Genomic DNA, 72089 nt, shown 5'->3' with positions numbered 1-72089 from the left:
GGGCAGTCCACATCTGTCCCTCTGTAGACTGGCCCTACAATTGCCTTCGTGCTTCCAGATGCGTTTCTTCCTTACTGGCTCATCAGGGGATGGCCTTGCACGCATTTGTCAGTACCAGTGCTAGGGTATCAACAATCCAGTAGAGGATCTGGCTTAAAGCAAGCTGATACTTTTTATCTATGTATCTATCCACATTTTATCTATATAGCTTCCCATGGCCAGGTGTCTGAATAGTCGACTCTTGTTCTGCTCTAACCTTATTCACATTCAGCGTCGGACTGGCCCACCGGAGAACCGGTGGATTCTCCGGTGGGCCCTGGCATCTGGTGGGCCCTGGCACCTGCAGGCATACAGGGCCAACAGTTGCCTAGGGCCCCCGCTGCTCCAGGTGCCCCCAGCCAGTGGTGTGTCGCACACCATGCAGCTGCTATGGGGGCCCCTGCCAGCGGAGCAGCAGCGGGTGTCAGGAGGCAGGAGCCCCTGTCCCCGCTGCTAAAGAGAAATGAATATTCACTGCGAAGCAGTGAATATCATTTCAGGACTCCACACCCCCAGAGGCCCCGCCCCCAGCCCAGTAAGCTGCTCTGCAGACTACAGCTGTAAATCAGGGCCGGCGCCGCCCTCAGTCCTCTCTGCTCCTGGCTCACAGCCAGTGCGCGATGACGTCACTACATCGCGCACCCGCTGTGTGTCTGGCAGAGGGGGCAGCTCCTGACACTGAAGCCGGCTGCCGGAATCAGCGTGGGAGCGAGGAGTAGAGGTGAGTATTGTGTTTTGTTTTGTTTTTTATATCTCTCTCGCTCTCTCTATCTGTCTCTATCTATCTATCTATCTATCTATCTCTATATATCTCTCTCTCTCTATCTCTCTTATATCTATCTATCTTTCTATCTCTATCTATTATCTATAGCTATCTATCTCTATATCTATCTCTATCTATTATCTATATCTATCTATTTCTATATCTATCTCTATCTATCGCTCTATCTCTATATCTATCTATCTATCTATCTATCTATCTCTATATCTTTCTATATATATCTCTATATCTATTATGTCTATCTATCTATCTCTATATCTATCTATCTTACTCTATCTATCTCTATATCTATTATCTCTATATTTATTATCTATCTAGCTACCATCTATATCTATCTATCTTTATCTATATATATCTCTATCTAATATCTATATCTATCTATCTCTATACCTATCTATCTATTTATCTATCCGTTATCTATCTCTATATCTTTATCTATACATTACTCTGCTTTATCTGTGCATCATGAATTGTGGTATGTGTTAAAGGGGCCCACTGAGACTCTTTCGCCCAGGGCACATGAAAACCTGGAGCCGGCCCTGCACTAAGTACTATCTGAGATTCACAAGTACAAACAGTTTACCTAATGGACAGGCAGCAGGGGCATCAAACTGAACCTCAACAACCTCTTTCTCAAGACTGGAGCATATAGATGCAATAACCACCCCTTTTGTAGTATAGGAACCAGTTCACAATTATCTCCACCCCAGGAAAACAATGAGAAAAGACATCCACCTTAATGTTCTTGTTCCCCGGCCTATATGTAACAAAAAAGTTAAACCTGGTGAAGAACAATGTTCATCTTGCCTGTCGAGGCGTTAGACATTTTGCAGATTCTAGATATATGAGATTCTTATGATCCGTGATTACCATAGCCAGATGAACTGCCCCTTCAAGAAAATGACACCACTCTTCAAAGGTGTCAGGGTCCTGACAGTGCCGGCATGCAGCCTTCGCTGAGCAGGGACTCACCCGCACTGTAGGGGGGCCCAGGGTCAGGTACGGCCGGGAAGCACAGAGAAACAGGACCTGGGGACGCTGAAGTTTAGCAAGCAGTGAAGGACCTACGGTCATGTGACTGCAAGAGGCAGGGCTTAGTATCCTGCTTCCAGAGATCGGCAGGACACAACTACAGGAATGCTCAAAGTCAGGCAAACGGGGGTCATACACAGAGATAGCAGTAAAGTACCAAGGATGAGACAGAACGGATAGTCGGGGCCAAGCAGAGGTCAAAACCAAATAGAAATAGAAGGTACCAAGCAGAATCCAACAAGCAATATCCAGAGAACAGACCGAGTCAAAACCAAATTATCAGGCAACCAGAACACAGCACAAACACACTCAGGGGTCAACCCACTCTGCCAAGGGCGAAAGTAAACTGACGGGGATGGGAACTTCCTGAGGCTATAAGAAGCTTTCCCAGAACCAATGAGAGGCCACAATAATAAGCCCCAGGTTTGCAGGTAAGAGTCTGCCCTGAGATCATAACATTAACCCCAGAAGTGCAGGTCCACCAGCACTGGTGTCATGACAAAAGGCCCACTTGATTGCCAAGAGTTCCCTGTTACCTATTTCACAACTTCTTTCTGCAGATGACGTTTTTTTTAGAAAAGTATGCCCATGGATGCCATTTATCAGGAGACGCACCCTGCAACAATACAGCCCCCACTTCAGACGCGTCAACTTCTACAATAAATGGCTGAGTGATGTCATCCTGTATGAGAATGGGCGCAGATGCAAAACACGTCATCAAGGTATCAAATGCCTTCCTGGTCGGTCTGGACCATTTGGAAAAGTCTGTCTCTTTCTTGGTCATATCTGTCAGAGGTTTGACTACTAACGAAACATTTTTGATGAACTTACGGTAGTAGTTGGCAAAACCCAAAAACCTTTGAGACATCTTCAAATCTTCAGGACATATCCCAATCCAGTACCACTCGGACTTTTGCTGGATCCATGTGAAAACCTGTGGATGATAAAACATATCCAAGAAATGGGATCTCCTCAATCGAAAACATACAATTCTCTGGTTTGACAAATAATTCATTGCCTCTGAATATCTGTAAGACCTGCCTGACATGCAGCTGATGTGACTCAAGGTCACGTGAATAAAATAATATGTAATCAAGATAGATTAAAACAAATCTGACTAAAGATGTCATTTACAAAGTGCTGAAAGACGGCAGGAGCAGTGGTCTGCCCAAATGGCATCAAAAGGTTCTCATAGTGTCTCTCAAGCGTATTAAAAGCTGTTTTCCACTTTTCTTCCTCTTTAAAACAAATGAGACTATATGATCTTCCAAGATCCAGTTTAGAAAACTATTTTGCTCATACAATCTGATTAAAGAGGTTCGGGATGAGAGGGAGCAGATATGGATCCCGTAATCTGACTGAGATCACCGAAATCTAGACAGGGGCGTAATTCCCCGTCTTTCTACTTTATAAAGAAAAACCCTGCAGCAATAGGGGATGAGGATGGTCTGACATGACCCTTTGCCAAACTTTCTGTGATATAGTCGTTCATGGCCTGTCTCTCTGGATCAGAGATATTATATAGTCTGCCATTTGACAGCTTGGCCCAAGGGACAAGATTAATGGCGCAGTCCTAAGGACAATGGGGAGGAAGTTTTTGGCACACTTGCTCCGAAAACACATCCCCAAAATCAGACAGGTATTTAGGCACAGACTGGGTATCCACCCTTGCAAGATGTGTGCCAAAGCAGTGTCCTTGAGAATACTCACTACACTTTACCACCTCCTGAGTCTGCCAATCTACCACACGGTTGTGCAAGAGTTAGTCAACGTAGTCCAAGAGCCACAGTAGAGGGCAGACCCTCTAGCACATAACAGTCAATACCTTCTGTGTGCAAGGCCCCTACCTGTAGATTTATCCCTCGAATGACTTGAGTGAAATAATCCTATCTTAAGGGTGCTGAGCTAATGGCCATTATGGTTATAGGTCTGAACGGTGCATGTGGCTTGAGGCCCTGAACCTGGATGAACCTAGTGTCAATCAAGTTAAAGGCCCCACTGTCAAGAAAGGCAGAAATAATCACTTTATTTTTGCCATTAAGGATTTCAGCAGTCAAAAAAATATTATGTCCTACCCATGGAGGAGATATGTACACCCGGGTTGCTAACCTCCCTTCAACCCGGGCATCTTAACTTTCTGGCTGCTGTTGGCCCTTTTTCTTGCAGTAAAAACATACTCCACCTTTATGTCGAACTACAGACTGATTTCCAGAATGAATTGCCCCACCAAAATATATAGTATCTTCAGATTACTCAGGCCAGGTTTCCCTTGGCCCCGGACCTTCTGCACATTGGGGTGTTTCTTTATGTTTCTGGCAAAGACAGCGATTCACCCAGAAAGCCAAAGACTTGGCCTCCTCAAAGGAAACTGGAATCTCATACAAGGCTAAGGCATCCTTCACCCTTACTGATAGCCCTGGACGGAACTGGCTATGGAGTGCGGGGTTATTCCATTTAGTGTCAGTGGACCACCTCTGAAACTGGGAACAATACTCCTCTGCCGGGCTGTCTCCCTGCCAAAGCTGACGTAGTGTGGACTCAGCCAGGCAGATGAGGTCGGGATCATTGTATATATGAACCAGAACCAGAAAAAAATCCTCCACGTCTGAAGCGACTGGGAGTCAGATGCGAAAGAGAATGCCTATGCTTGGGGATCACCCTGAAGGAGAGAGATTATTATACCCACCTATTGCTCCTCGGTTTCTGAGGAACAAGGACGTAATCTGAAGTATAGTTTACAGGCTGCCCTGATAAGAACAAACTTGTCATGCCCCCCTCCCCAGGAAACCTGTCAGGCAAAGAAAACGTAAGCCCCACTAATGTTTGCCTAGGAATCACAGTTTCCAAACTTGGTGTGTTAGGGTTTCTGTGGGTGGGGGCATTGTCCGAAGAGAAAAACGCTCACAGAAATGTTCTGTGGTACATGCTAAGTGGTTGCCGATGGAATTTGCACCTTTATTACTGCAGGGCATAAATCTGGAACACATTCACACCAAAGAAAAACTATTCCATTTATTGCATTTATTTAATTTGTGTAGATTTCGCTTTCTATAGTTCAAATTTAACATTTTCTACTGTAGGACACTACAAGGAACAACTGATCCCATTAGGATGACATTGGTCCACAGTGCAGCAACATTTTGTTGGTGACTGCACTGTGATTCCTGTGCCTGATGTCTCCTGTGGTGCTGCTCACAAATGTTTATAAAAAACAATGTTATAGAGCCCCAGCAGTGAACATTTCCTGCAATCTGAAAGTGCAGCCAAGAGCTGCAGCGGTGAGTGCATCCTGTAATCTGAAAGTACAGCCAAGGGCTGCAGCAGTGAGCATGTCTTATGATCTGAAAGTACAGCCAAGGGCTGCAGCAGTGAGCATGTCTTATGATCTGAAAGTACAGTCAAGGCCTGCAGAAGTTTTTAACATTCTGTGATCTGAAAGTACAGCCATGGGCAGCAGGGTGATTGCATCCTGTGATCTGAAAGTACAGCTAAGGGCTGCAGCGGTGAGCGCATCCTGTGATCTGAAAGTACAGCCAAGGGCTGCAGCGGTGAGCGCATCCTTTGATCCTGTGATCTGAAAGTACAAGGGCTGCAGGGGTGAGCACTTCAAAGTTCACTGCCGCGGCACCTAGTTGCACTTACTAAGCGCAAATGTGGCGCCCCCAGGAGTATGGTCGCCACACTGGCTTTGCCTTCCTCCAGGGGAGGGTAATGCCAGGCTTGGAGGCAATGATGGGTCTCTCTCACAGTCAATCCATACATGCAACACAGTTCCACTCCTGGCCAGCAGGGGGAGCTCTGACCCAGGATTCAGGGGAGGAGTGCTCTCTGTGGGCCAGGAGGAGGGGAGTTAGTTAGTCTGCGGAGGGTGAAGTGTGCAGACGTGGAATGAAAAGCTGGAGGTTGAGCTGCAGAAGGCGAGCTCCCTCAGCTTGAGAGCGCAAAGAACTGGAGCCTGGTCTCCACGGTGGTACGGATACTAACGGTCCTGCCACAGATACCAGAGGAGTTGGAGGCTGTAAATGCCCTACTCCCATCTAAGACTTGAGGCACAACAGCAAAACGGATAGAGAGCCGGGGATTCAGAGAGAGAGAGGAGTCCCAGAGAGAGAGGCAACAGCTGTCTGCTGTGCAAGTGGAGTTCTAGGAACATCTGACAGGAGGAACTTCAGAGTAATTAAGTACTGGAGTGCTTCACACCACACAAGCGCTAGGAAGGAGACTGTACAGCCCATCTGTGAGAGAGAATCCCTGAGTTGCTTCCAGGCTAGCCTGCTCCAATACCATCTGTAATCAGGACCCTGGACTGCAGTTATCAAGTAAAGGTACAGAAATTGCACCCTGCTGTGTCCTGTCTGCTTCCTGTCGGCACTGCTACATCCCCGTGCCAACAACATCTACACTGCCCTGGGGTTACAGCTTCACCTGTGGGGAGCTACACCATCTAAGCTGCAACACACAGTCAGCCCCAGAGGATCTGCACGCAGCGTTGGCTAACATCTTACTTGCCAAACACCACAGGTGGCATCACAAACTTTCCTTATAAACTACATTACAAAGATCACCGCCATTGATATTGGGCGCCCAGGGCCACAGACCGGGTCACCGCTGCTGTGACACATCTCCCTGACACCGACCCGGTATCGAGTATCCCACAGCCCTGGGTGAAGCCAGCGAGGGCGACCCACAATGAAAAAATCTTTAAGGACCAGGTGATTTAGAGGCAAAGTTCCTACAGAGGGGGTACCTTACTAAGAAAAGCCTACAATGCAAGTAGATCCAAGGATAGGACTGAGCTCTTGACTCTGGGCTATGGGCAGGAGGACTCCCAGACAGTGACTGGGCCGGAACCCAGGGGACTGCCATCAGGGTTCCTGAAAGAACAATACTGGGGGGACAACAAAGGGAGACACACGACTAAAGGTAGGTATGGCAGATGGCTAGCACTCGACTAGTGTAATGAATAAACGGTGCTAGTGAAAGGGAGCCTCTGGTCACGTAAATGTGAAGTCAATATAGAATCACTGCACACGTAAATTATGCTAAAGTGAGCTTTTTATTATTTAATTGATGGTGATGAAGCGACAGCTGACGTTTCGGCCTAACAACAGCCTTTATCACATAGTCACCCTTTTGAAGTAGAGTTTTGGTAGTCACCGGTTGATAGTTTATCACTGCTAGGCAATATTTAAAAAAAATGCGGATTATTCAATATAGCCAATAGTGATTCACTGCTGAGGCACGGCGGTGCCTGCATCCCCCACTGCGCCACCAATGTTTTTTTGCCATACCAACAGGATCTCTGCTCCTCTAGCACCTGGACTATTGGCTATATTGGATAAAGACGTACTGAAATCCCCACCAGCACAGATTCTTCAGGGCCTGTTGTGCCCCACCAGCACAGATTCTTCAGGGCCTGTTGTGCCCCACCAGCACAGAGTCTTCAGGGCCTGTTGTGCTCCACCAGCACAGAGTCTTCAGGGCCTGTTGTGTCCCACCAGCACAGAGTCTTCAGGGCCTGTTGTGCCCCACCAGCACAGAGTCTTCAGGGCCTGTTGTGCCCCACCAGCACAGATCCTTCAGGGCCTGTTGTGCCCCACCAGCACAGTTTCTTCAGGGCCTGTCGAGCCCAAATTATCCCGGGATATCGAGGCGTCAAGGCAGCCGCATCAGCGACCTCTAAGCGGCCGCACCTGCGATCCCGAGCGACGTCTGGAAGGATAACTATAGGAAATAAGGACCCATAGTTTGGCCATACGTGGCCTTCGACACCCGGACTAGCCGGGTTAGTCACATTGAATATAAGAAAAGTATTGTTTATTTTGTTGAGTCCCTGCGAGGACAGATTGTTGTTACCCCTTTTACTTGTTCAGCATAGCCCCAGCGGCTCCAAGTTATAAAAGTTGATTTCACAAGTCATACCCTGTCTCGTGTCTCGTCACTGCATCCTGAGAATCTGCTTGACCCTACAGGGCAATAAGGCAAAAAATGAGGATGTAGTGATATATATATATATATATATATATCACACCCTTCAATAATGGAGCAAAAGAGGTGAAAATTATCATTGAGAAGTACTGGCTTATACTTGAGATGGACAGGTACATCAGCCCAATTCTGGGAAACAAAGGGACAAATTTTGATAGGGAAATTACTATCATTGACTTCATCAACTGTATGCAGAGTGTAGTTTATAAGGGAACCTGTCAATGTGGACTTGCATATATAGGGAAATCAAAAGGTGAGCTCAGGCGAAGGGTTGGAAAACATCTTGGAGACATAAAACATAGAAGGGATACCTCAATCTCCATACATGTTAAAGAAGTCAATGGAGGTGACAAAAGAGTGATCCATGTACATTTAAAAGATTGGAAAACCATTGAGCAGTGGTGACTGGCATTGATTGTTCCTCCAAAAGGAGGCAAGGTGGATATTTCACCTCAATACAGTGTCACCACATGGTTTTAATGCGCAATTAACATTTGGATGCTTTATATAATAATTTTTTGCTATTAGCTCATGCCATTCTCGTTATCTAACTAACTGTTGTCCCTTACTTTTTAATACCTAAAATCAGTTGATTTGGATAGACCAACCATATATCTATCACTTATGATCTCTTACTATTAAAATAGCCTTTGACATCTATTGTCTACTTCTTTTTGCCTCTAAATAACAAACTGTTATAAGTATCTTGATTATATTTATGGTTTCATGTTTATGGCCACATCTTCATTTCTTTATATGAGAAACAGATTTTGGAAAGAAATGCATATTTCTGATGATGTGAAAATGTTTCCATTTTCAGTCAACCCACTGTAATTAATATTAACAATCATATGACCTCCTATTGTAGTTACCTACGTGCCTCACATTGCAAAACTTTTTGTTAGTTGAAATATTTGTTGTCATTGCGGGTTATATGTAGTATGATCTTGACATTGTGGTTATCACAACCACTGGTTGTTTGTGTCAATTATGATAAAAGATGCTTTTTCCTGCATAAGCACCACAGCATAACATGTGAATGGTGGGCGTTCTAATTCATGGACTGTGCCTGCGGTTCATAATACTGCTATTCTTAATTCAATTCATAATGTATAATGTGAGCCAGTTGGGCATCTCCCGCAGTTGACCGAGGGGGGGGGTTCTCTTGGTGGAACGTGTTCTGCCTTCATACATGTTGACACGGTGTGCAATCTAGCATACAGCATAAACCACCTTATATCTTCCAAAATAAGCAGACTGTTCTCTGTAGTCTAACTTGTTTATTGGTGAAGAGTATAGAACATATAAAACTATAAAGAATGCAAACGATATGGGTAAGTATTGGGCAGATTATCACACAGCTAACACAGTTACAGGAAGTATACAGTGTGATGCAAACTTTACATGGAATACACAGGTGTCTAATTACATCTACTGTGCACTGCTGCTATACAGTTAATAACATCTCTGTACATCACTGCATTGCAAGAAAAGATATAAATCTTACCAGATATGCTTTACCAGGATAGCAACTCAAGTAAGGGAGTTACAGGAGGACAAATAAACAACGTGTGTCCTATGAAATACACAGAAGAAAAGGGCATTGTTCTCATCCCAGATACATTGCTTCAATCCCACAATGCAACACTCTGTCTGCTATTAAAGGCACAGGCTATAAAAGCTATTAAAGACACAGCTATAAATTCAGCCACCACTAGATGGTGCTATAACTAAACCAGCACATAATACAAACATATTTGCCCTATTCAGATGGCAGAACACAACGCATCTGCGGTTCAAAGAATCACTATTCTAAATCGAAATCACGTCATACATGTGACCGGTGAGAGTTCCCTTCTGTGGAGCGCATCTGCAGTTTAACACATCACTGTGGTGTCACATGATTGGAACTGACACCTTGTATATGGCTGCCACACACAGTGGAACGTAATTTGTGCTCCAGAATATTGAAATGTAATATTTCAGTTTTTCTTTTTTAATAAAATTTGCAAAAAATTCTACATTTCTGGGGTTTTTTTCAGTCAAGATGGGGCACAAACTGTACATTAATGAGAAAAAAATGAACTTTTTTTACCAAATGGCTGCAATGAAACAAAGAGTGAAAAATTTAAAGGGGTCTGAATATTTTCCGTAGCCACTGTATGAGCATTATACTGTATTGTGCTCGTAGTCACAGAACAGAGCGATATTGTCTGTGCTAGGATACAATTGTACTATTGTTATCAATAGCTTTGCCCATTTTTTACCACTGTCAAAAGGACAGTGACAAAGGACAGTGACAAAGGACATAGTGACAGGGACAAGGACAGTGACAAGTGACAGTGACAAGGACAAAGGACATCCTTAAAGAGGGATGTGGACACTACTTGTTTTTATGTTTAGTATGTGTGTCTAGACATTATTTTACTATTGGGATATTTGCCTTTTATATATTCGCATTTACTACTGTAAGGTAGCGCTGTCAGTCAGATAGGGGATTCTCGCTTGGCAGCCAAATAATCACATCCGGCACAGGTTTTCCATAAAGCCATAACAGTCCATGCGGTTTATTATGCTGCAAAAACCCACCGCAGCAACATAAAGTTCATATCATCAGCATAGTGTTCATGACAGAGCTTTCCTCTGTTAAGCCTGTGGTCACACAGGTTTCTCAATGTCCAGTACTCAGGCTCTTCAGCCTCACTGATATCTCACCCCGTCAGGGTTTCCCTCATGGCGGCTTCAGCTCATACTGCAGACATTCATTCCCTCTCCCTGGGAACTGTCAGTCACTTGCAGCCATCAGACACAGCATTCACGTGCTGTCAGGAAAGGAAGCCCCATCTCCCAGCGGGACCTTCCACAAGGGACCAACCGGGTCCAAGCATTCACCCATGTGACCTATCCTGGCCACCTTATATGGTCCGTAGCCACGCCCACCGGGTCACATGGCTATGACCTCATCGCAGGTCCTTCACACACTCATAGTCTTTTACTACAGGCATTAAACACACCCCCTGGGTGAGTCTGTAGGTAACTGGGTCAGCCCGTCTCCCCAGTTACCTGGAGACTTCTCCCTGACCTGAAACAGCACCTCAGCAATATCACTGCTGTTCAACACACACGTAAGTCTCCATCTCAAGGCCACCCACCTTGAGATACATAACGGTCCTTCAGGATTCTGCCATTCATCCTCTCTCCTAGGACACCCACACAGTGCCCACTAGCGGACACAGTGGTCACTACACCACACTACTATATAGTCTATCAAGTTGACTTACCATATTTTTACTTTACCTTTATAAATATTCTACCACAGTTATGTGACCAGGAGATGAACTAATCTGCGCTCCCTCAGTCTTGTGGTTTGAGATAGACAGAAAAATACTATAACTAAAATTGGTTCCAGTCACGTGGTCCGGCGTAAACCAGTTAGCATTCACTTATTAATTATACTGGATTTTCAATTGTCACATGGTCCCACACAGGTCAATGGAGCACAATCACATCCATGTATCGGCATGGACGTGGTAGAATTTTTACTGCTATAGCATTTTTACTGCTATGTGCACACCCCACGTCACAGGTGTTATGCGCTCCTACAAGGTTTTGCACTGCATAATATTATTTTACAAAGCTGTCAATGATTACAGTATGTCTGCTGTTTATTACCCTTATGTACACACCAGACTAGGATTTAATAGGGAAAGTAGTATGTACAGCAAAAACAAATGTTAAAAAAATCTAAGAAAAATACACTTGAGCAGTTTCCTCCCTCATCTTGGTAGGTGTTGAACTGTGTGTTACTTTTTAATGCCATCTTGTTTGCACATGTCTCCTTGGAATTGTAAAATGCTGTGTAATATTTGTACTATAGAAATAAAAATGATTGTTATTATAAATGTATCTGCTATTTTACATACTTTATGGATCTGTATATTGAAAGAAGTAATATACAGAGTGTGTCACGCTCTCAGGTGGCGCACGTGGTTCGTGGACCCACAAACCTGGATAAGGAAATAACTTCTAAAGACTGAGGGCAGAAGACCTGACAACAAACAGTTGCATGCACACTACCACTAAGGAAACTATAGGGGTTGCTCAGGCACCTCCATATTGAGGAGGGTTCTTTTTATACAAGATGCCTCACAGCTATTGGCTAGGGGCATATTTGCAGGTGCAAACCGTCCCTTTAAGAGCAAGGTTGCATGTGCGTGCACTAGATTGGAAGCATATGCAGTATGCACAGCAGAAGAAGGCAGAGAAGCACAACTGCCATGGCCAGGGGGTGAGCTGCACAGCTGAGAGCCTTAAAGCTTCCAGGAGCTCTCAACTGAGCAGATTAACCCCTGCACTGCTAAATAAATTTACACCAATTAATATGAAACTGAAGTGCTTCTAATCAGAGCAGGAGAAGGAGAAATCAGACCCTGAGGTCTTCTGGCTCCTCTCTGTCACAGTAAACCCATGACAAAGGCATTAGTGGAATATGAGCTGCAGCACGCACTGCTGAGTCTCTCTGCAGGTCAACACCACTTAACCACCCATGATTAGCCTCCATGCGGAACACGTGTGCTGTGTTATGCTGCTTTGAATATTCTGTCAATATGACCAACGCTATGACCAGCATTGCCATACCACTTATATGCCTGCTGGAAAAATCAATTCAGGCCATGATTGATGAGGTCGTGGCACTGGAGGAAGAGGAGCAGGAGGAGCAGAGCTAATTCACACCATTATCAGGCCTGTCGTCTACACATGGCTAGGAGGGTGAATTACTGTCCCAACATTGGTCAAGTACCTAACTACACAGCCAGGGGACAGCTTGAGAGTTGGTGTTCAGAACAGGTTGGAACTCATATCACCTCACAGACTTCACTGGTTCGTGGCTGGGGGATACAGAGTAACCAGACCATATACTGTACCTCCCACTACAGACAGCTTCTTGTTGTCTCTGGGAAGCCTGGCACACATGAGACAATACATGCTGCAGTACCTGCGTAATGACAGCTGAGTTGCCTGTATTGTTACCACTGCAGTTTACTCGGTGACCACCCTGCTGGATCCCTGCTACAAGGACAACGTACTATCATTACTTCGGTCACTGGAGAGGGATCACAAAATATGTCAGTACAAGCACACACTGGTAGATAAACTACTAATGGCTTTCCCTTTTGACTGGGGGAGTTCAGTGGAACAACAAGGCAGAGGTGGAGTAGGACGTCACCAACACATAAAATCAAAAGTCAATATAAAGATAAAAGCCTATGACTAGTGTTGAGCATTCCGATACCGCAAGTATCGGGTATCGGCCGATATTAGCGGTATCGGAATTCCGATACTTAATTCCGATACTTTTTTCATATCGGATTCCGGGATCGGAATCGGAATAGGAAGTTCCCATCATGCTATGAGCCTGCTTGCTTTGATTAAGCCAATGGGAATCCTCCGAAGTGTGGGCACATCCTGTTAGGCATGTAGGCATGTTAACTATTGGCATGGCTGTGATTGGCTGCCGAAATGATGTCATGATGCACTATAAAAGCCACCGCTGCCGCCATTTCTGGTCACTCTGCTGTGAATTCAGTTAGGGAAAGGCTGCTGTAGAAGACTGTGAGGGACAGTTAGAAATAGCGATTCCACCAAACATCTAGTGCTTTACCCAGGCTACATAAACCACCACTGTAGCCTTCTTTGCCCTAGCAGCAGTGTTCACAGCTGTCTGCAAGGGCTGTGTGAGTGCAGCTCACGCTGTGGAGTGGGTCCTGCAGCCACGTCAGGCTGTAGGCCACCCAGTGTGATCACTGCTGCCTCATACATCTTTTATTTTTTGAGCTGCATTTTTTAAATAATTTCAATCTAGTGTGCTTCCATCCGTATCCATATACGTTGGTTGCAAACACTAGTAGTAGACAGCGGAGCCTTTCTGCAGCCTTTCAGTGCTAGTGTCCACTTTGCTGCACTGTTCACGGCTGTCTGAGAGGTCTCTGACTGTGTGTGAGTGCAGCTCACGCTGAGTAGTGTGTCCTGCAGCTACGTCTGGCTGTAGGACGCTCAGCGTGCGTCACTGCCTCACACATATTTTTATTTGAGTGCAGCTCATTTTTTCTTCTATTAGTGTGCATCCATCCGTCTCCATCTACGGTGGTTGCAAACACTATATAGGAGTACACAGCGGAGCCTTTCTGCAGCCTGTCAGTGCCAGTGCCCACTTAGCTGCACTGTTGACGGCTGTCTGAGAGGTCTCTGACTGTGTGTGAGTGCAGCTCACGCTGAGTAGAGTGTCCTGCAGCTACGTCTGGTTGTAGGACGCTCAACGTGCGTCACTGCCTCACACATATTTGTCTCTGAGTGCAGCTCATTTTTTCTTCTCCTATTAGTGTGCATCCATCCGTATCCATCAACATTGGTTGGTTGCAAACACTATATAGGAGTAGATAGAGGAGCCTTTTTTTCTGGCTTGTGCCCTGCCGGCGCAGCCAGATTAGTATTACCCAATTTTTTTGGAGCCTCATCTTTTGCATTGTAGGTTACCTGCCTGCATTGTAATAGCTCCAAAAAGTTGGTGATACTATCAGTTTCAATTCTTTGTTCTCATACTTTGAGTTTCTTTCAAACAAAGAAACCACATAAAAAGTTCACCAAACACTACATTTTGAACTTGTGTAGGCCACATCAGCTCCTATTAAAGTCTAGTCCACACACACACACTTCATAAAATTAGTGTTTCTTGTACCTGTAACCAGCTGTTCAGGAATAAGCACACTAAGGCCCCCCTTTGTACTTTTTTGCCTATCTTAAGCAGTCTTGCAAGATGAAGAAGGCAGGGAGTAAGGCGCGGGGGCGTGGGCGTGGGCGTGGAGTTTCAGCAGGGAGAGGACGTGGGGATTCTGCAGGGAGAGGACGTGGGGATTCTACAGGTAGAGGACGTGGGGATTCTGGGCCTGCTGCGGGCACCAGTGGATCAGCATCCCCCAGTTTTAGCAGGCAACAGTCCTTTATGCGCAGCTTTGTAGGACCTCAACGTACCCCACTGCTGCGGGAGGAACAAATTGAAGCCGTTGTCGGATGGATGGCAGCTAACGCATCGACTTCAATTACTTCCGCATCCTCTCAGGGTCAGAGCACCGAAGAGCAACCATCTGTCTCTTCACCACCTGCCAAAGTGCCCAGGCAGTCAGAGAGACATGGACAGGAGCCATCACAGTCTCTACTTCTGTTCTCGGAATCTGTTGGCTTGGAAAGAGGGGGCCAGCCAAGCAGCATTCCTGAATGTGAAGAAGAGGGAGTATGCAGTGATGCGCAACTTCTTTGTCCCTCTGAATCTGAAGAGGCGAGTGGGCCAGTGCCTATGGTCAGCACACCTCAGTACGCATCAGATGATGACGAGACTCAGTTGCCACTTTCTGGTGCGTACGGTGCTGGCGAGACAACCCCGGAGAAGCAGCTGTTTGAAGAGGGGAGGGAAGATGATGAGGTCCTTGACCCATCATGGCGTGAGCAACAGGAAGGTGGTGGGAGCAGCTCGGAGGAAGAGATTCCCCTACCGGCCAAAACAGGAGGCAGAGGGAGGGGGAAGACTTGGTTGCCTGTACCCTCCACTTCGGCACCCGTTAGGAGCATTCCTCCTTCCAAAGGCAAACCGGGCGCTCACAAGAGTTGCAGTGCGTGGTCCTTTTTTGACACAGTTGCAGATGACATTTGCTTTGTCAAATGCAAGCTGTGTCATCAGAGAGTCAAAAGAGGGAGAAATGTCAGCAACCTCAATACCACAAATATGTGGAAACATGTGCGCACCAAGCACGAGTTGGAGTTGCAGAGACACCCTGAAGACGTAGGCCAACGTACAGCACCACCTACCACCTCTTCAGTTCGTGTTGGGCCCTCTTCCTCCAGCTCACACACTGCTGGTTCGGCTTCCTCACAGGATCGCCAAGGAAGAACCTCTGCCACTGTTGTCCGGAGACCCTGTCAGATTCCACCCATAACAGCACGTTCCCATCCATCACAGCCATCGGTAGCACAGGCATGGGATAAAAGGCGCCCTTACTCGGCAAACCATCCCCGAGCACAGTCTCTGAATGCTGGCATTGCCAAACTTCTGGCAGTTGAAATGCTGTCATTCAGGCTGGTGGACACTGACACCTTCCGGGACTTAATGGCATTGGCAGTCCCCCAATACAACGTGCCCAGCCGCTTTTATTTCAGCAGTCGAGCCGTCCCTGCCCTGCAGAAACATGTTGAGGGCAAAATAAAACATGCGCTACTAAACGCCGTTAGTAGCAAGGTCCACCTGACCACCGATGCGTGGACCAGTAACCATGGACAGGGACGATACCTTTCCCTCACTGCCCACTGGGTCAATGTTGTGGAGCCGGGTACGGATCTGGAGAGTGGCGCTGTACGTGTTCTTCCAACGCCACGGATTGCAGGACTCCAGTCTGTACACATAGACTCCTCCTCCTACTCAAGTTCCTCAGAAACAGCAGAGCAGGAGCCTGTTACGACCGATATGAGCACAGCCGTGGCCAAACGTCAACAGGCTGTACTCAAATTAATTTCTTTGGGGAATCGAAGCCACACAGCGCAGGAGCTCTGGAATGCTATCAAGCTGGAGAGCGATGTGTGGTTTGGGCCAGCGAATCTCCAGCCGGGCTTGGTAGTGTGTGACAATGGCCGAAATCTGGTGGCAGCTCTTGGCCTAGGCAACCTCACACACATCCCATGTCTGGCACATGTTCTTAACTTGGTCGCGCAGAGCTTTCTGAGGGACTATCCGGATCTTGATGCACTGTTGCACAAGGTCCGCATAGAGTGCGCTCACTTGCGACGTTCCAGCACGGCAAGATCGCGCCTCGCTGCTCTGCAGCGACGATTTGGCCTTCCGGAACATCGCATCATATGTGACCTACCCACCCGGTGGAATTCAACGTTACATATGTTGGAGCGGTTGTGTGAGCAGCAGGCAGCAGTCATGGAGTACCAGCTGCATCAGGCGCAAACAAGTCGCACTGTGCGCCGTTCACACTTCAGCACCATTGAGTGGGCCTCTATGAAGGACATCTGCCTCGTTTTGCGTGCCTTCGATGAATCCACGCGGATGGCGAGTGCAGACGATGCACTAGTCAGCATGACTGTCCCCCTTATCTGCCTGCTTCAACAAACACTGCAAGCACTAAGGGATGAGGTTTCAGAAGAGGTGGAGGATGAGGAGTCCCAAATGCCATCTGCTTCTGGACAGTCTGCGCTACGTGTTTCCTCACAAAGGCCTAGGCAGGGGACACTTTGTGAGGAGGATGAGGAGGAGTCGATGGAGGAGGAAGACATCTCTCCAGAGGAGGGAGGTACACAAACCTCTACTCAGTATGTACAGCGAGGGTGGGGTGATGCAGAGCAGGTCGAGGTCACGCCTCAAACAGGGGACAGCGGTTCTTTGGCAGTTGGGAGTCTGCAGCACATGGTTGATTTCATGCTGCAGTGCCTGAGAAACGACCGCCGCATCGCCCACATTCTCGTCTCGGCTGATTATTGGGTGTACACCCTCCTAGATCCTCGCTACCGGGACAGCGTACAAAGGCTCATACCAACGTTGAACCGGGAGCGTAAAATGCGGGAGTACGAAGAGTCACTGGTGCAGTCCATAATGTTTTCCATTCTACCCGACAGCATTGTTGCTAGTGCTTTACAAAGCAGCTCTGTGCGTCGAGGCAGTGGAGGAAACTCTGCACAAAGAGGGAGCAGAGGCAGTGCCGCAGCACAAGGCAAGACCACTATGGCCCAAATGTGGCAAAGTTTTGTGTGTCCACCACAATTGTCTACACCATCAGCGACGCCTCGAGTCAGCAGGAGGCAACGCTTCCGTCAGATGGTGTCAGACTACATGTCTTGCCCTGTCGCTGTACTCCCAGATGGCTCTTCCCCCTTCAAGTTTTGGGTCTCTAAGCTGGATACATGGCCAGAGCTTAGCCAGTATGCATTGGAGGTGCTGGCTTGCCCTGCTGCCAGTGTATTATCGGAACGTGTCTTTAGTGCCGCAGGTGGTGTACTAACAGACCGTCGCACGCGACTATCTTCCGATAATGTTGACCGGCTGACTTTTCTGAAAATGAACAAGGCCTGGATCTCCAAAGACTTTGCCATTCCTCTTACAGACTAAATTAGTGGTTGGCAACTGTATCCAGGTCTGCTGGTGTGTTCATTTTTCTACCACCTGAACTATAATCCCTGTGCTTCAACACAGCCAGTTGTCGCTCAGATGTGTCGTCTGCACAGAGAAACACACTAGCTCCTGTGTTACTGGGGTTCAGTAATGCCAGCTGATCCCCTGCTGTGTGGACGGCAGAGTCACCAGCTCCATCAACATTCAAACCACTACTGATTTTTAACCGTGCCCAACTTAGGTCTCTGGCTCCACTGTCTCTACTATTTCCCCTGACCTCCAACCCCGCCATCTACATCTCTGAAGTGGCGTCAGCACAATCTACACTTGTTCCTGTGTTCCTGTGGCTCAGTCCCATCAGTTTATCCCCTGATGTGTGTCCGGCAAGGTCTCCTGCTCTGTCCACATTCCCATAACCAGTAGTGGGAATGAGGACAGAGCTGGCGAACTTGCCGGACAAACATCAGGGGATCAACTGATGGGACTGAGCACCAGTAACACAGGAACAAGTGTAGATTGTGCTGACGCCACTTCAGAGATGTAGCTGGCGGGGTTGGAGGCCAGGGTAAATAGTAGAGACAGTGGAGCCAGAGGCCTAAGTGGAGCATGGTTAGAATCAGTAGTAGTCCACAACCTCCATAAAAACCGATGCCCATTGGCCTCTGCATGCGGCATGCGTAATCCTGGGCTCCAACAGCGTCAGTTGGTGTTCAGAAGTGTCGTCTCCACAGAGCCAAACACATTCGTTCAAGTGTTAGTGGGGTTCAGCACTGTCAGCTGTTCCCCTGCTGTGGAGATGGCAAGTCTCCTGCTGCATTCACCTGCCAAAATCCAGTAGGCCCCAGCCTGCTCCTCGCCTAATCCTGAGCTCCAACAACGTCAGTTGGTGTTCAGAAGTGTCGTCTCCACAGAGCCAAACACATTCGTTCAAGTGTTAGTGGGGTTCAGCACTGTCAGCTGTTCCCCTGCTGTGGAGATGGCAAGTCTCCTGCTGCATTCACCTGCCAAAATCCAGTAGGCCCCAGCCTGCTCCTCGCCTAATCCTGAGCTCCAACAACGTCAGTTGGTGTTCAGAAGTGTCGTCTCCACAGAGCCAAACACATTCGTTCAAGTGTTAGTGGGGTTCAGCACTGCCAGCTGTTCCCCTGCTGTGGAGATGGCAAGTCTCCTGCTGCATTCACCTGCCAAAATCCAGTAGGCCCCAGCCTGCTCCTCGCCTAATCCTGGGCTCCAACAACGTCAGTTGGTGTTCAGAAGTGTCGTCTCCACAGAGCCAAACACATTCGTTCAAGTGTTAGTGGGGTTCAGCACTGCCAGCTGTTCCCCTGCTGTGGAGATGGCAAGTCTCCTGCTGCATTCACCTGCCAAAATCCAGTAGGCCCCAGCCTGCTCCTCGCCTAATCCTGGGCTCCAACAACGTCAGTTGGTGTTCAGAAGTGTCGTCTCCACAGAGCCAAACACATTCGTTCAAGTGTTAGTGGGGTTCAGCACTGCCAGCTGTTCCCCTGCTGTGGAGATGGCAAGTCTCCTGCTGCATTCACCTGCCAAAATCCAGTAGGCCCCAGCCTGCTCCTCGCCTAATCCTGGGCTCCAACAACGTCAGTTGGTGTTCAGAAGTGTCGTCTCCACAGAGCCAAACACATTCGTTCAAGTGTTAGTGGGGTTCAGCACTGTCAGCTGTTCCCCTGCTGTGGAGATGGCAAGTCTCCTGCTGCATTCACCTGCCAAAATCCAGTAGGCCCCAGCCTGCTCCTCGCCTAATCCTGAGCTCCAACAACGTCAGTTGGTGTTCAGAAGTGTCGTCTCCACAGAGCCAAACACATTCGTTCAAGTGTTAGTGGGGTTCAGCACTGCCAGCTGTTCCCCTGCTGTGGAGATGGCAAGTCTCCTGCTGCATTCACCTGCCAAAATCCAGTAGGCCCCAGCCTGCTCCTCGCCTAATCCTGGGCTCCAACAACGTCAGTTGGTGTTCAGAAGTGTCGTCTCCACAGAGCCAAACACATTCGTTCAAGTGTTAGTGGGGTTCAGCACTGCCAGCTGTTCCCCTGCTGTGGAGATGGCAAGTCTCCTGCTGCATTCACCTGCCAAAATCCAGTAGGCCCCAGCCTGCTCCTCGCCTAATCCTGGGCTCCAACAACGTCAGTTGGTGTTCAGAAGTGTCGTCTCCACAGAGCCAAACACATTCGTTCAAGTGTTAGTGGGGTTCAGCACTGCCAGCTGTTCCCCTGCTGTGGAGATGGCAAGTCTCCTGCTGCATTCACCTGCCAAAATCAAGTAGGCCCCAGCCTGCTCCTCGCCTAATCCTGGGCTCCAACAACGTCAGTTGGTGTTCAGAAGTGTCGTCTCCACAGAGCCAAACACATTCGTTCAAGTGTTAGTGGGGTTCAGCACTGTCAGCTGTTCCCCTGCTGTGGAGATGGCAAGTCTCCTGCTGCATTCACCTGCCAAAATCCAGTAGGCCCCAGCCTGCTCCTCGCCTAATCCTGGGCTCCAACAACGTCAGTTGGTGTTCAGAAGTGTCGTCTCCACAGAGCCAAACACATTCGTTCAAGTGTTAGTGGGGTTCAGCACTGCCAGCTGTTCCCCTGCTGTGGAGATGGCAGTCTCTCCTGCTGTCTCCGCATTACAAAGACAGTAGGCCTCTGCCTACACCCTCCTATTTCCTGGGCTTCAACACAGCCAGTTGTAGTTCGGAAGTGCCGTCCACACGGAAAGAGATACTTGCTCCCGTGTCTCAGTGGGGTTCAGTAACGTCAGCTGATCCCCTGCTGTGTGGATGGCAGTCTCTCCTGCTGTCACCTCATTCAAAATACAGTAGGCCTCTGCCTACACCCTCCTATTTCCTGGGCTTCAACACAGCCAGTTGTAGTTCGGAAGTGCCGTCCACACGGAAAGAGACACTTGCTCCCGTGTCTCAGTGGGGTTCAGTAACGTCAGCTGATCCCCTGCTTTGTGGATGGCAGTCTCTCCTGCTGTCACCTCTTTCAAAATACAGTAGGCCTCTGCCTACACCCTCCTATTTCCTGGGCTTCAACACAGCCAGTTGTAGTTCGGAAGTGCCGTCCACACGGAAAGAGATACTTGCTCCCGTGTCTCAGTGGGGTTCAGTAATGTCAGCTGATCCCCTGCTGTGTGGATGGCAGTCTCTCCTGCTGTCACCTCATTCAAAATACAGTAGGCCTCTGCCTACACCCTCCTATTTCCTGGGCTTCAACACAGCCAGTTGTAGTTCGGAAGTGCCGTCCACACGGAAAGAGACACTTGCTCCCGTGTCTCAGTGGGGTTCAGTAACGTCAGCTGATCCCCTGCTTTGTGGATGGCAGTCTCTCCTGCTGTCACCTCTTTCAAAATACAGTAGGCCTCTGCCTACACCCTCCTATTTCCTGGGCTTCAACACAGCCAGTTGTAGTTCGGAAGTGCCGTCCACACGGAAAGAGATACTTGCTCCCGTGTCTCAGTGGGGTTCAGTAATGTCAGCTGATCCCCTGCTGTGTGGATGGCAGTCTCTCCTGCTGTCACCTCATTCAAAATTCAGTAGGCCTCTGCCTACACCCTCCTATTTCCTGGGCTTCAACACAGCCAGTTGTAGTTCGGAAGTGCCGTCCACACGGAAAGAGATACTTGCTCCCGTGTCTCAGTGGGGTTCAGTAACGTCAGCTGATCCCCTGCTGTGTGGATGGCAGTCTCTCCTGCTGTCACCTCATTCAAAATACAGTAGGCCTCTGCCTACACCCTCCTATTTCCTGGGCTTCAACACAGCCAGTTGTAGTTCGGAAGTGCCGTCCACACGGAAAGAGATACTTGCTCCCGTGTCTCAGTGGGGTTCAGTAACGTCAGCTGATCCCCTGCTGTGTGGATGGCAGTCTCTCCTGCTGTCACCTCATTCAAAATACAGTAGGCCTCTGCCTACACCCTCCTATTTCCTGGGCTTCAACACAGCCAGTTGTAGTTCGGAAGTGCCGTCCACACGGAAAGAGACACTTGCTCCCGTGTCTCAGTGGGGTTCAGTAACGTCAGCTGATCCCCTGCTGTGTGGATGGCAGTCTCTCCTGCTGTAAACTCATTCAAAATACAGTAGGCCTCTGCCTACACCCTCCTATTTCCTGGGCTTCAACACAGCCAGTTGTAGTTCGGAAGTGCCGTCCACACGGAAAGAGATACTTGCTCCCGTGTCTCAGTGGGGTTCAGTAATGTCAGCTGATCCCCTGCTGTGTGGATGGCAGTCTCTCCTGCTGTCACCTCATTCAAAATACAGTAGGCCTCTGCCTACACCCTCCTATTTCCTGGGCTTCAACACAGCCAGTTGTAGTTCGGAAGTGCCGTCCACACGGAAAGAGATACTTGCTCCCGTGTCTCAGTGGGGTTCAGTAACGTCAGCTGATCCCCTGCTGTGTGGATGGCAGTCTCTCCTGCTGTCACCTCATTCAAAATACAGTAGGCCTCTGCCTACACCCTCCTATTTCCTGGGCTTCAACACAGCCAGTTGTAGTTCGGAAGTGCCGTCCACACGGAAAGAGACACTTGCTCCCGTGTCTCAGTGGGGTTCAGTAACGTCAGCTGATCCCCTGCTGTGTGGATGGCAGTCTCTCCTGCTGTAAACTCATTCAAAATACAGTAGGCCTCTGCCTACACCCTCCTATTTCCTGGGCTTCAACACAGCCAGTTGTAGTTCGGAAGTGCCGTCCACACGGAAAGAGATACTTGCTCCCGTGTCTCAGTGGGGTTCAGTAATGTCAGCTGATCCCCTGCTGTGTGGATGGCAGTCTCTCCTGCTGTCACCTCATTCAAAATTCAGTAGGCCTCTGCCTACACCCTCCTATTTCCTGGGCTTCAACACAGCCAGTTGTAGTTCGGAAGTGCCGTCCACACGGAAAGAGATACTTGCTCCCGTGTCTCAGTGGGGTTCAGTAACGTCAGCTGATCCCCTGCTGTGTGGATGGCAGTCTCTCCTGCTGTCACCTCATTCAAAATACAGTAGGCCTCTGCCTACACCCTCCTATTTCCTGGGCTTCAACACAGCCAGTTGTAGTTCGGAAGTGCCGTCCACACGGAAAGAGACACTTGCTCCCGTGTCTCAGTGGGGTTCAGTAACGTCAGCTGATCCCCTGCTTTGTGGATGGCAGTCTCTCCTGCTGTCACCTCTTTCAAAATACAGTAGGCCTCTGCCTACACCCTCCTATTTCCTGGGCTTCAACACAGCCAGTTGTAGTTCGGAAGTGCCGTCCACACGGAAAGAGACACTTGCTCCCGTGTCTCAGTGGGGTTCAGTAATGTCAGCTGATCCCCTGCTGTGTGGATGGCAAAGTCTCCTGCTGCCTACACAGTCGTACCACTACTGATTTTTAACCGTGCTCCAATTAGGCCTGTGGCTCCACTGTCTCTCGTATTTCCCCTGTCCTCCAACCCCGCCAGTTACAGCTCCGAAGTGGCGTCTGCACAATCCACACTTGTTCCTGTGTTACAGGTGTTCAGTCCGGTCAGTTAATCCCCTGATGTGTGTCCGGCAATGTCGCCTGCTCTGTCCACATTCCCATTATCGGAATGTGGACAGAGCAGGCGACATTGCCGGACACACATCAGGGGATTAACTGACCGGACTGAACACCTGTAACACAGGAACAAGTGTGGATTGTGCAGACGCCACTTCGGAGCTGTAACTGGCGGGGTTGGAGGACAGGGGAAATATGAAAATCAGTGAAGCCACAGGCCTAAGTGGAGCTTGGTTCAAATTAGTAGTCTACAACCGATCTTAAAATTTCTTCAATGCAGCCTAAGCCTGCTCCGTGCTTGTCCCTGGGCTTCAACACAGCCAGTTGTTGCTCGGAAGTGCCGTCTTCACAGAGTAAAACACTAGCTCCTGTGTTTGTGGGGTTCAGTAACGTCAGCTGTTCCCCTGCTGTTTTGATGGCAATCTGTCCTGCTGCCTCCCAATTGACAGCACATCAGGCCTCAGCCTGCTAAGTGCTTGTCCTGGGCTCCAACATCGCCAGTTGCTGCTCATAACTGACTTTGGCACGGGTACTCCCTCCTGCCCAGCTTGGTTCCAGCCCTGCCTGCTGTTTCCGGGAAGTGTCAATGTCAGTTTGCCACCCCAAGTTGCCATGTCGTGTTGCGGTTGGGTTAGCCGAGGCTAGGGTGCCAGCAGTTTAGGTGCTTCCTATGTGGACTGCGGGTTCTGGTAAGAAAGGTTTGTTCCATAGTGCCAGTAGGACAAGCACCCCCTGTAGGACTGTGTGATTCGGTAACTGCGGCCAGCTTGCGGCATGCCAACTTTGCTTTTCAGGGGTAACTTCTGATACCCCTCCGGGTTCCAGCACCGTCAGCTGGTTCTCATCAGAGCCTTTGGCCTAGGTGCCTCCATCTCGGTATCCGAGTTCCGGCAACGTCTGCTGGTCCTTGGTAGTGCTTTGTAGCACAGGTACCTCCTGCTTAGTAACCGGGTTCCAGCACCGTCAGCTGGTCCTCGGTTGTGCCATTGGCTCTTATTCCTTCTGCTGCCCCTCCGGGTGCCAGCACTGTCAGCTGGTCCTCGCTATTTCCATTTGCTCTTGCAGCTTATGCTACCCCTCCGGGTTCCAGCACCGTCAGCTGGTTCTCGTCAGAGCCTTTGGCCTAGGTGCCTCCATCTCGGTATCCGAGTTCCGGGAACGTCTGCTGGTCCTTGGTAGTGCTTTGTAGCACAGGTACCTCCTGCTTAGTAACCGGGTTCCAGCACCGTCAGCTGGTCCTCGGTTGTGCCATTGGCTCTTATTCCTTCTGCTGCCCCTCCGGGTGCCAGCACTGTCAGCTGGTCCTCGCTATTTCCATTTGCTCTTGCAGCTTATGCTACCCCTCCGGGTTCCAGCACCGTCAGCTGGTTCTCGTCAGAGCCTTTGGCCTAGGTGCCTCCATCTCGGTATCCGAGTTCCGGCAACGTCTGCTGGTCCTTGGTAGTGCTTTGTAGCACAGGTACCTCCTGCTTAGTAACCGGGTTCCAGCACCGTCAGCTGGTCCTCGGTAGTGCCATTGGCTCTTGTTCCTTCTGCTGCCCCTCCGGGTGCCAGTACCGTCAGCTGGTTCAAGAGGACAAAGAACAGGAAGACAACCACCAAGATGCAGAACAACAAGAGAGAGAAGACAAAGAAGCATAAAAAAAACAAAGCAGAAGAACATTAAGCATAAGACTAATACTCTGAGCAAATGATATTATCTTATTTATAAGCAGAAGAAGACTAAGCAGTGTATGGGGGTGAGTCCGTTCCTCCTCGTGGTGCCCCTGGAAAAGGCCTGCTTCTGCAGGCCAAACTGAACGCGGACAAATCCTGTTGTAAATCTTTTGTGACAGGCAGAACGGAAGGTGTAAACTTCTAACTTTTCTAGATAACAACTACAGGAATGCCTGACACAAACAAGAATATGATGAAGAAGAATAGGAAGAAGATGAAGAAGCTGAATATGTAGAATAATAATTGTTGAATAAGAAGAATATGAAGAATGTAAGAAAAGGAAGAAGAAGAAGAAGAAGAAGAAGAATGTAAAAAAAGGAAGTAGAAGAAGAAGAAGAAGAATGTAAAAAAAGGAATAAGAAGAAGAATGTAAAAAAAGGAAGTAGAAGAAGAAGAAGAAGAATGTAAAAAAAGGAAGTAGAAGAAGAAGAAGAAGAATGTAAAAAAAGGAAGTAGAAGAAGAAGAAGAAGAATGTAAAAAAAGGAAGTAGAAGAAGAAGAAGAAGAATGTAAAAAAAGGAAGTAGAAGAAGAAGAAGAAGAATGTAAAAAAAGGAATAAGAAGAAGAATGTAAAAAAAGGAAGTAGAAGAAGAAGAAGAAGAATGTAAAAAAAGGAAGTAGAAGAAGAAGAAGAAGAATGTAAAAAAAGGAAGTAGAAGAAGAAGAAGAAGAATGTAAAAAAAGGAAGTAGAAGAAGAAGAAGAAGAATGTAAAAAAAGGAAGTAGAAGAAGAAGACATACATGTCTGGCAAAATATAAATGAGGCTAACATAGTCAATATCTTTGTAACTCCTAACATCTTTAAAAAAAAAAAGTTTAATTCCTGCTATTCCATTTGATTGGGCTAAACCTCTATGGCTTTAATGTCTCCTCCACCTCCCACAATACATTCTACATTATTCTTAGTTGTTTTTCTTCATGTAGAATTAACCTACAAGGAAAGAAAGGGTTTTTTTTAATTCCGATATTTTGGCCCCATTGACTTGCATTGGTTCCCGGTATCGGAATCGGCGATACCGATACTTTTTTTAAAGATCGGCCGATCCATTCCGATCCGATATTTTCAAGTATCGGCTGGTATCGCTCAACTCTACCTATGACTCTTGGCCTACTGAAAATATATTTCTGGATAATTAAGATTAAATGCTGTGTCATTACAACTGCCCTACACTGCTGAGAAGATGTGGATTCCAGTCCGCGCTGCCCAAATAATAGATTTCCAAGACGTAGTAACAGTTAAGAAGTGGTTTAATCTACGCGTTTTAGGGTGAATACCACCCCTTCCTCAGAAATATACCACATATAGCTATGTGGCCTCTAGACAGCCTGTATAAAACACGACTGATGGTGGCAGTGAGTAGTCTTGGGTTATCATGGATTTCACAGCGACTGTATTAGGGATATATACCGTACATATATTACATGCGTTAGCTGGAATATACCAAATGCTCACTGTTAGTTTTCAGATAACGAAACTATTTGTGGAAACAGCTTACTCCCTCCTAAACTGATCTCGGTAAATCACGTAATTGTATGGACGATAGGGGGCATTAGAGAGCTGTTCGCTCCAAAGATAACAGCGGATGGATCTGTGTAACATCCCAGACTGCAATCTTGGATTACTCCTCTCTTGCCCCTTTCACCCATACCACCACATCCATCTCTTCTTCCACTTGGACCTACGCCACATTGTTTTAGATAGCTAGTTTTAGTATGGTTAAATCTAGGTTGTTTTAAATCTCATCCATTAAAAAAAACAGAAACAGGTAGGTAAAAATTGGATTGGAAAATAAAGCACAATGCTCAGAACTTAAACATAAGATACTGATTAGATATATTTACCCACAGTCAGGACTTGCAACAGTGGACCCCTTAAACATTGGTTGCTGATTAGATATAGCTACCTGACTGTGGGTAAATATATTTAATCAGCATCTAATGTTTAAGTTCTGATCATTATGCTTTATTTTGCAGTCCAACTTTTACCTTCTCCTGATCTGTCTACAGAGGGATGGCTCAGATTAATGCTACCATAGCTTCACTCCTAAACATCCGATCCCTCTGATCTGCAGTACACGATTGGTATAGTTTCCAGCGTCTTATTTACACCTTATGCACCTAGCACTTTATCAGTGTGTTTCTTATCATACATAATAATGGTTACCTATGACGATATATATTACAATGTATGATACTTTGATATAGTAGCTAGAGCTATAAATAACGTTAACATTGCTTCTAACAAGTGATTTTGTGCTTCTATGCACTTTATATTTATTAACATGACTCATTTTCTTGCACAGTGATTTTCGGCTTCTATACAATATGTGTTGCTATTTTCGTTGTTATTTTGTTTTTAACATGTAAATGTAATAAAGTTAAATAATTTTGATCAATACCTTGTTTGTGAGGGATCTTTACTCTTTGTCAGTTTTCTCCCAAAGATTCTGCTTACTTTTATCCTGCGCTCTGTGCTGAGCGCTTAGACCAGGGTTTCTATTAAAATCTCTGAAATACGTTATTCAGACAGAACCCCCAGTGGAAGATTCCCTATAATGAGACAAATGAAAGCACTGTGGATGCAGTCTTACCTGTGATCCGGCGGTGTCTGTCTTTTTAGGTGTGCATAAAACTGCGGTCCACCACATTTTTGTGCACTTCTGAAAAAATGGACATCGCTGAACAGCGGAAATTCTGCTCCCTCATTATAGTGATATAGTGAATGGATCCTTCGGGTGTTTCATCTGAATCACATTACTCAGAGATTTTAGATGGAAACCCTAAAGTAAGTACACACCACAGAGCACAGGATAAATGTAATCTCAACATTTTGCAAAATGTTCCCATTAAAAACTTCAACAAAATCCACAAAAAAAGTCCACTCAGGTCCGCCATCTGTCAGTGTAGAGGTCTTTGATGTTACTGGTAGCACAAAAGCTTTGGAAATGTGAAATGGCTCCTCGTCCCCACAAAAGAAGTTCATCAAATACTGCGATCCCAAATTCAAATGCCCCTTCCCTTCTGAGCCCTACCGTGTGCCTAAACCACATTTAGCGTCCACATGTTTGGCATCTCTACAGCGATGACAGCCTGCCTAATTTACGGGTCCATGTCTCCAGAAGCATAAGCCGGGCACAACATACTGGTCACTATAACATACTGGTCACTAAAAGGGCAGTGTGCAATTTTCACTTAGCAACATCCACTGCTGCTTGTCAAAAAGTCACTCCAAATTCCCAAAGGGGTATAATTTCCAAAATGTGGTCACTTGAGGGGGAATCCTGCTATTCTAGCAAATAGGGGCTCTGTATTTGTTGTCCGCAAAGGACTATTCTAGGAAAATCTGCACTCCAGGATTCAATTAGCGCTCCACCCCTCCAAAGTCTTGCTGTGTAGCTAAGCAGTGCTGTACAGCCATATATAGAGTATTTTTACATTCAGCAGAATTGCAGGACAAATTTTGGTGCCATTTTTACTCATTTCCCAGTGTGAAAATTGTAAAATATATTGCTAAATCAACGTTTTGATGGTAAAAATGCAATTTTTTTTTTCATCACTGCCCAATATTATAAAATTCTGTGACACACTTGTGGTGTCTATATGATCATTGCATGCCTAGATGAATTGAGATATGTAGTTAGTAAAATTGTTGTGGGAGGTTCTGCCATTCTGCCACCTCAGGGTCTCTGTCAATATGGCACCCTCAAACTAGTCCTGCAAAATCTGAACTCCAATTTGGTGCTTCTTCCCTTCTGAGCTTTGCAGTGTGCCTCAAAAATAGCTAATGGAGCATCGTCATACTCAGGAGAAATTTTACAACAAATTTTCGGTTCCATTTTCTACTGTTGTACCCGGCTCTACATTATAAATTTCTGTGAAGCACCTGTCATGTCGGACGCTGTTCACACCACAGCGTCCGGCAGGCAGCGGTAGTTCCATCTCCGTCCACTATAGCCTCAGTGGCGCCGGCTTGATTTTACTCAGGTTATCTGGGGTTAATCTAGCTGGAAATCAGGTGGGATGTTTGGTCACGCCCACGGTCTTTAAATAGTCATGCTGGCCTGTGGGTGTCGCCGATTATAGCTTGTGTTTTGTGCCAAGTGGTTCCGGTCTGGAGTGGAGGTGTTGGAGAGAGAAATTCATATCTGGTGTCGTATGATCCGTTGTTACCTTTTCGCCTTCCTATATTTGTGCTTTGTTTTGCCCTGTTCACATTATAGTATTGTCCTGTGTGTTTGCGGCGCGGTGTGGTTTGAGTTCTCCCTGTCTGTCATTACTGTGTGGGTTTTGGTGGTTTGACAACTCACTGGGTGGAGGGTGGAGGGTTCAGCTTAGGGCGGAGCAGGAGATAAGGAGAGGCTGGAGGCTCAGGCATTTGCACCTTTAGCAAAAACCCTGGGTTGAGGGTCAGACAGGGTTTTCCCTAGTTTGAGGGACTCCGCAGGGGCCCGGGTTTTGTCAGCCTCCTTCGACCTAAGCCTCGCATAACATTATAATCGGCGCAACATTTTTCCATGGATTCCATGACTTCCATAAACCGCCAGTTGGCGGCGCTGTCCGTACAGGTCACCGAATTGAAGGGAGCAGTTCAGCAGCAGGGCCTGGTGGTAGCTAATGTACAAGCGGCTTCTGCTGGTGCAGGTGCAGAGCCTAAGATTCCGCTGCCTGAACGATTTTCTGGGGAACGCAGCAAATTTGTCATCTTTCGGGAGGCCTGCAAGTTATACTTTCGCATGCGCCCGGTCTCCTCAGGTAATGAGGCTCAGCGGGTGGGTCTGGTGTTATCATTACTGAGTGGGGACCCCCAAGCATGGGCGTTTTCCTTACCAGCCGACTCTGCTACGTTTCATTCGGTTGAGAATGTTTTTTCAGCACTCGGGCTCATTTATGATGACCCCGACAGATTGGCTTTAGCAGAATCTAAAATCCGCGCCCTCCGTCAGGGGGAACGTATGGCGGAAGACTATTGTTCAGAATTTCGCCGTTGGGCAGTAGACACACAGTGGAACGACCCAGCGCTGCGGAGTCAGTTTATTCATGGGGTTTCAGAAAGAGTTAAACAGGCCCTCCTGATGTATGAGACTCCTGCATCGTTAGAATCTGCCATGAGTTTGGTTATTCGTATTGATCGCCGTTTGCGTCAAGGGGCGCAGGAGACGCTGCCTCTGGGGGAAAGCAGGGGTGCCAGTGTGGTTGCTGCAGATGAGCCCACGGAACCTATGCAAATCGCTGGGGTATCACATGTGCAGCGTCGCGTTCCTGGGTTCAGGAAGCATGGAGCATGTTTTTACTGTGGTAAAAGAGATCATTATGTAAATGCTTGTCCTGTGCTACCAAGGAAAGTCGCACCGGCGGAAAACTGGTAAGCTCAGAGGGTATGGAGGAGGCCCAACTGAGCGTATGCATATCCTCCATGATGGTATCTCAATGTATGCTCCCTGCCAGGGTTATTATTGCGGGCAGAGAGCTACCAATATCAGTGTTTGTGGATAGCGGTTCAGCCACCAATCTCATGGTTGAGGAGTTTGCACGCAGGGCAGGTTTCAAGATCGAAAAACTCCCTCATCCTATTCGCGTGGTTACCATTAATGCCGCTCCCCTCCCACAGGGGGAGATTACTGAGTTTGTAGCTGAGGTTAAACTCCACATTGGGGTCCTACATTCTGAGTGGGTTACATGTAAGTTACTCAATAATCTCCCAGCACAAATAGTCCTGGGTTTCCCATGGTTGTCTAAGCACAACCCGGTGATTGACTGGAGAACCCAGGACATAGTCCAGTGGAGCAGTTTCTGCCAGGAAAATTGCTTGGCCACATGTGTGTCCGCCGTGAAGCCCAGCCTTCCGGAGGCATTGCTGGATTTTGCGGACGTATTCTCTGAGAGGGGTTGCTCAGAACTACCTCCACATCGAGCCTATGACTGTCAAATTAGGTTAAAACCCAGGGCTAAATTGCCAAAGGCGAGGATGTTTAGTATTTCTGGTCCGGAGAGACAAGCTCTTAAGGACTACATTGCGGAGAGTTTAAGTAAAGGGCACATCCGGCCTTCATCCTCACCTGTAGCAGCGGGGTTTTTCTTCATTAAGAAAAAAGATGGGGGGTTACGCCCGTGTCTGGATTTCCGGGAGTTAAACCAGATTACGGTCCGTGATCCCTACCCGATGCCTCTGATCCCTGATTTGTTCAACCAGGTGGCTGGTGCGAAGTGGTTTTCCAAACTTGACCTCAGGGGGGCATATAACTTCATAAGGGTCCATCAGGGGGATGAGTGGAAGACGGCATTTAATACCCCTGAGGGTCATTTTGAAAGCCTAGTTATGCCATTTGGGTTGACAACCGCGCCTGCTGTGTTCCAACATTTCATAAATGATGTATTTGCTCATGTGCTGGGGAAATTTGTGATTGTGTACCTGGATGATATCCTTATTTATTCGAGCGACCAGGACACTCATTTAGAGCATGTCAGGCAGGTGTTACAGCTGCTCCGTGAGAATAAGCTCTATGCTAAGCTTGAAAAATGCGTGTTTTTTGTTCAAGAGTTGCCTTTTTTGGGATATATTGTGTCCGCCGCAGGGTTTAAAATGGATGCCGCGAAGGTGCAAGCGGTGCTGCGATGGGAACGGCCTGGTAATCTAAAAGTTCTCCAGCGGTTCCTTGGGTTTGCCAACTATTATAGGAAGTTTATTAAGAATTTCTCTACTATAGCCAAACCGCTCTTGGACATGACGAAAAAAGGTACCAATCTCGCTATCTGGTCTGAGGATGCGGTGCGTGCATTTGAGCTTCTGAAGAACCGTTTTGCTTCAGCCCCCATTCTGGTGCAACCGGACGTATCTAAACCTTTTACGGTGGAGGTCGATGCGTCTGAGGTGGGAGTGGGGGCAGTACTGTCACAGGGCTCGTCCTTGAGCAATTTGCGTCCATGCGCCTACTTCTCCAAGAAGCTGTCGCCGGCCGAACGGAATTACGACATCGGCAACAGGGAGTTGTTGGCCATCAAATTGGCTTTTGAGGAATGGCGACACTTCTTGGAGGGGGCGGCCCACCAGGTCACAGTCATCACCGACCATAAAAACCTGCTCTATCTGGAGTCGGCCAAGCGTCTGTCTCCCAGGCAGGCTCGCTGGGCATTGTTTTTTACACGCTTTAACTTTCTGGTGACTTACCGTCCTGGGGCGAAAAACACCAAGGCGGATGCCTTGTCCAGGTGTTTTCCGGGGGGAGAACCTCGGGAAGAGCCGGTGCCCATCCTCCAGGAAGGTGTAGTGGTTTCGGCTCTCACGACTGAGGTAGAGGCGGAGATTGCCGAGGCCCAGGAGGAGGTACCACCAGGACTTCCCGCTAATAAGTCGTTCGTACCCCTTCATCTTCATCTTAAAGTGTTGGGGGAACACCACGACTCGGTCCTGGCCGGTCATCCAGGGGTTAGGGGCACCTTGGAACTGGTATCGCGCCGCTTCTGGTGGCAAAAAATCCGGCAGGATGTGGTTTCCTACGTGACAGCTTGCATCACGTGCGCCAGGGCCAAGTCGCCCAGAACCCATCCTGCTGGCACTCTACAGCCTCTGGGGATACCTAGTAGGCCATGGACAGAAATCTCCATGGACTTTATCACAGACTTGCCTGCCTCGGCGGGAAACACAGTCATCCTGGTGGTGGTTGATCGATTTTCGAAGATGGCGCATTTTGTGTCATTGCCTTCCTTGCCCAACGCGAAGACGTTGGCTCAGGTCTTTGTGCAGGAGGTGGTCAGACTGCACGGAGTTCCGTCGGACATAGTGTCTGATAGGGGTACCCAGTTTGTGGCGAAGTTTTTGAAAGCTTTTTGCTCACGATTGGGGATCAAGTTGTCTCATTCGTCGGCGTTTCATCCGCAGTCAAATGGTCAAACTGAGTGCATGAACCAAAATCTGGAGCAGTATTTGCGATGTTTTGTGTCTGACAACCAAGAGGAGTGGTCGACGTTCCTTCCCTTGGCCGAGTTCGCATTAAATAATCACCGCCAAGAATCATCGGGAGAGTCTCCGTTCTTTTGTGTTTATGGGCACCATCCTCAATTTTGTACCTTGCGTCAGGGGGCTCTGGGGGCGTCCCAGAGGAGGACCGGTTAGGAGTTCAACTATCATCGGTCTGGAGGAGTGTGAAACAGCGATTGCTGAGCATGAGTGCAAGATACAAACGTGTGGCTGACTCTAGACGCGTGCCAGGTCCGGACCTGTGTGTGGGTGATTGGGTGTGGTTAGCTACTAAAAACATAAAACTCAAAATTCCATCATTGAAATTGGGTCCAAGGTTTATTGGCCCTTTTAAGATTGCTGCCATCATAAACCCGGTTGCTTATCGGTTGGAGCTTCCTGCGGTATACAAGATACACAACGTGTTTCACAGGTCTTTATTGAAAAAGGTGGTAGGCTCTGTGGACACGACGCCGATGCCACCTCCAGTCATGGTGGATGGCGATTTAGAGTTTGAAGTCTCCAAGGTGGTGGACTCTCGAGTACTGCGCCGTACTCTTCAGTATTTGGTGCACTGGCGGGGGTATGGTCCGGAGGAGAGGTCTTGGGTACCAGCCTCGGACATACATGCGGTTCCTTTCACCGCCGTCATCCGGACAAGCCGGGTCCTATGAGTCTTGAGGGCCCTGGGGTCCCTCGTAGAAGACGGGGTACTGTCATGTCGGACGCTGTTCACACCACAGCGTCCGGCAGGCAGCGGTAGTTCCATCTCCGTCCACTATAGCCTCAGTGGCGCCGGCTTGATTTTACTCAGGTTATCTGGGGTTAATCTAGCTGGAAATCAGGTGGGATGTTTGGTCACGCCCACGGTCTTTAAATAGTCGTGCTGGCCTGTGGGCGTCGCCAATTATAGCTTGTGTTTTGTGCCAAGTGGTTCCGGTCTGGAGTGGAGGTGTTGGAGAGAGAAATTCATATCTGGTGTCGTATGATCCGTTGTTACCTTTTCGCCTTCCTATATTTGTGCTTTGTTTTGCCCTGTTCACATTATAGTATTGTCCTGTGTGTTTGCGGCGCGGTGTGGTTTGAGTTCTCCCTGTCTGTCATTACTGTGTGGGTTTTGGTGGTTTGACAACTCACTGGGTGGAGGGTGGAGGGTTCAGCTTAGGGCTCAGCAGGAGATAAGGAGAGGCTGGAGGCTCAGGCATTTGCACCTTTAGCAAAAACCCTGGGTTGAGGGTCAGACAGGGATTTCCCTAGTTTGAGGGACTCCGCAGGGGCCCGGGTTTTGTCAGCCTCCTTCGACCTAAGCCTCGCATAACAGCACCTGGAGTTAGAGGTGCTCACCACACATCTAAATACATTCCTTGAGGGGTCTAGTTTCCAAAATGGGGTCACTTTTGGGGGTTTTACACCTTTTAGGCACATCAAGGGCTCTCCAAACGTGACATGACACCCGAATATCATTCCATCAAAGTCTAAGTTCTAAAATATCACAACTTCCTTTCTGTGCCCTGACATGCACCCAAACAGTGGTTTTCCCCAACATATGGGATATATGCATACTCAGGAGATATTGCACAACAAATTTTGGTGTCTATTTTCTCCTGTTTCATAATGAAAATAAAAAAATTGGGACTGAAAGAACATTTTTGTGGGAAAAAAATATTTTTTTTTATTTCACGGCTCTACGTTATAAACTTCTGTGAAGCTCCTGAGGGTTCAAGATGCTCACTACACATCTAGATAAGTTCCCTGAGGGGTCTAATTTCCAGAATAGTGGCCTGTGTTGGGGGTTTTCTACTGTTTAGGCACATGAGGGACACTCCAAACACAACATGGCATCCGCTAATTACTTCAACATATTTTGCATTCAAAAAGTCAAATAGTGCTCATTCCCTTCCAAGCCCTGCTGTGTGCCCATGAAGTAGTTTTTTTTCCACATATTGGGTATTGACATACTCAGGAAATATTCCACAACAAACTGAACTGTTCAATTTCTCATCCATCCTCCCAGTGGATGGCCATGGTGCCGTCAGCAAGCATTTGGATTTCTGGATCACGGAGCGAATTATCTATACGATGGACTACTTGCTAGAGATCGGGTGCACCTTATGAAGACTGGAAAACATGTATTTGGAAGTCGCCTTGCAACACTCATCAGGAGAGCTTTAAACTAGAACAATGTGGGAAGGGAAGCAAATGGCCAGAAAAAGCCATACACCTGACAAATACTATTAGAACTCTGCTATTAGAATTGGAAAGGAAGAACAAAGACAAAAAAAAATCTAAATAATAAAAATATTGGAGAAAGAGAAATCAATCACAAACTAAAATGTTTCTATACAAATGCACAAAGCATGGGCAACAAACAAGGAGAACTGGATAAGGATGAAATCTTTATGCATCAAATGGCCAAGTTCTCCAAAAAATATGACATACTGGCATGGAAGATTTCAACTATCCAGACATTTTTAGGATTCTCTCTCAGGCAAAACTAACAGGTCAAGCAAATTCTTATACTCTTTTGCTGACAACTTTGTCTTCCAAAAGGTAGGGAAGAAAGCAAAGGGATCTGCTACCTTGGATTTAATCCTTATAAACAGGGAGGAAATGGTTGAGGAGTAAGAGTAGCTGGGACCCTAGGAGGTAGCAACCATGCTATTTTAGAATTTTGGATAACTATAGGAGGAAGACCTGTGAAGACTCAAACTTCAAGGCTAGATTTCAGAAAGGCAAATTTTAAGGGACTCAGAAAGAGAATAGGACCGATTCAATGGCTGGATATCCTTAAGGACAAAAATGTCCAGGAAAGATAGGAAATTTTGAAAAATGAGATTCTCAAAGCACAATCGTTAACAATTCCGAAAAGAGGGAAGAATAGGAAACCAGGATAGATGAACACAGAACTTAAATACATGCTAAAAAGGAAGAAAGAACTGTTTATCAAATGGAAAGAGGGAGGCATATCTTAAAAAGAATATAATGCTGTCTGCAGAACCTGCAGGGGACGCATCAGATTATCTAAAGCTGAAAATGAATTAAGGCTTGCAAGAGACATCAAAAGCAATAACAAAGGATTTTGGGTATATGTCAAAAGTAAAAGAAAAGTCAAAGATGCTGTAGGATTTTTACAAGATGAAAATGATGAAATGGTAAGAAAGGATGTTGAGAAGGCCAAACTATTATATTCCTATTTTGCATCTATTTTCCCTCAGAAAGGAAATGTAATATCAACTGATCTTCACTGTCCTATTAAAGGAATAGAAGAATCCAGGCTATCTATAAACAGAAAGATAGTAAAGGAATACTTAGCTAACGTAAAGGAATTCAAGTCTACAACAGCAACAGCACATGTGAAAAAGACTTTGGTATACTAATAGATCATGAACTGAACATGAGTCAGTGTGATGCAGCAGCAAAAAAGGCAAATGCAATTCTGGGATGTATTAACAGAAGCATACAATCTAGATCACGTGAAGTCATTATTGCCCTCTACTCCTCTTTGGTCAGACCTCATCTGGAATACTGTGTCCAGTTTTTGGGCACCACATTTTAAAAAAGACATCAACAAACTGGAACAAGTTCAGAAAAGAGCGACCAGAATTGTGACCGGTTTACAAACCATGTCCTATGAGGAACGGTTACAGGATTTGGGAATGTTAAGCTTGCAAAAAAGAAGACTGAGAGGAGACTTAATAGCTGTCTACAAAAATCTCAGGGGCTGTCACATTGTAGAAGAATCATCTTTATTCTCATTTGCACAAGGAAAGACTAGAAGCAATGGGATGAAACTGAAAGGGAGGGGACACAGATTAGAGATTAGAAAAAACTGCTGCCATGAGAGGTGGTGATTTCTCCTTCAATGGAAGCCTTCAAACAGTCCTGGACAGACATCTGTCTGAGGTGATTTAGTGAATCCTGTTTTCAGTTATCTATACTATTTACAGTTGTGTTCAAAAGTTTACATACCCCGGCAAAATTTTTGCTTTCTTGGCCTTTTTGAGTGAATATGAATGATAACACAAAAAGTTTTCCTCCGCTCATGGTTAGTGGTTGGGTGAAGCAATTTATTGTCAAACTACTGTGTTTTCTTTTTAAATCATAATGACAACCCAAAACATCCAAATGACCCTGATCAAAAGTTTAAATACCCTGGTGATTTTGGCCTGAAAACATACTCAGAAGTTGACACAAATGGGTTTGACTGGCTACTAAAGGTAACATCCTCACCTGTGACCTGTTTGCTTGAAATCAGTGTGTGTGCATAAATGGTGAGTGTGTTTCTGGGATCTAGACAGACTCTTACATCTTTTGTGAGTCTTCAACTAAAAGTGCATTTATACTTAAAGATTAGCTTGATAATATTCAAGTGGAAACAGGCAGACAATCAAATCAATGTATCAAAACACTCATTCATTAGGTAAAATGAGCTTTTCTGCTGCACAAAGTTTCTGTCACGACTCTGTTGGGTGTCACCAGGACCAGTGGCTCTTTTCCTGTCCATAACTCTAGGTGTGCCTCACTCTGTTCTCTGGATTACTTCTGATGGTGAAGATGCTGGGGCCATGCACTTTACCTTAGCTGTTGAATCCGCCCTCAGTCTGTACTGTTCCCTCACCCAGAGAAGAGTGAAGTAGTAGTGTACCTTAATACACCAACCAGACTAACAAAGTAATACTCCTGCGCAGGCGTACTGATCTGCCCTGTTGAGGGCAGAGGCAAGTAGTGCAGTGCGCAGGCACCGGGAAAGGTCAGAGAGGCCCAGCACCTGCCCACTGCAGTACTTGGCTCTGCCCTCAACAGGGCAGATCAGTATGCCTGCGCAGGAGCCACGAAACGAAGCAAGGAAGATGACGACATCGTATGAAGATGGGAGGAGCCGGACCCGGACCTGCGACGCCCATTGGACCAGACCACCCTTGGGTGAGTATAATAAAACTTGTTTTTCTTATCTTTCAGGTTAGATCAGGGGCTTATCTACAGCATTCTAGAATGCTGTAGATAAGCCCCGAAAGGTACTGGCCGCAGCTTACAGCTGAAAAAGAAGGTGACAGGTTCCCCTTAATATGAAGGTGAAGTGCTTCTAATCCGTGCAGGAGTAGGAGAAGTCAGACAATGTGATCTTCTGGCTCCTCTCTGTCACGGTAAACTCATGACAGTATCATCGTTCTCAAAAACGCATTCTCCTGTATAAACAGAACATGTGCTGCCGAGAACAATGGCAGCTTATTAGCACACACTATTTCAGATTGCTCAATGAGAGTCATTTATCGAAGTGTGCCTATGTACACAGGCTACTAAGTGACTGCTGATTGGTAAAAATGTACTAATCTGTGCTGATTTACTGTCACCGATCGGACCATCTAAACAGACCTTAACTTCGCAGATGACCAATCAATGGATCAAAACACTTGTTCGTTGGGTAAAATTATATTTTGTGCTGCACAAAATATCATTGTTCTCGGAAACGCATTGTACCCAGTGATGATCACTGATCACCATGGCAAGAGAACAATAACCACAGGTGTTCAGCTGTCCCGTTTTTTAAAAGCACCTAAAAATATATATACTTTTGTACCTTCAGACTACTTTTAATAATAACAGGAATACATCAATCAGTAAGTATCCATTGTTGATAATTTCCATTAATCCAAAGAAATATGAAAAATCAAGTAAAACATTAATAGTAATTATTCTACAAAAAGCTGTATAGCAGTCACTTTATAATATGATTTATATGATTTAATATGATTTATATTGATTACATACAGAGCTATGCTTGACAATTCAATGCATAGGACTTGGCGGTGACAATTGTATATTACATACAGAATCGCATATTATTATATATAGTGCAAATGAATACAATAATAAGCTTTTGTAAACCAAAATTGCTAAACCAAACAGACCAGCTTTGAAAGTTTTATTAAAATTGTTGCTTAGATTATTATCCAAATTGTTTTGCGAAACTGACTTATTGCAGTTTCACTTTGTTTTCCTCCAGTTACCGACTAGTTCTAACTGCTGCTGTACGACCCACGCTGTCGAGTCAATTTAGGGTTTCAACATCTAGTAATATTCACAAATAGGTAAAAACGTGTGTTTTGGATTCATCAAACATGTTCATGCATATGCCCAATTAAGTTTTAATGTTTGCTGAGGCTCATAAAATTATAGAATAGAAATTAATCAGTCATGTTTAGAAAAAAGTTCAGTGAGTACAAATCTTATATCTCTGACCTGTACGCTGAAAAACATTTTGTTTTTTTACTTGGAACATTGATGATATCATGCCACTGATGTTTTTGCTCATAAAATAGGCCTGGCCAGGCTGCATCAGAGTGGAACTGCTGTGATACAGTCAGCCAAGGAATTTAGCGCATATCCATTTGATCGCATTTGCATCTCAATAACATGTATATAATTGATCGTATGGGGAACCGCCTTGGAGATTTCTAATCCCTAAATTGACCCTGGCTACACCAACAAGAGTTCACCACTGTATCAAGGGGTTAAAAATGACACAATAACCTTAGTGAACATTTCGATAAAAAGAAGATTCTAAAAATACAGTGCCTTGCGAAAGTATTCGGCTCCCTGGAACTTTTCAACCTTTTCCCACATATCATGCTTCAAACACAAAGATACCAAATGTAAATTTTTGGTGAAGAATCAGCAACAAGTGGGACACAATTCTGAAGTTGAATGAAATTTATTGTTTTTTAAAATTTGTTTTGGAAATTCAAAAACTGAAAAGTGGGGCGTGCAATATTATTCGGCCCCTTTACTTTCAGTGCAGCAAACTCACTCCAGAAGATCATTGTGGATCGCTGAATGATCCAATGTTGTCCTAAATGACTAATGATAAATATAATCCACCTGTGTGTATTCAAGTCTCCGTAAAAATGCACCTGCTCTGTAATATTCTCAGGGTTCTGTATGAAAGCATCATGAAGACCAAGGAACACAACAGGCAGGTCTGTGATACTGTTGTGGAGAAGTTTAAAGCTGGATTTGGATACAAAATGATTTCCAAAACTTTGAACATCTCAAGGAGCACTGTGTAAGCGATCATATTGAAATGGAAGGAGTATCATACCACTGCAAATCTACCAAGACACGGCCATCCCTCTAAACTTTCATCTCAAACAAGGAGAAGATTGATCAGAGATGCAGCCAAGAGGCCCATGATCACTCTGGATGAACTGCAGAGATCTGCAGCTGAGATGGGACAGTCTGTCCATAAGACAACAATCAGTCGTACACTGCACAAATCTGGCCTTTATGGAAGAATGGCAAGAAAAAAGCCATTTCTCAAAGATATCCATAAAAAGTGTTGTTTAAAGTTTGCAACAAGCCACCTGGGAGACACACCAAACATGTGGAAGATGGTGCTCTGGTCAGATGAAACCAAAATCGAACTTTTTAGCAACAATGGCAAACAATATGTTTGGCATAAAGGCAACACAGCTCATCACCCTGAACACACCATCCCCACTGTCAAACATGGTGGTGGCAGCATCATGGTTTTGGCCTGCTTTTTTTCAGCAGGGACAGGAAAGATGGTTAAAATTGATGGGAAGATGGATGGAGCCAAATACAGGACCATTCTGGAAGAAAACCTGTTGGAGACTGCAAAAGAACCTGAGACTGGGACGGAGATTTGTTTTCCAACAAGACAATGATCCCAAACATAAAGCAAAATCTACAATGGAATGGTTCACAAATAAACGTATCCAGGTGTTAGAATGACCAAGTCAAAGTCCAGACCTGAATCCAATCGAGAATCTGTGGAAAGAGCTGAAAACTGCTGTTCACAAACAATCTCCATCAAACCTCACTGAGCTTGAGCTGTTTGCCAAGGAAGAATGGGCAAGAATTTCAGTCTCTCGATGTACAAAACTGATAGAGACATACCCCAAGCGACTTGCAGCTGTAATCGTAGCAAAAGGTGGCACAACAAAGTATTAAGTTAAAGGGGCCGAATAATATTGCATGCCCCACTTTTCAGTTTTTGAATTTCCAAAAAAATTTAAAAAAAACAATAAATTTTGTTCAACGTCACAATTGTGTCCCACTTGTTGTTGATTCTTCACCAAAAATTCACATTTGGTATCTTTATGTTTGAAGCATGATATGTGGGAAAAGGTTGAAAAGTTCCAGGGAGCCGAATACTTTCGCAAGGCACTGTATATTGCTGAGTGTTGCCCATAATTACTGTTAACTAGTTGCAAAAACTAAACTGAACAAAATGAGCATATAACTACTTGTAGTAAGTGAAAGGGGTTGTCCACTATTAGGACAACCTGTTCTTGATGCTTATACTCACCTCCCGTGCCAATGCCATTACCGCGGCATCGGCCCTCGCTCTATCAGAGATCCCATATGGTTGTTGTGACCCGTTACACCGTCATCCAAGCGTTACTGTCCCCGCCTTTGGACAAATCAAACATGAAGAGGATGTCAATGCTGCACTTGGTCTTGGACTTCCTCTTCATGTTCAATTCAACAGGAGGCGGGTCACGTGTCACAACAACAGCATGAAAGTGTTAGTAGAGCAAGTGCTGACACCACAGGAACATTGCCAGCACAGGAGGTGAGTATAACCTTTATTATGTTATGGGGGCCAAGCGAGGGGTATGAGAAGGAGTTGTCCAACTAGTGGACAACTTCTTTAACAGTACTTATAAATAACATAGGTTACTTAGTTAATGTTGTTTTGATTTAAAAAAAAATGAAAAAGCATCTCACCATAACAAAGTTTATCCAATCGGGTTTGTCTTGTCCTCACTCCAGTATTAACCCCTTCACAACATGCTACGTACACGTATGACGCATGTCGGGTTCTCCCCCTTTGTTGTTGGCTCCAACCCTGATCTCACAATTTTTACAGCACATATCAGCTGTCATCAACAGCTGACATGTACTCCTAACAGCGAAATCACAATCCACCCACGGCTGTTAACCTGTTAAATGCTGCTGTCAATCTTTGACAGCGGCGTTTAACATTTTCCTGTGAAAGCATGTCACTAGTCCATTGCTGCCTTCTCATATGACTCCAGATCGCTGATGGGTGAGCATGACAATCCGGGGAATGGAGGGGACCTCTGTGGTTGTCATTGCTGGATAGATATGAATGCTGCCCAGTGGTCGGCGCTCATAGCAACTGAGCATTTCTGCTACACAGATCAAAGATGAAGCCCTGTTCTGTGTAAGACAAGCAATCATACGATCGCAGCTTCCCGTCTCCTATGGAGACAACGGAAGCAAGCGCAAAGTAAAAAAAAGTTTTTAAAAATGTAAAAAAATAAAAAAATAGAAATGTTTAAATCACCCCCCCATTCACCCCATAAAAAATAAAACAATTAATAAAAAAATACACATATTTGGTATCGCCGCATTTAGAATAACCCAATCTATCAATATATAAAAAGATTTCATCCAACTGGTAAACAATGTAACGAGAAAAAAAGTCAAAATGCCAGAATTACATTTTTTGGTATGGTATCAATAACAACGTCAGCTCGGTGTACAAAAAATAAGGTGTCAAAAAATTACGCTTTCTTTTTTAACAAGCTTTAGATTTTTTTTCACAACTTCATTAAAAAAGAACCTATACATGTTTGGTATCTAAAAACAGTTTTAGCATTTAGTGAACATGATAGAAAAAAAACAAACAATTGTGGGATTGCACTTTTATTTGCAATTTCACCAGTACACTATATAGCAAAACTAATAATTTTAGTCAAAAGTACAATTCATCTCGCAAAAAACAAGCCGTCACATGGCCATATTGCCAGAAAAATTAAAAAGTTATGGCTGTGGGAAGAAGGGGAGCAAAAAACAGAAACGGAAAATGGACTAGGGCCGAAGAGGTTAAAACCTTACCTTGTGTAAGCAGACATCAATGTGAACAGCGTCGGACTGGAACACCTTGGGCCCACCAGAGAAAATCATTCTTGGGGCCCACTATGTAGCTGCATAGAGTTAAATACCAGACCACCAATTGTGCGGTAAAACACGCTAATATCCGGGTATAATATAAGGTTGTACATGTCTTAATTATGTAGCAGGAGTTGGGGTAGCCCCCTCATAGAATATAAAGCAGCCCCCTCATAGAATATAATGTAGACCCCTCATAGAATATAATGCAGCCATCTCATAGAATATAATGCAGCCATCTCATAGAATATAATACTGCCCCCCTCATAGGGTATAATGCACCCCCTCATAGGGTATAATGCACCCCCTCATAGGGTATAATACTGCCCCCCTCATAGGGTATAATACTGCCCCCCATAGGGAATAATGCACCCCCTCATAGGGTATAATGCACCCCCTCATAGGGTATAATGCACCCCCTCATAGGGTATAATACTGCCCCCCTCATAGGGTATAATACTGCCCCCCTCATAGGGTATAATACTGCCCCCCTCATAGGGTATAATACTGCCCCCCATAGGGAATAATGCACCCCCTCATAGGGTATAATGCACCCCCTCATAGGGTATAATGCACCCCCTCATAGGGTATAATACTGCCCCCCTCATAGGGTATAATACTGCCCCCCTCATAGGGTATAATACCGCCCCCCTCATAGGGAATAATGCACCCCCTCATAGGGAATAATGCACCCCCTCATAGGGTATAATGCTGCCACCTCATAGGGTATAATATTGCCCCCCTCATAGGGTATAATACTGCCCCCCTCTATATCTATATCTATTTCTCTCTATATCTATCTCTATATCTCTCTCTATAGCTATCTATCTATATATCTCTATCTATCTCTATATCTATCTCTCTGTATATCTATCTATCGCTCTATCTCTATATCTATCTTTCTATCTCTATATCTATATACAGTCATATGTAAAAGTTTGGGCACCCCTATTATTGTTAACCTTTTTTCTTTATAACAATTTCGGTTTTTGCAACAGCTATTTCAGTTTCATATATCTAATAACTGATGGACTCAGTTATATTTCTGGATTCAAATGAGGTTTATTGTACTAACAGAAAATGTGCAATCTGCATTTAAACAAAATTTGACCGGTGCAAAAGTATGGGCACCCTTATCATTTTCTTGATTTCAACACTCCTAACTACTTTTTACTGACTTCCTGAAGCACTAAATTGGTTTTGTAACCTCATTGAGCTTTGAACTTCATAGCCAGGTGTATCAAATCATGAGAAAAGGTATTTAAAGTGGCCACTTGCAAGTAGTTCTCCTATTTGATTCTCCTATGAAGAGTGGCATCATGGGCTCCTCAAAACAACTCTCAAATAATCTGAAAACAAAGATTATTCAACATAGCTTTTCAGGGGAAGGATACAAAAAGTTGTCTCAGAGATTTAACCTGTCAGTTTCCACTGTGAGGAACATAGTAAGGAAATGGAAGAACACAGGTACAGTTCTTGTTAAGCCCAGAAGTGGCAGGCCAAGAAAAATAGTGAGAACAGTCAAGGACAATCCACAGACCACCTCCAAAGACCTGCAGCATCATCTTGCTGCAGATGGTGTCACTGTGCATCGGTCAACAATACAGCGCATGCATAACGCCTTTTTGTATGACCAAACAACTCAATCTTTGTTTCATCAGTTCACAGGACCTTCTTCCAAAATGTAACTGGCTTGTCCAAATGTGCTTTTGCATACCTCAGGCGACTCTGTTTGTGGCGTGCTTGCAGAAACGGCTTCTTTCGCATCACTCTCCCATACAGCTTCTCCTTGTGCAAAGTGCGCTGTATTGTTGACCGATGCACAGTGACACCATCTGCAGCAAGATGATGCTGCAGGTCTTTGGAGGTGGTCTGTGGATTGTCCTTGACTGTTCTCACCATTCTTCTTCTCTGCCTTTCTGATATTTTTCTTGGCCTGCCACTTCTGGGCTTAACAAGAACTGTACCTGTGTTCTTCCATTTCCTTACTATGTTCCTCACAGTGGAAACTGACAGGTTAAATCTCTGAGACAACTTTTTGTATTCTTCCCCTGAAAAGCTATGTTGAATAATCTTTGTTTTCAGATCATTTGACAGTTGTTTTGAGGAGCCCATGATGCCACTCTTCATAGGAGAATCAAATAGGAGAACTACTTGCAAGTGGCCACTTTAAATACCTTTTCTCATGATTTGATACACCTGGCTATGAAGTTCAAAGCTCAATGAGGTTACAAAACCAATTTAGTGCTTCAGGAAGTCAGTAAAAAGTAGTTAGGAGTGTTCAAATCAAGAAAATGATAAGGGTGCCCATACTTTTGCACCAGTCAAATTTTGTTTAAATGCAGATTGCACATTTTCTGTTAGTACAATAAACCTCATTTGAATCCAGAAATATAACTGAGTCCATCAGTTATTAGATATATGAAACTGAAATAGCTGTTGCAAAAACCAAAATTGTTATAAAGAAAAAAGGTTAACATTAATAGGGGTGCCCAAACTTTTACATATGACTGTATCTATCTATCTTTCTCTATCTATTTATCTCTATATCTTTTCTCTGTATCTATCTCTCTCTATATCTATATATCTCTATATATATATCTATTATCTCTATATCTATATCTATTTCTCTCTATATCTCTCTCTATATCTATCTATTTATCTCTATCTCTATATCTATCTCTCTGTATATCTATCTATCTTTCTATCTCTATATATATATAATGAGCCCCATATGATGCTCCATTTAAAATGGGTTCCATATGATGCTCCAGTATATGATGGGCCCCAAATGATGTTCCAGTATATGATAGGCCCCATGTAATGCTCCATATATAATGGGTCCCATATATCATGCTCCAGTGTAAGATTGTCCCCAAATATTGCTCCAAACATTAAAAAAATCAAATGCTCACCTCTCCTTGCTTTCCACTGCTCTGCTCCGAACTCCTCAGTGTCTGCATCTTCAGGCTTTCTGCACTGTGACTGTTCAGGCAGAGGGTGCACACTAGTCATGTCATCGCACCCTCTGACCTGAAACGTCACAGTAAGGAGATGCGGAAGACGTTGCAGTGGTGGAACAGGGAGATGTAAGTATCACGAGTGTCGAGGCCCTGAGAACGTGGGAGGAGCCATTCACAGGCACCACCGGCTGGTACAGGCACTGGGTTCCCAAACTGCGCTGGTGTCCCTGAGAGCAAGAGGCCCCCAACTACTTGGGGCCTTGGCACTTGCTTTAGTGCGCTGGGTGCTGACGTCAGCCCTGCGTTAGTGAATATCATTATTTGGTCTTGGCCGGACATCCCAGTAATAAAGCCACCACAGATCTTATTACTCAGTGTTTTTGGTGGTCAGGGGAACATCAGAACGTCTAGGAGTATGTAGCCACCTGCCATGTCGGTGCGTGTTCTAAAACCTCTCGTACTCGTCAATCTGAGTCTCTCCAACCATTGGGGATTCCTAGTAGACTTTGTACTCATTTATCGGTTGATTTTATCACAGATCTACCCGTATCGGCAGATATTACTCTCAGTTCACCTCCCGTCAGCCGGGGACTCCGAGCAGCCTCAGTGACGTCAGCGGTAGTCAGTGAGGCTGTGCGGAGTCCCCAGCTGACCAGAGGTGAACTCAGGAGCATGGGAAAAAGTTCAGAAACTTTCCCATGCTTATTAGTTCATCTCCGGTCAGCCGGGGCGCCTGCACAGAGGTGATTTCATTCATTCTGCAGTGGTTTACAGCGGGACTGGTAGCATTAGCACCGGTCCCTGTTGTATCCTAGTTAACCCCTTGTGATGGATTGCAGCGGGGGACCTGACTGAATGGCGGAGAGGTATGTATATTGTTGGTTTTTTATTTATTTATTTTTTTACAGGACAACAAGGGATTCTGTTGGATTAGCAGAATAATAAGTTTGGTCCAAAACTTTGTGTGATTATTTCATTAAAAGACTTTGTAATTAATGTGTGTGTTTTAACCCTTTACTACTCTAGGATTAATAATGGATAGGTGTTCTATTGACACCTCTTCATTATTAACCCTGCTTAATGTCACCTTTCAATAGCAAGGAGATATTAACCCATTATTATTAACCCATGAGCCACTGATAAAGGCAATGGGAATAGAGAGGCTAAGTGCCAGAAAAGGCGCATCTTATAGATTTGCCTTTTCTAGGGTGGCTGGGGGCAGATTTTTTTAAGCTGGGGGGGGCAAAAACAATGGTCCCTCTCTAGGCTATTAATATCTGCCCTCACTCACTGTCTTTCCCTCTCTGGCGGAGAAGTTACCACTGGAGCCCACGCAATTTTTTTCAACTAATTTACCACCTACATGTCCAAAATTTTACACACATACCCTAAACTAATTATTAGTCAAAGACATATAAAAAAATAAATGAAATTAAATGGTTTACTGTATGTAAACCATGTGTCATTTCATGTCAGGTTTGTAATAATTTTACAGAAGCCGGCAATTGATTTAGTGGCTATTATGCCTTGTAGAACTCTATGAACTATAAATATAAATATATATGTGTCTCAATGACATGTAAATATATATATATATATATATATATATATATGTGTGTGTGTATTCTATGTGTATATATCTATTCTTTCTATTCTTTATTAAACATGTCAGTGTGATTTTACTGTAACGCAAAATGAATTGCCGGCTTTCGTTAAAGGACACCGGTGCGTATTTCTCGTAAGTCACACGTCTGGTCCGTGTGTAATCCGTAGTTTTCTCACCCCCATAGACTTGCATTGGCATATTACGGGTGTAAGGCCTCTTTGACACATCAGTTTTTTGCCAACAGTCACAATCCAGCAGTTTTGAAAAAAAAACGGATCCATCGCAGATTGTGAAAAACTGATGCAATGGATCCTTTTTTCACTGGATCCAACTGCCCTACCTGGTAATAATAATTCGAGCATGCTCAGTTTACAAAAACGGAATCAGTAGCTGGATTCCGTCATTTGACGGACAGCGATGGATCCTGCGCCCATAGGATCCATTATAGCCAACAACGGACGGCGACGGATCCGTCATTGTCCGACTTTTCGACGGAGATAAAAAAACTTTACTTTGTCCGTCGTCTCCGCCCGACGGACACAAAATTTCCGACGGATCCAGTGAATCCATCGCAAATACAAATCTATGAGAAAAAAACGGATCCAGTGTCATAAGTCGCTGGATCCGTTTTTTTCTACAAACAACGGAGTGCTTTAAGAGACTGCACATTCGTTTTGTTATCCAGCGTTTTAGGATGTTTAGTACATACTTTTTCCGCTTCCCTTTTAAATTATTATTGAAGATATTGGCGCAGCTTGGATTGATAGTCCAATAAGCCCCTTTCCCTTTGTCGCCATCACCCCTGGCCACCTTCTTGAAGCAGTTAATGTATGACAAATTGTCTTTGATGGATTTCTGCCAGTTAGTCTTTCTCGTAAAATAGGGAAAGTTATCAGCCACATAGTTACAGATCTGGCGGAGGGTCAGCTTGTTTTCAGGTGCGTTCTGAAGAGCCCTAGCTATTACAGCCGAGTAGGAGTAATTTGGTTTCACCATTTCAATTATGTCATCATGGCTTAGAATAGGCAAACTGGGCTTCTCTGTCTCTTTGTACCCAGGAGTCAAAACTTGGGCTTCAATATTGGCATAGTCAATGGAGCCATTCCCATTGAGATATGAAGGGCTAATGGTAAAGCCATCTAGCCAACAGTATGGATCAGTATTTGTCTCATAAACGGACGATGGCCTCTCAGGTTGGAGAAAATTCTGCTGAGGAAGATTAAAGTCGTCTACAGAGTAGAACTCAATGTCCAATAAATCCTGAATATAGGAGTATCCTGGCTGGAAACTGGATGCAAACTGCCCAAAGGTATCCATGCTAAGTTCCAAGTGCTGCTGACTCAGGAGAGGGAACAGAACTCGTCCTCAGCCTCCTAATGATCTCCAAACTGAGGGTTTGCATTGGAGTAATGATCTTCTGCACAACTTGAAGGCAATTTCCAATCGAACAACGGAGTGCGACTTATGGCAAAAAACTGATGTTTGAAAGGGGCCTAATACGCTGACATTCTCAGCATGCTGCGATTTTCTCAGCCCATGTAATATGACCAAGAAAAAAATCGGCTGATGGGAGCTGCTCCATAGATTAACATTGGTCTGAGTGCTATGCGATTTTTTCTCGCATAGCACTCGTCCATATTTCTCGCTAGTGTGACGCCGGCCTAATACTCTCATTAGCCAACGTCTGTGTCAGCTGACACCAAGCACTCAGCACAAGAGCGATGCCTGCTCCACACCTTGCACTTTAACCCCTTAAATGCTATGCTCAATATCGATGGTTGGATTTAGCAGGCATGCAGAGGGAAGGAGCCTCCTCTCTGATCATCACCCCCATGACATATTGCGGTGGGTCGTTCATTGCCATGGTGACCAGATGTCATGACAACACTAGAACTAGCAAACTTGCTATATCATGCTCAGTGCATGGTGTAGCAAGTTTGTCAGTGCAGCGCTGACAGTTTGCAAAGCATAGCAAAGCTCCTGCTTTGCTATGCTTTATAAGCTAACAAACTGCAAAAAGTGAAATATGTGTCATTTACCTTATTGAACGCACAATATGTAGATTACAATATGTGGGGTGCACAACATGCCCCCTAAAGGTACGAATAAGACAGCACATCTCGGATGCAGCTAATCCCCAGGTTATTTCTTCTTTTACAGTGTCTACACACTTTGCAAGTGTACATAAAGGGGATGATTGCAGTTTAAAATTTTGTAGAACAGAGAAGGTATACAGACCCTGCAGAGGTGGCGATCATAGATGCAAACTATTAAATAGAAAGTCATATTGGATATTTACACTAGAGACTAGAATACCGTTTGGTCTCAATTAAAGACGATCTTATCTTGCAATATTAAATTTATCTTTAGTTTTGAATAATATTCTTTTTTCTATTATGATGTTTGCATATACAGACTTTCTTCTTTCAGTGCAGCTGTTGCGTTGATGAGTTCCGAACGTCTCTCCTAATTGAACTATCACGTGTTGAACCCTTAAGATCTGCACTGCTCAAAAAAATAAAGGGAACACTTAAATAACAGAATATAACTCCAAGTAAATCAAACTTCTGTGAAATCAAACTGTCCACTTAGGAAGCAACACTGTTTGACAATCAATTTCACATGCTGTTGTGACTGTCCAAACTTTATAACACTTTTCCTTCCCATTCTTCCCGGCGCAAAGAAACACTCTTTTAAAGCAGATTAGAGAAAAACACCTTCTTTTATTGGAGAGTAACCATTTAACAACCACTCTCTTCTTAAAAATAACACCAATTGTTAGAGGGGTATGGTCGCAGCTCTCATATTAACCATCGGAAGATTGTGGGGTTATGTCACCTGACTCCCGACACATGTTACCCAGTCTTGCTCTTCCGCAAATGAGTAGCGACGACCCTCAAGGAGCTACGACCCCCCCCCAAAGCAAAAATCGCTTCTTCAATACCATCCTGCAAACCTGCCAGGAAAATATCCAATCCAACCTCCGTTAGGTGAACCCCACCTGGTGGTAGAAACCTGGAATTATTGCCCTCTAACTGCATATGTCTTACCACAATACCTCCCTTAAAATGCACAAAACGGGATATGCGCTGATTAACAACCCTGCGTGTCCTTTCAATTCCGGCCCCATCTCGCGCCCCTCTCCACACTATTCGAGGAATTATTTCTGACCAAACCATGACCAGTTGTGCATAAAACCCAGAAAACTTGTCTATAGAGTTGAGCGAAACGGGTCGAAAAAATTCAAAAGTCGCCGACTTTTGGCAAAGTCGGGTTTCATGAAACGAAACCCGACCCTAGGATGAGGTCGGCCACGAGGTCGGCGACTTACGCGCCAAAGTCGCGTTTCAAAAGTTTGTTTTGCGCTCTTTTTCAGCCAATCAGGATCCACGGACACTGTGGGCAACGTGATGACATAGGCACGGGTCACCACCATCTTTCAGAAGGGCATGAAAGTGATTGGCTTGCTTTGGTGGGCGTCACAGGGGGTATAAAAGGGCGTGCACGCCGACCGCCATCTTACTTCTGCCGATCTTAGTATAGGGAGAGGTTGCTGCTGATTCTGTAGGGAGAGAGTTAGGCAGGGAAGAAGACAAAAAAACTGCTTCTGCTGCTAGCGATTTGGCCTGCACAACACACCAGTCACTGTGTGTGCAGTGCAAGGGGAGGCTATATAGTGGTGTATCAGTGGTGTTGGTTGTTGGGCTGCCTTTTAAGGCTTCCTGAAAGGCTGGCATTGCTGTTTACCCACTGCTCCGCAAACTGCTTTTTTAAAAGCAATCCCAATTTTTTTTTTTTGTCCTGCTGAGAAGAAAAAAAAACTGCTTCTGTTGCTAGCAATTTGGCCTGCTCAACACACCAGTCACTGTGTGTGCAGTGCAAGGGGAGGCTATATAGTGGTGTATCAGTGGTGTTGGTTGTTGGGCTGCCTTCTAAGGATTCCTGACAGGCTGGCATTGCTGTTTACCCACTGCTCCGCAAACTGCTTTTTTAAAAGCAATCCAATCTCCCTTATCCTCTAGTCACTTTTGTCACAGCTGTGCCTTCGAGCCTGTCACATAGCGCTCAGATATTCATTGGGCCTCACACAATCCAAAAGTGTCCAGTGTCCAAAAGTGTGTGCAGAGATTCAAAATCTCCCTTAATCTCTAGTCACTTTTGTCACAGCAGTGCCATCGAGCCTGTCACATAGCGCTCAGATATCAGTGGGCCTCACACAATCCAAAAGTGTCCAGTGTCCAAAAGTGTGTGCAGATATTCAAAATCTCCCTTATCCTCTAGTCACTTTTGTCACAGCAGTGCCATCGAGCCTGTCACATAGCGCTCAGATATCAGTGGGCCTCACACAATCCAAAAGTGTCCAGTGTCCAAAAGTGTGTGCAGATATTCAAAATCTCCCTTATCCTCTAGTCACTTTTGTCACAGCAGTGCCATTGAGCCTGTCACATAGCGCTCAGATATCAGTGGGCCTCACACAATCCAAAAGTGTCCACTGTCCACAAGTGTGTGCAGAAATTCAAAATCTCCCTTATCCTCTAGTCACTTTTGTCACAGCTGTGCCATCGAGCCTGTCACATAGCGCTCAGATATCAGTGGGCCTCACACAATCCAAAAGTGTCCAGTGTCCAAAAGTGTGTGCAGATATTCAAAATCTCCCTTATCCTCTAGTCACTTTTGTCACAGCAGTGCCATCGAGCCTGTCACATAGCGCTCAGATATCAGTGGGCCTCACACAATCCAAAAGTGTCCAGTGTCCAAAAGTGTGTGCAGATATTCAAAATCTCCCTTATCCTCTAGTCACTTTTGTCACAGCAGTGCCATCGAGCCTGTCACATAGCGCTCAGATATCAGTGGGCCTCACACAATCCAAAAGTGTCCAGTGTCCAAAAGTGTGTGCAGATATTCAAAATCTCCCTTATCCTCTAGTCACTTTTGTCACAGCAGTGCCATCGAGCCTGTCACATAGCGCTCAGATATCAGTGGGCCTCACACTATCCAAAAGTGTCCAGTGTCCAAAAGTGTGTGCAGATATTCAAAATCTCCCTTATCCTCTAGTCACTTTTGTCACAGCAGTGCCATCGAACCTGTCACATAGCGCTCAGATATCAGTGGGCCTCACCCAATCCAAAAGTGTCCAGTGTCCAAAAGTGTGTGCAGATATTCAAAATCTCCCTTATCCTCTAGTCACTTTTGTCACAGCAGTGCCATCGGGCCTGTCACATAGCGCTCAGATATCAGTGGGCCTCACACAATCCAAAAGTGTCCAGTGTCCAAAAGTGTGTGCAGATATTCAAAATCTCCCTTATCCTCTAGTCACTTTTGTCACAGCAGTGCCATCGAGCCTGTCACATAGCGCTCAGATATCAGTGGGCCTCACACAATCCAAAAGTGTCCAGTGTCCAAAAGTGTGTGCAGATATTCAAAATCTCCCTTATCCTCTAGTCACTTTTGTCACAGCAGTGCCATCGAGCCTGTCACATAGCGCTCAGATATCAGTGGGCCTCACACAATCCAAAAGTGTCCACTGTCCACAAGTGTGTGCAGATATTCAAAATCTCCCTTATCCTCTAGTCACTTTTGTCACAGCAGTGCCATCGAGCCTGTCACATAGCGCTCAGATATCAGTGGGCCTCACACAATCCAAAAGTGTCCAGTGTCCAAAAGTGTGTGCAGATATTCAAAATCTCCCTTATCCTCTAGTCACTTTTGTCACAGCAGTGCCATCGAGCCTGTCACATAGCGCTCAGATATCAGTGGGCCTCACACAATCCAAAAGTGTCCAGTGTCCAAAAGTGTGTGCAGATATTCAAAATCTCCCTTATCCTCTAGTCACTTTTGTCACAGCAGTGCCATCGAGCCTGTCACATAGCGCTCAGATATCAGTGGGCCTCACACAATCCAAAAGTGTCCAGTGTCCAAAAGTGTGTGCAGATATTCAAAATCTCCCTTATCCTCTAGTCACTTTTGTCACAGCAGTGCCATCGAGCCTGTCACATAGCGCTCAGATATCAGTGGGCCTCACACAATCCAAAAGTGTCCAGTGTCCAAAAGTGTGTGCAGATATTCAAAATCTCCCTTATCCTCTAGTCACTTTTGTCACAGCAGTGCCATCGAGCCTGTCACATAGCGCTCAGATATCAGTGGGCCTCACACAATCCAAAAGTGTCCACTGTCCACAAGTGTGTGCAGATATTCAAAATCTCCCTTATCCTCTAGTCACTTTTGTCACAGCTGTGCCATCGAGCCTGTCACATAGCGCTCACATATCAGTGGGCCTCACACAATCCAAAAGTGTCCAGTGTCCAAAAGTGTGTGCAGATATTCAAAATCTCCCTTATCCTCTAGTCACTTTTGTCACAGCAGTGCCATCGAGCCTGTCACATAGCGCTCAGATATCAGTGGGCCTCACACAATCCAAAAGTGTCCAGTGTCCAAAAGTGTGTGCAGATATTCAAAATCTCCCTTATCCTCTAGTCACTTTTGTCACAGCAGTGCCATCGAGCCTGTCACATAGCGCTCAGATATCAGTGGGCCTCACACAATCCAAAAGTGTCCAGTGTCCAAAAGTGTGTGCAGATATTCAAAATCTCCCTTATCCTCTAGTCACTTTTGTCACAGCAGTGCCATCGAGCCTGTCACATAGCGCTCAGATATCAGTGGGCCTCACACAATCCAAAAGTGTCCAGTGTCCAAAAGTGTGTGCAGATATTCAAAATCTCCCTTATCCTCTAGTCACTTTTGTCACAGCAGTGCCATCGAGCCTGTCACATAGCGCTCAGATATCAGTGGGCCTCACACAATCCAAAAGTGTCCAGTGTCCAAAAGTGTGTGCAGATATTCAAAATCTCCCTTATCCTCTAGTCACTTTTGTCACAGCAGTGCCATCGAGCCTGTCACATAGCGCTCAGATATCAGTGGGCCTCACACAATCCAAAAGTGTCCACTGTCCACAAGTGTGTGCAGATATTCAAAATCTCCCTTATCCTCTAGTCACTTTTGTCACAGCTGTGCCATCGAGCCTGTCACATAGCGCTCACATATCAGTGGGCCTCACACAATCCAAAAGTGTCCAGTGTCCAAAAGTGTGTGCAGATATTCAAAATCTCCCTTATCCTCTAGTCACTTTTGTCACAGCAGTGCCATCGAGCCTGTCACATAGCGCTCAGATATCAGTGGGCCTCACACAATCCAAAAGTGTCCAGTGTCCAAAAGTGTGTGCAGATATTCAAAATCTCCCTTATCCTCTAGTCACTTTTGTCACAGCAGTGCCATCGAGCCTGTCACATAGCGCTCAGATATCAGTGGGCCTCACACAATCCAAAAGTGTCCAGTGTCCAAAAGTGTGTGCAGATATTCAAAATCTCCCTTATCCTCTAGTCACTTTTGTCACAGCAGTGCCATCGAGCCTGTCACATAGCGCTCAGATATCAGTGGGCCTCACACAATCCAAAAGTGTCCAGTGTCCAAAAGTGTGTGCAGATATTCAAAATCTCCCTTATCCTCTAGTCACTTTTGTCACAGCAGTGCCATCGAGCCTGTCACATAGCGCTCAGATATCAGTGGGCCTCACACAATCCAAAAGTGTCCAGTGTCCAAAAGTGTGTGCAGATATTCAAAATCTCCCTTATCCTCTAGTCACTTTTGTCACAGCAGTGCCATCGAGCCTGTCACATAGCGCTCAGATATCAGTGGGCCTCACACAATCCAAAAGTGTCCAGTGTCCAAAAGTGTGTGCAGATATTCAAAATCTCCCTTATCCTCTAGTCACTTTTGTCACAGCAGTGCCATCGAGCCTGTCACATAGCGCTCAGATATCAGTGGGCCTCACACAATCCAAAAGTGTCCACTGTCCACAAGTGTGTGCAGAAATTCAAAATCTCCCTTATCCTCTAGTCACTTTTGTCACAGCTGTGCCATCGAGCCTGTCACATAGCGCTCAGATATCAGTGGGCCTCACACAATCCAAAAGTGTCCAGTGTCCAAAAGTGTGTGCAGATATTCAAAATCTCCCTTATCCTCTAGTCACTTTTGTCACAGCTGTGCCATCGAGCCTGTCACATAGCGCTCAGATATCAGTGGGCCTCACACAATCCAAAAGTGTCCAGTGTCCAAAAGTGTGTGCAGATATTCAAAATCTCCCTTATCCTCTAGTCACTTTTGTCACAGCAGTGCCATCGAGCCTGTCACATAGCGCTCAGATATCAGTGGGCCTCACACAATCCAAAAGTGTCCAGTGTCCAAAAGTGTGTGCAGATATTCAAAATCTCCCTTATCCTCTAGTCACTTTTGTCACAGCAGTGCCATCGAGCCTGTCACATAGAGCTCAGATATCAGTGGGCCTCACACAATCCAAAAGTGTCCAGTGTCCAAAAGTGTGTGCAGATATTCAAAATCTCCCTTATCCTCTAGTCACTTTTGTCACAGCAGTGCCATCGAGCCTGTCACATAGCGCTCAGATATCAGTGGGCCTCACACAATCCAAAAGTGTCCAGTGTCCAAAACTGTGTGTGCAGATATTCAAAATCTCCCTTATCCTCTAGTCACTTTTGTCACAGCAGTGCCATCGAGCCTGTCACATAGCGCTCAGATATCAGTGGGCCTCACCCAATCCAAAAGTGTCCAGTGTCCAAAAGTTTGTGCAGATAATCAAAATCTCCCTTATCCTCTAGTCACTTTTGTCACAGCAGTGCCATCGAGCCTGTCACATAGCGCTCAGATATCAGTGGGCCTCACGCAATCCAAAAGTGTCCACTGTCCACAAGTGTGTGCAGAAATTCAAAATCTCCCCTGCCCTATAGACACCTTGTACCTTGTTTTACATTACTATATAGTTTGTTGGATTTTGTCTACATTTCTACCAAAAATGAGGAAGGCTGGTGGAAGAGGCCGTGGAATTGGGGGTGGGTTGGCAGCTGGTAATGATGGTGTTGGTGGTGGATCTGATGGTAGTGGCAAGAGCAAAATAGGACCGAATGCAGGAGGTGCTGACCCTGCGTCATCGTTTGGCTACATAAGGCCTCGAACGCTTAGTTTTCTAGGAGTTGGCAAACCGCTTTTAAAGCCAGAGCATCAGGAAAAAGTTTTGTCTTACATTGCTGACTCAGCCTCCAGCTCTATCGCCTCCTCTTCTTCAGTTGTAAAAAGTAAAAGCACTGAGTCGTCATTGGAGGCTCATGTTCATGAACCACACCTTTCCTTGTGTCCTTCACCACAACCAAGATTGAAGGATGACGCAGGCCATACTACTGATTACTCCATGGAGCTGTTTTCACATACCATGCCTGGATTATCAAGTCAAATGGTGAATTACCCAGGCCAAGATGAATCTGACATGGAGTGCACTGATGCACAGTCACTGATGGATGATTCTGCTGGTACATTCACTCAGAGCACTACATTGTCCTCGCAGTGTACAGAGCCAGATTCTGACCCTGATGAGACTCAGGTGCCCCTTCCCGCACACTATACCACCATACACGGTGACACAGAGGAAGGTGCACATGACATAGAAGAGGAGGTGATGGATGACCCAGTTGTTGACCCAGATTGGCATCCATTGGGGGAAGAGGGTGCTGCTTCCAATAGCTCAGATGAGGAGCATCCACAGCAGACATCGACATCGCAACAGCTGTTATCTGGCAGGCCCGGAGCACTCCAAAGACAGGTTCCAAACATCAAAAGAGTTGCTGGACAGCTTGTCCAGAGGGTCAAAAGATCACAGCGTGCTAGGCCGCAAAATGTCTGCCAAAGTAGGAAGAGTGCAGTGTGGCACTTTTTTGAACAAAATCCTCATGATCAGGCCAAGGTTATCTGTAAGAAGTGCGCAAAGACCTTTAGCCGAGGGAAAAATCTGAAAAATTTGAATACCAGTTGCATGCTTAGACATTTAACCAGCATGCACTTGCAAGCGTGAACACAACACCAAACCTCAAGTGCCACATGTGCAACTGATCACAACGAAGGTAGTCAGCAACGCTACATTGTTTCCCCCACTGTAAGCCCACCGGTTAGCACAGCAGCAAATGTTGAGGTGTCGTTGCAAGACCACAGCAGTCAGGGAATCCCACTGTTATATCAACGAAAGACTGATTCTAGGCCATCAGAAAGAACACCAACTCCATCACCATCATCAACCCTCTCTCAGTCCGCCCTGTCCACTGCTACTTCCACCATATGCAGCTCTCAAGTCCAGCTCACCCTCCCAGACACTATGAGTAGGTCAAGAAAGTACTCAGTCTCTCATCCGCGTACACTGGGTTTGAACGCCCACATTGCCAAACTAATCTCGTTTGAGATGATGCCCTTTCGGTTGGTGGAAAGCACAGCTTTCCGCGAACTCATGGCCTATGCAGTACCACGCTATGACCTACCCAGTCGCCACTTCTTCTCTCGCAAAGCCATCCCAGCCCTCCACCATCATGTGAAAGACCGCATTGTCCATGCACTCAAGCAGTCAGTGAGCGGAAAGGTGCACCTCACAACTGATGCATGGTCCAGTCGGCATGGCCAGGGCCGTTACGTGTCCATCACTGCGCACTGGGTTAATGTGGTGGATGCAGGGTCCACAGGGGACAGCGGTGGTGGGACAGTGCTGCCTAGCCCACGGTATAGGAAACAGTTGGCTGTAGGAGTTCGACCCTCCTCCTCCTCCACCTCCTCCAGAAGCGAAAGCTCGTCCACAGAGCGCAGTCGTACGAGCACTCCATCTGCAGCTGCCACTGTTGCACACGATGTGTCCCCCTATCGAGCAGCTAGTGGAAAGCGTCAGCAGGCTGTGTTGCAGATGATGTGTTTGGGCGACAGACACACCGCCGAGGTGCTGGCCGAGTACTTGAAGCGACAAACTGAGTCATGGCTGGGCAGTGTACATCTTGAGGCAGGCAAGGTAGTTAGTGATAACGGGCGTAATTTTGTGGCAGCCATAGCCCTTTCAAAACTCAGCCACATACCTTACTTGGCTCACACCTTGAACCTGGTGGTGCAGTGCTTCCTCAAAAATTATCCGGAGTTAACAGCCCTGCTCCAGAAGGTGCGAAGACTGTGCGCGCACATCCGCCGGTCGCCTGTACACTCCGTTCGTATGCAGAAGCTGCAGCGATTGCTCCACCTTCCCAACCACCGCCTCATTATCGACATTGCAACAAGATGGAACTCCACCCTGCACATGGTGGAGCGGCTGTGCGAGCAGAGGCAGGCCATAATGCATTTGTGGGAGGATACACGGCCAGGCACGTTGAGAGCAGACATGGAGTTGACAGGTGTGCAGTGGTCGAAGCTGAAAGACCTTTGTAAAGTCCTTCAGTGTTTTGAGGAATGCACACGGCTGGTAAGCGCAGATGACGCCATCCTAAGCATGAGCATCCCACTTATGCATCTGCTCATGCAAACTTTGACGCACCTTAAGGAGCAGGCGTCTGCAGCCAATGTTGATGAGGAGGAAGAGGAGGAGGGAATCCTTGATGACATTCAGCCATTGTCTGCTCAGGGACCTCTCCTGGACGAGGTGGAGGAAGAAGAGGAGGAGGAGGAGGATGATGGGGATGATTACTTAGGGGAGGAGGATGCATCTCGTGGGGCAAGTGAAAATGTTGGCGTGGCAAGGTCTGGTACAGGGTTTGTGCGTGACTGGAGGGATGTGGATTTGCCAGAAAGTGCTCCTCCACCCAGCACTCGCAGTGCATCATTGACACCGGGAACATTGGCCCACATGTCAGATTATGCCTTGCGGATCCTAAAAAGGGACCCCCGCATTGCCAAAATGATGAACGATGACGACTGCTGGTTGGCCAGCATCCTGGATCCACGCTATAAAGGCAAATTTCAAAACATCATGCCACAGGAGAACCTTGACCTAATATTGGCTAATAAACAAGCAACTCTGGTAAATCGGTTGCTTGAGGCATTCCCAGCACACAGCAGCGGTGATGGTTCTCACACGAGCCGTACGGGCCGGGGGCAGCTTGGCAGAGGTGTTCGTGGTGCACACAGCAGAAGTGGCGTTGGAGACAGGTGTTTCATGACAATGTTGTGGACTGATTTTTCAAATACCGCTCACACAACTGGTAATACTGCATCGATGGAAAGTGACAGGAGACAGCAGTTGTCAACTATGGTAACAAACTACTTTTCCTCCCATATCGATGTCCTCCCACACAGGTCATTCCCCTTTGACTATTGGGCCGCTAAACTGGACACCTGGCCTGAATTGGCCCAATATGCCTTACAGGAGCTCGCTTGCCCAGCTGCAAGTGTGCTATCGGAAAGAGTCTTCAGTGCAGCTGGATCAATCCTGACAGAAAAAAGGACCCGTCTGTCAACCCAAAATGTGGATGATCTAACCTTCATTAAAATGAACCACGCATGGGTTTCCAAGGATTTTGTCCCACCTTCCCCTGATGACACATAGGGTGACAGAAAAATGGCTTGCTTTGGTCCACCTCTTCCTGGTACTTCACCTATTTCGCCTTTTGCATCAGCTGAATGTCCAACATCAACATATGCCACTTTCTAAAACTCATTAACTGTGCTGCCTCCCCCCCCATGGCCGGGGTCACCACCTACCGCACGACACCGTGCGAGTGCCGTTGCCCTGGACAGGTGGGTAGGCCGACTCTTGGGCGCGGGCACTGGCACAGGGTCCCTCATAGTGCAATCAAGTGTCTCTGACGGTGGTGGTGCACACCCGCCGTCAGACACACCGCTGTACTATGAGGGGCCCAGTGCCAGTACCGACGCCCACGAGTGGGCCCCCCTTGCTTGGGCAGGGCCCCAGCATTTGCAATCTTTACCTCTCCCTGCTCCTCCGCTGTGTAATCTGGGCCGTCAAATCCATACTGTGCCTGACACCGTCTGAGCCTGCCTCCTGAGACATATATTTTGAATGTGTACGCTATCCATACATGTTATCCAGGGATACGGTACCCTTTCTAACCTTTGTGCAATGACGTGCAATCCATACTGGGCCTAACACCGTCTGAGCCTGCCTCCTGAGACATATATTTTGAATGTGTACGCTATCCATACATGTTATCCAGGGATACGGTACCCTTTCTAACCTTTGTGCAATCACGTGCAATCCATACTGGGCCTAACACCGTCTGAGCCTGCCTCATGCTGTATAGACATATATTTTGAATGTGTACGCTATCCATACATGTTATCCAGGGATACGGTACCCTTTCTAACCTTTGTGCAATCACGTGCAATCCATACTGGGCCTAACACCGTCTGAGCCTGCCTCATGCTGTATAGACATATATTTTGAATGTGTACGCTATCCATACATGTTATCCGGGGATACGGTACCCTTTCTAACCTTTGTGCAATCACGTGCAATCCATACTGGGCCTAACACCGTCTGAGCCTGCCTCCTGAGACATATGTATATTTTGAATGTGTACGCTATCCATACATGTTATCTGGGGATACGGTACCCTTTCTCACCTTTGTGCAATCACGTGTAATCCATACTGGGCGTGAGAACGGCTGGCGAGCTGTTAAGCAAGCTACAGCACCTGTCCAGACAAGTACAGGGATTCCCTAGCGAGGAGACTTATTTGATTGTTTTCAATGTTGGGACAGCAATTTTTGGGGAGCACTATACTCTGGAGAATGATAGATGGGGCCCACCATACACTGGAACATTCCAAAGGTGGACATCAGACACTGGAGCAGCATTTACAGGGCCCATTATACACTAGAGCATTAGAAATGGGGCCCATTATGTTTGGAGCATTATTTGGGCCCATAAGACAGTGGAGCTTCATCCATGGGGACCAACATATACTGTAGCATTATGTGGAGCTCATCATATACTGTTTCAAACATTATATGGGACCAATGATTCTGTATGGAGAAATAGATGGGCCTCGTCATGAGATGTAAAAAGTGAGGTATTTTTCATTGTACTATACCGCTATTTCTCTGCCGTATCGGAGCATGATGAGTTGTGGTATGTGTTAAAGGGGCGCTCTTTCGCCCAGGGCACATGAAAACCTGGAGCCAGCCCTCCCCCCCCACAGTTTGTAGCCAAATAACCCCCATTTTTCAGTGCGTAACTTGTATTATGAAGTTAATTAAGGTTGACAAGCTTAAGAAAGAAGAATTGATGCTTTTGGCATTCAAATGGGCACTGTAGGTGTGTTTCCTGTAGAGTTGAGCGACTTTTGCTTTTTTAGGGTCGCGTTTCGTTTCGTGAAACCCGACTTTTCCAAAAGTCGGGTCGAGCAAGATCGTCCGATTATAGGGAAAAGTCGGGGTCGTCCCGAAACACGAAACCCAATGTAAGTCAATGGGGAATAAAAGTCGGCAGTGAGAGGAGGACAGGAAACACACCTACAGTGCCCATTTGAATGCCAAAAGCATCAATTCTTCTTACTTAAGCTTGTCAACCTTAATTAACTTCATAATACAAGTTACGCACTGAAAAATGGGGGTTATTTGGCTAAATTTGTGGGGGGGAGGGCTGGCTGCAGGTTTTCATGTGCCCTGGGCAAAAGAGCGCCCCTTTAACACATACCACAACTCATCATGCTCCGATACGGCAGAGAAATAGCGGTATAGTACAATGAAAAATACCTCACTTTTAACATCTCATGACGAGGCCCATCTATTTCTCCATACAAAATCATTGGTCCCATATAATGTTTGAAACAGTATATGATGAGCTCCACATAATGCTACAGTATATGTTGGTCCCCATGGATGAAGCTCCACTGTCTTATGGGCCCAAATAATGCTCCAAACATAATGGGCCCCATTTCTAATGCTCTAGTGTATAATGGGCCCTGTAAATGCTGCTCCAGTGTCTGATGTCCACCTTTGGAATGTTCCAGTGTATGGTGGGCCCCATCTATCATTCTCCAGAGTATAGTGCTCCCCAAAAATTGCTGTCCCAACATAGAAAACAATCAAATAAGTCTCCTCGCTAGGGAATCCCTGTACTTGTCTGGACAGGTGCTGTAGCTTGCTTAACAGCTCGCCAGCCGTTCTCACGCCCAGTATGGATTGCACGTGATTGCACAAAGGTTAGAAAGGGTACCGTATCCCTGGATAACATGTATGGATAGCGTACACATTCAAAATATATGTCTATACAGCATGAGGCAGGCTCAGACGGTGTTAGGCCCAGTATGGATTGCACGTCATTGCACAAAGGTTAGAAGGGGTACCGTATCCCCGGATAACATGTATGGATAGCGTACACATTCAAAATATATGTCTATACAGCATGAGGCAGGCTCAGACGGTGTTAGGCCCAGTATGGATTGCACATCATTGCACAAAGGTTAGAAAGGGTACCGTATCCCTGGATAACATGTATGGATAGCGTACACATTCAAAATATATGTCTATACAGCATGAGGCCGGCTCAGACGGTGTTAGGCCCAGTATGGATTGCACGTCATTGCACAAAGGTTAGAAGGGGTACCGTATCCCCGGATAACATGTATGGATAGCGTACACATTCAAAATATATGTCTATACAGCATGAGGCAGGCTCAGACGGTGTTAGGCCCAATATGGATTGCACGTCATTGCACAAAGGTTAGAAGAGGTACCGTATCCCCGGATAACATGTATGGATAGCGTACACATTCAAAATATATGTCTATACAGCATGAGGCAGGCTCAGACGGTGTTAGGCCCAGTATGGATTGCACGTCATTGCACAAAGGTTAGAAAGGGTACCGTATCCCTGGATAACATGTATGGATAGCGTACACATTCAAAATATATGTCTATACAGCATGAGGCCGGCTCAGACGGTGTTAGGCCCAGTATGGATTGCACGTCATTGCACAAAGGTTAGAAGGGGTACCGTATCCCCGGATAACATGTATGGATAGCGTACACATTCAAAATATATGTCTATACAGCATGAGGCAGGCTCAGACGGTGTTAGGCCCAGTATGGATTGCACGTCATTGCACAAAGGTTAGAAGGGGTACCGTATCCCCGGATAACATGTATGGATAGCGTACACATTCAAAATATATGTCTATACAGCATGAGGCAGGCTCAGACGGTGTTAGGCCCAGTATGGATTGCACGTCATTGCACAAAGGTTAGAAGGGGTACCGTATCCCCGGATAACATGTATGGATAGCGTACACATTCAAAATATATGTCTGTACAGCATGAGGCAGGCTCAGACGGTGTTAGGCCCAGTATGGATTGCACGTCATTGCACAAAGGTTAGAAAGGGTACCGTATCCCTGGATAACATGTATGGATAGCGTACACATTCAAAATATATGTCTATACAGCATGAGGCCGGCTCAGACGGTGTTAGGCCCAGTATGGATTGCACGTCATTGCACAAAGGTTAGAAGGGGTACCGTATCCCCGGATAACATGTATGGATAGCGTACACATTCAAAATATATGTTTATACAGCATGAGGCAGGCTCAGACGGTGTTAGGCCCAGTATGGATTGCACGTCATTGCACAAAGGTTAGAAGGGGTACCGTATCCCCGGATAACATGTATGGATAGCGTACACATTCAAAATATATGTCTATACAGCATGAGGCAGGCTCAGACGGTGTTAGGCCCAGTATGGATTGCACGTCATTGCACAAAGGTTAGAAGGGGTACCGTATCCCCGGATAACATGTATGGATAGCGTACACATTCAAAATATATGTCTATACAGCATGAGGCAGGCTCAGACGGTGTTAGGCCCAGTATGGATTGCACGTCATTGCACAAAGGTTAGAAAGGGTACCGTATCCCTGGATAACATGTATGGATAGCGTACACATTCAAAATATATGTCTATACAGCATGAGGCAGGCTCAGACGGTGTTAGGCCCAGTATGGATTGCACGTCATTGCACAAAGGTTAGAAATGGTACCGTATCCCCGGATAACATGTATGGATAGCGTACACATTCAAAATATATGTCTATACAGCATGAGGCAGGCTCAGACGGTGTTAGGCCCAGTATGGATTGCACGTCATTGCACAAAGGTTAGAAAGGGTACCGTATCCCCGGATAACATGTATGGATAGCGTACACATTCAAAATATATGTCTATACAGCATGAGGCAGGCTCAGACGGTGTTAGGCCCAGTATGGATTGCACGTCATTGCACAAAGGTTAGAAGGGGTACCGTATCCCCGGATAACATGTATGGATAGCGTACACATTCAAAATATATGTCTATACAGCATGAGGCAGGCTCAGACGGTGTTAGGCCCAGTATGGATTGCACGTCATTGCACAAAGGTTAGAAAGGGTACCGTATCCCCGGATAACATGTATGGATAGCGTACACATTCAAAATATATGTCTATACAGCATGAGGCAGGCTCAGACGGTGTTAGGCCCAGTATGGATTGCACGTCATTGCACAAAGGTTAGAAAGGGTACCGTATCCCTGGATAACATGTATGGATAGCGTACACATTCAAAATATATGTCTATACAGCATGAGGCAGGCTCAGACGGTGTTAGGCCCAGTATGGATTGCACGTCATTGCACAAAGGTTAGAAGGGGTACCGTATCCCAGGATAACATGTATGGATAGCGTACACATTCAAAATATATGTCTATACATCAGGAGGCAGGCTCAGACGGTGTCAGGCACAGTATGGATTTGACGGCCCAGATTACACAGCGGAGGAGCAGGGAGAGGTAAAGATTGCAAATGCTGGGGCCCTGGCCAAGCAAGGGGGGCACACTCGTGGGCGTCGGTACTGGCACTGGGCCCCTCATAGTACAGCGGTGTGTCTGACGGCGGGTGTGCACCACCACCGTCAGAGACACTTGATTGCACTATGAGGGACCCTGTGCCAGTGCCCGCGCCCAAGAGTCGGCCTACCCACCTGTCCAGGGCAACGGCACTCGCACGGTGTCGTGCGCTAGGTGGTGACCCCGGCCATAGGGGGGGAGGCAGCACAGTTAGGGAATTTTAGAAAGTGGCATATGTTGATGTTGGACATTCAACTGATGCAAAAGGCGAAATAGGTGAAGTACCAGGAAGAGGTGGACCAAAGCAAGCCATTTTTCTGTCACCCTATGTGTCATCAGGGGAAGGTGGGACAAAATCCTTGGAAACCCATGCGTGGTTCATTTTAATGAAGGTTAGATCATCCACATTTTGGGTTGACAGACGGGTCCTTTTTTCTGTCAGGATTGATCCAGCTGCACTGAAGACTCTTTCCGATAGCACACTTGCAGCTGGGCAAGCGAGCTCCTGTAAGGCATATTGGGCCAATTCAGGCCAGGTGTCCAGTTTAGCGGCCCAATAGTCAAAGGGGAATGACCTGTGTGGGAGAACATCGATATGGGAGGAAAAGTAGTTTGTAACCATAGTTGACAACTGCTGTCTCCTGTCACTTTCCACCGATGCAGTATTACCAGTTGTGTGAGCGGTATTTGAAAAATCAGTCCACAACATTGTCATGAAACCCCTGTCTCCAACGCCACTTCTGCTGTGTGCACCACGAACACCTCTGCCAAGCTGCCCCCGGCCCGTACGGCTCGTGTGAGAACCATCACCGCTGCTGTGTGCTGGGAATGCCTCAAGCAACCGATTTACCAGAGTTGCTTGTTTATTAGCCAATATTAGGTCAAGGTTCTCCTGTGGCATGATGTTTTGTAATTTGCCTTTATAGCGTGGATCCAGGATGCTGGCCAACCAGTAGTCGTCATCGTTCATCATTTTGGCAATGCGGGGGTCCCTTTTTAGGATCCGCAAGGCATAATCTGACATGTGGGCCAATGTTCCCGGTATCAATGATGCACTGCGAGTGCTGGGTGGAGGAGCACTTTCTGGCAAATCCACATCCCTCCAGTCACGCACAAACCCTGTACCAGACCTTGCCACGCCAACATTTTCACTTGCCCCACGAGATGCATCCTCCTCCCCTAAGTAATCATCCCCATCATCCTCCTCCTCCTCTTCTTCCTCCACCTCGTCCAGGAGAGGTCCCTGAGCAGACAATGGCTGAATGTCATCAAGGATTCCCTCCTCCTCTTCCTCCTCATCAACATTGGCTGCAGACGCCTGCTCCTTAAGGTGCGTCAAAGTTTGCATGAGCAGACGCATAAGTGGGATGCTCATGCTTAGGATGGCGTCGTCTGCGCTTACCAGCCGTGTGCATTCCTCAAAACACTGAAGGACTTTACAAAGGTCTTTCAGCTTCGACCACTGCACGCCTGTCAACTCCATGTCTGCTCTCAAAGTGCCTGGCCGTGTATCCTCCCACAAATGCATTATGGCCTGCCTCTGCTCGCACAGCCGCTCCACCATGTGCAGGGTGGAGTTCCACCTTGTTGCAATGTCGATAATGAGGCGGTGGTTGGGAAGGTGGAGCAATCGCTGCAGCTTCTGCATACGAACGGAGTGTACAGGCGACCGGCGGATGTGCGCGCACAGTCTTCGCACCTTCTGGAGCAGGGCTGTTAACTCCGGATAATTTTTGAGGAAGCACTGCACCACCAGGTTCAAGGTGTGAGCCAAGCAAGGTATGTGGCTGAGTTTTGAAAGGGCTATGGCTGCCACAAAATTACGGCCGTTATCACTAACTACCTTGCCTGCCTCAAGATGTACACTGCCCAGCCATGACTCAGTTTGTCGCTTCAAGTACTCGGCCAGCACCTCGGCGGTGTGTCTGTCGCCCAAACACATCATCTGCAACACAGCCTGCTGACACTTTCCACTAGCTGCTCGATAGGGGGACACATCGTGTGCAACAGTGGCAGCTGCAGATGGAGTGCTCGTACGACTGCACTCTGTGGACGAGCTGTCGCTTCTGGAGGAGGAGGAGGAGGAGGAGGGTCGAACGCCTACAGCCAACTGTTTCCTAGACCGTGGGCTAGGCAGCACTGTCCCACCACCGCTGTCCCCTGTGGACCCTGCATCCACCACATTAACCCAGTGCGCAGTGATGGACACGTAACGGCCCTGGCCATGCCGACTGGACCATGCATCAGTTGTGAGGTGCACCTTTCCGCTCACTGACTGCTTGAGTGCATGGACAATGCGGGCTTTCACATGATGGTGGAGGGCTGGGATGGCTTTGCGAGAGAAGAAGTGGCGACTGGGTAGGTCATAGCGTGGTACTGCATAGGCCATGAGTTCGCGGAAAGCTGTGCTTTCCACCAACCGAAAGGGCATCATCTCAAACGAGATTAGTTTGGCAATGTGGGCGTTCAAACCCAGTGTACGCGGATGAGAGACTGAGTACTTTCTTGACCTACTCATAGTGTCTGGGAGGGTGAGCTGGACTTGAGAGCTGCATATGGTGGAAGTAGCGGTGGACAGGGCGGACTGAGAGAGGGTTGATGATGGTGATGGAGTTGGTGTTCTTTCTGATGGCCTAGAATCAGTCTTTCGTTGATATAACAGTGGGATTCCCTGACTGCTGTGGCCTTGCAACGACACCTCAACATTTGCTGCTGTGCTAACCGGTGTGCTTACAGTGGGGGAAACAATGTAGCGTTGCTGACTACCTTCGTTGTGATCAGTTGCACATGTGGCACTTGAGGTTTGGTGTTGTGTCCACGCTTGCAAGTGCATGCTGGTTAAATGTCTAAGCATGCAACTGGTATTCAAATTTTTCAGATTTTTCCCTCGGCTAAAGGTCTTTGCGCACTTCTTACAGATAACCTTGGCCTGATCATGAGGATTTTGTTCAAAAAACTGCCACACTGCACTCTTCCTACTTTGGCAGACATTTTGCGGCCTAGCACGCTGTGATCTTTTGACCCTCTGGACAAGCTGTCCAGCAACTCTTTTGATGTTTGGAACCTGTCTTTGGAGTGCTCCGGGCCTGCCAGATAACAGCTGTTGTGATGTCGATGTCTGCTGTGGATGCTCCTCATCTGAGCTATTGGAAGCAGCACCCTCTTCCCCCAATGGATACCAATCTGGGTCAACAACTGGGTCATCCATCACCTCCTCTTCTATGTCATGTGCACCTTTCTCTGTGTCACCATGTATGGTGGTATAGTGTGCGGGAAGGGGCACCTGAGTCTCATCAGGGACAAAATCTGGCTCTGTACACTGCGAGGACAATGTAGTGCTCTGAGTGAATGTACCAGCAGAATCATCCATCAGCGGCTGTGCATCAGTACACTCCATGTCAGATTCATCTTGGCCTGGGTAATTCACCATTTGACTTGATAATCCAGGCATGGTATGTGAAAACAGCTCCATGGAGTAATCAGTAGTATGGCCTGCGTCATCCTTCAATCTTGGTTGGGGTGAAGGACACAAGGAAAGGTGTGGTTCATGAACATGAGCCTCCAATGACGACTCAGTGCTTTTACTTTTTACAACTGAAGAAGAGGAGGCGATAGAGCTGGAGGCTGAGTCAGCAATGTAAGACAAAACTTTTTCCTGATGCTCTGCCTTTAAAAGCGGTTTGCCAACTCCTAGAAAACTAAGCGTTCGAGGCCTTATGTAGACAGACGATGACGCAGGGTCAGCACCTCCTGCATTTGGTCCTATTTTGCTCTTGCCACTACCATCAGATCCACCACCAACACCATCATTACCAGCTGCCAACCCCCGCCCAATTCCACGGCCTCTTCCACCAGCCTTCCTCATTTTTGGTAGAAATGTAGACAAAATTCAACAAACTATATAGTAATGTAAAACAAGGTACAAGGTGTCTATAGGACAGGGGAGTTTTAGAATTTCTGCACACACTTGTGGACAGTGGACACTTGTGGATTGTGTGCGGCCCACTGATATCTGAGCGCTATGTGATACGCTCGATGGCACAGCTGCCTGTGACCAAAGTGACGAGAGGATAATGGAGATTTTGAATCTCTGCGTACACTTGTGGACAGTGGACACTTGTGGATTGTGTGCGGCCCACTGATATCTGAGCGCTATGTGACACGCTCGATGGCACAGCTGCCTGTGACCAAAGTGACGAGAGGATAATGGAGATTTTGAATCTCTGCGTACACTTGTGGACAGTGGACACTTGTGGATTGTGTGCGGCCCACTGATATCTGAGCGCTATGTGACACGCTCGATGGCACAGCTGCCTGTGACCAAAGTGACGAGAGGATAATGGAGATTTTGAATCTCTGCGTACACTTTTGGACACTGGACACTTGTGGATTGTGTGCGGCCCACTGATATCTGAGCGCTATGTGACACGCTCGATGGCACAGCTGCCTGTGACCAAAGTGACGAGAGGATAATGGAGATTTTGAATCTCTGCGTACACTTTTGGACACTGGACACTTGTGGATTGTGTGCGGCCCACTGATATCTGAGCGCTATGTGACACGCTCGATGGCACAGCTGCCTGTGACCAAAGTGACGAGAGGATAATGGAGATTTTGAATCTCTGCGTACACTTTTGGACACTGGACACTTGTGGATTGTGTGCGGCCCACTGATATCTGAGCGCTATGTGACACGCTCGATGGCACAGCTGCCTGTGACCAAAGTGACGAGAGGATAATGGAGATTTTGAATCTCTGCGTACACTTTTGGACACTGGACACTTGTGGATTGTGTGCGGCCCACTGATATCTGAGCGCTATGTGACACGCTCGATGGCACAGCTGCCTGTGACCAAAGTGACGAGAGGATAATGGAGATTTTGAATCTCTGCGCACACTTGTGGACAGTGGACACTTGTGGATTGTGTGCGGCCCACTGATATCTGAGCGCTATGTGACACGCTCGATGGCACAGCTGCCTGTGACCAAAGTGACGAGAGGATAATGGAGATTTTGAATCTCTGCATACACTTTTGGACACTGGACACTTGTGGATTGTGTGCGGCCCACTGATATCTGAGCGCTATGTGACACGCTCGATGGCACAGCTGCCTGTGACCAAAGTGACGAGAGGATAATGGAGATTTTGAATCTCTGCGTACACTTTTGGACACTGGACACTTGTGGATTGTGTGCGGCCCACTGATATCTGAGCGCTATGTGACACGCTCGATGGCACAGCTGCCTGTGACCAAAGTGACGAGAGGATAATGGAGATTTTGAATCTCTGCGTACACTTTTGGACACTGGACACTTGTGGATTGTGTGCGGCCCACTGATATCTGAGCGCTATGTGACACGCTCGATGGCACAGCTGCCTGTGACCAAAGTGACGAGAGGTTAATGGAGATTTTGAATCTCTGCGTACACTTGTGGACAGTGGACACTTGTGGATTGTGTGCGGCCCACTGATATCTGAGCGCTATGTGACACGCTCGATGGCACAGCTGCCTGTGACCAAAGTGACGAGAGGATAATGGAGATTTTGAATCTCTGCGTACACTTGTGGACAGTGGACACTTGTGGATTGTGTGCGGCCCACTGATATCTGAGCGCTATGTGACACGCTCGATGGCACAGCTGCCTGTGACCAAAGTGATGAGAGGATAATGGAGATTTTGAATCTCTGCGTACACTTTTGGACACTGGACACTTGTGGATTGTGTGCGGCCCACTGATATCTGAGCGCTATGTGACACGCTCGATGGCACAGCTGCCTGTGACCAAAGTGACGAGAGGATAATGGAGATTTTGAATGTCTGCGTACACTTGTGGACAGTGGACACTTGTGGATTGTGTGCGGCCCACTGATATCTGAGCGCTATGTGACACGCTCGATGGCACAGCTGCCTGTGACCAAAGTGACGAGAGGATAATGGAGATTTTGAATCTCTGCGTACACTTGTGGACAGTGGACACTTGTGGATTGTGTGCGGCCCACTGATATCTGAGCGCCATGTGACACGCTCGATGGCACAGCTGCCTGTGACCAAAGTGACGAGAGGATAATGGAGATTTTGAATCTCTGCGTACACGTTTGGACACTGGACACTTGTGGATTGTGTGCGGCCCACTGATATCTGAGCGCTATGTGACATGCTCGATGGCACAGCTGCCTGTGACCAAAGTGACGAGAGGATAATGGAGATTTTGAATCTCTGCGTACACTTTTGGACACTGGACACTTGTGGATTGTGTGCGGCCCACTGATATCTGAGCGCTATGTGACACGCTCGATGGCACAGCTGCCTGTGACCAAAGTGATGAGAGGATAATGGAGATTTTGAATCTCTGCGTACACTTTTGGACACTGGACACTTGTGGATTGTGTGCGGCCCACTGATATCTGAGCGCTATGTGACACGCTCGATGGCACAGCTGCCTGTGACCAAAGTGACGAGAGGATAAGGGAGATTGGATTGCTTTTAAAAAAGCAGTTTGCGGAGCAGTGGGTAAACAGCAATGCCAGCGTGTCAGGAAGCCTTAGAAGGCAGCCCAACAACCAACACCACTGATACACCACAATATAGCCTCCCCTTGCACTGCACACACAGTGACTTGTGTGTTGTGCAGGCCAAATCGCTAGCAGCAGAAGCAGTTTTTTTGTCTTCTTCCCTGCCTAACGCTCTCCCTACAGAATCAGCAGCAACCTCTCCC

Source organism: Dendrobates tinctorius, unplaced genomic scaffold, assembly GCF_039654945.1.
Source record: "Dendrobates tinctorius isolate UK_male_01 unplaced genomic scaffold, ASM3965494v1 ptg000040l, whole genome shotgun sequence".
In the NCBI taxonomy this organism is placed as follows: domain Eukaryota; kingdom Metazoa; phylum Chordata; class Amphibia; order Anura; family Dendrobatidae; genus Dendrobates; species Dendrobates tinctorius.
Note: the sequence above shows the minus strand (reverse complement) of the source record.